Source organism: Beta vulgaris, chromosome 8 (assembly GCF_026745355.1).
Source record: "Beta vulgaris subsp. vulgaris cultivar EL10 chromosome 8, EL10.2, whole genome shotgun sequence".
NCBI lineage: Eukaryota > Viridiplantae > Streptophyta > Magnoliopsida > Caryophyllales > Amaranthaceae > Beta > Beta vulgaris.
Genome location: NC_079209.1, coordinates 56095835 through 56167683, shown reverse-complemented (window position 1 = coordinate 56167683; position 71849 = coordinate 56095835). Strand labels below are relative to the sequence as shown.

At 35.1% G+C, this 71849-nt stretch overlaps 6 protein-coding genes and 1 long non-coding RNA gene across 15 annotated transcripts in view; 6 read left to right on the top strand and 1 right to left on the bottom strand.

Annotated features, from left to right (window-relative positions):
• Positions 1 to 4217, top strand: part of LOC104902027 (hypothetical protein) — a 9052-nt gene extending 4835 nt beyond the window's left edge. For 4 of the 5 annotated variants that reach the window (XM_057391023.1, XM_057391021.1, XM_057391022.1 and 1 more), the window contains 5 exons: positions 2609 to 2691; positions 2836 to 2938; positions 3034 to 3247; positions 3359 to 3453; positions 3719 to 4217. In XM_057391023.1, the coding sequence (XP_057247006.1) occupies positions 2609 to 2691; positions 2836 to 2938; positions 3034 to 3247; positions 3359 to 3453; positions 3719 to 3972 (749 nt within the window). In that variant the 3' untranslated portion in view covers positions 3973 to 4217. Of the gene's footprint in view, positions 1 to 2597; positions 2692 to 2835; positions 2939 to 3033; positions 3248 to 3358; positions 3454 to 3718 lie in introns of all 5 variants that reach the window. The other variant, XM_057391025.1, reaches the window with a different exon arrangement.
• Positions 4218 to 7181: 2964 nt separating this feature from the next.
• On the top strand, positions 7182 to 10383 carry LOC104902453 (putative F-box/LRR-repeat protein At4g15060). The gene is made up of 4 exons (XM_010690243.4): positions 7182 to 7419; positions 8022 to 8785; positions 8880 to 9083; positions 9967 to 10383. The coding sequence occupies exons 1-4, from the start codon at positions 7398 to 7400 to the stop codon at positions 10246 to 10248; spliced, it is 1272 nt and encodes a 423-aa protein (XP_010688545.3). The 5' UTR covers positions 7182 to 7397; the 3' UTR covers positions 10249 to 10383.
• A 9673-nt stretch (positions 10384 to 20056) lies between these two features.
• LOC104902025 (uncharacterized) lies at positions 20057 to 24914 on the top strand. Of its 5 annotated transcripts, none has more exons than XM_048634578.2 (6): positions 20057 to 20325; positions 21096 to 21141; positions 22901 to 23165; positions 23428 to 23515; positions 24267 to 24312; positions 24553 to 24914. In XM_048634578.2, exons 1-6 carry the CDS (start codon positions 20264 to 20266, stop codon positions 24604 to 24606), a joined length of 561 nt encoding a protein of 186 aa, XP_048490535.1. In that variant the 5' UTR covers positions 20057 to 20263; the 3' UTR covers positions 24607 to 24914. The 5 variants fall into 5 exon arrangements, with proteins under 5 accessions (XP_048490535.1, XP_048490534.1, XP_010687978.2 ...); XM_048634577.2 differs by having other exon boundaries at positions 20062 to 20325; positions 24246 to 24312; XM_010689676.4 differs by having other exon boundaries at positions 20063 to 20319; positions 24246 to 24312.
• An 11876-nt stretch (positions 24915 to 36790) lies between these two features.
• On the top strand, positions 36791 to 37841 carry LOC125492659 (uncharacterized). The gene is made up of 2 exons (XR_007269308.2): positions 36791 to 36933; positions 37256 to 37841. It is a non-coding gene; the product is annotated as an uncharacterized LOC125492659 (long non-coding RNA).
• Positions 37842 to 48651: 10810 nt separating this feature from the next.
• Positions 48652 to 52168, top strand: LOC104902024 (EIN3-binding F-box protein 2). Its single transcript, XM_010689674.4, has 2 exons — positions 48652 to 49041; positions 49642 to 52168. The coding sequence occupies exons 1-2, from the start codon at positions 49017 to 49019 to the stop codon at positions 51462 to 51464; spliced, it is 1848 nt and encodes a 615-aa protein (XP_010687976.2). The 5' UTR covers positions 48652 to 49016; the 3' UTR covers positions 51465 to 52168.
• A 137-nt stretch (positions 52169 to 52305) lies between these two features.
• Positions 52306 to 55128, top strand: LOC104902452 (hypothetical protein). Its single transcript, XM_010690242.4, has 2 exons — positions 52306 to 54028; positions 54113 to 55128. The coding sequence occupies exons 1-2, from the start codon at positions 53600 to 53602 to the stop codon at positions 54368 to 54370; spliced, it is 687 nt and encodes a 228-aa protein (XP_010688544.3). The 5' UTR covers positions 52306 to 53599; the 3' UTR covers positions 54371 to 55128.
• A 758-nt stretch (positions 55129 to 55886) lies between these two features.
• On the bottom strand, positions 55887 to 66619 carry LOC104902023 (CBL-interacting serine/threonine-protein kinase 24). The gene is made up of 15 exons (XM_010689672.3): positions 66079 to 66619; positions 64949 to 65011; positions 64787 to 64858; positions 64491 to 64598; positions 64257 to 64331; positions 64106 to 64159; positions 62523 to 62648; positions 61343 to 61432; positions 60809 to 60931; positions 60486 to 60605; positions 60122 to 60238; positions 59617 to 59673; positions 59450 to 59524; positions 56585 to 56639; positions 55887 to 56451 (listed from the first exon to the last, which is right to left on the bottom strand). The coding sequence occupies exons 1-15, from the start codon at positions 66241 to 66243 to the stop codon at positions 56384 to 56386; spliced, it is 1368 nt and encodes a 455-aa protein (XP_010687974.1). The 5' UTR covers positions 66244 to 66619; the 3' UTR covers positions 55887 to 56383.
• Positions 66620 to 71849: the final 5230 nt, after the last annotated feature.

The window sequence follows — 71849 nt, the reverse complement described above, 5'->3', positions numbered from 1 at the left end:
CTGTCCCTTTTGTTTTCCCATAATTTATTGTTGAACCTTTTTCTTCCTTTTCAAAGACTTTTCTATCAACTACAAGGAAGTGATTGACCCAATATCCCTCTTTTTTATTTATTTATTTATGAAAAACTAACAATTTGGTCTGTAAACATCTAGATTTGTCTAATTCTCTATCAATCCTGGTCTGGATCGATGGTGATCCACAATTAAGATCGATGTGTTATCTCTATGATAGAAGTTGATGACTGTGGTTTTGACATTTATACTTTAAGTTTATGTGTGCTGTGTATCGTTCAAGACGTCATGACTGATCCAATCTATATGCCTTATGGTTAAGAAGCAGAAAATTAAATGTAAGAATAGATCTCATGTGTGTGATTTGATGAAAATCATGTCTCATTGTTTCATTAACCACCCTATACACATCAATGAGGCCTGGATGCCCCTCTTGAAGAAGAGAAATGGGGAAAAAAATAAGATATTGAAGATAGGTTCCATGGGAAAAGGTGGATGCTTGCACAAAAAAGAATTTCCCTTTCTCTTTGGGTGGACGGGACAGTATAACGTATATGAACTATGAACTCTAACATCTATCTACCAAAAGAAAGAATTTTCACTGACGTAACAACAATCACAGCACTAGCTCACTAAAAGCCCTAAAGATTTTTATCTAGATTGCACAATTCACAAATCAGTTCTGTTATTGTTATTGTAGATACCACAAGCTTAGAGGCATTGATTTGCATACTCGAGGACTAAGCTGTCTTTGTTTCGAAGTATCGAGTTCTTAATGGATTTAGGAGCAGACAGACTTCTTCTTGTATGGACTGTTATGATTTGAGTGCCAACTTTTGTTCTGTGGTAAGATAAAGGAACAGCATCGTTATTGTAGGTTGTACGAAAGCTAGGGGATGCCTTCGAGGAAAGTTTAAGGGCCTTGTAGCTTGTATTTCCAATGTTTTGGGCCTTCAGGGTGTCAACACTGTGACAGTATACAAGGCAAAAGTGCATCAAAGTTGCAATATATATACTTCAATTTCTTTAGTTGCAATGTTTACTTTTTCTTGGTCTCAAATGCACAACTTTGAGCATTAATATCTTTGTTTATGTATTAGTAATAATTTTTAGAATTTAATATTTTGAAAATACATTAAGACAATTCCAACAAGATCCCATTTTAGTAATAATTGTTGTATTCTTCCTCCTTTACTTAAAAGTATTCCCTCTTTCCGTTAAAGTCTGTTCCATAAAAATTTTCACTCTTTTCTCTAATGATCTACTTCCTTAAGACTCTAATTCCGGCTTGGGAAAACAGAAATAAATCCCTCTCCTGACCTGCTTCTTTTTCCCCTCCACACCTGCTTCCTCTTCTTTTTCCTCTCCTGACCTGCTTCTTTTTCTCCTGACTGGTTGTTATATCATATTTAGGGGCAAATGAGAAGGTTGCTGAAAATGCAAAGATGTGAAGAATTCATGTGCATATGTTAACCCAACATTGTTAAATACAAGTTTTTGTATCATATCAATTTTTCTATTTGTTTTTTATAAAAAACTTTTAGTTCGAAAAAGAATGTGAGAATCCATCAGGAAAAAGATCAGGTTTTGTTCCAAAAGTTGCACATGAATTTATAATAAAGGATTTGGTTTGAAAACAAATTTTGGGGTGTTAGTTTGCAGTTCGCACCCCATAGTAAAGGATTTTGTTTGAAATCCCTCCCTTGACTTTTAAGAGAGAGTTTTTAATCTGTTCGCACATTCCTAGACTGTATCAGGGTATGAACCTGGTATCTAAAGGCCTGATTACTTGCTCTCCCTATGAGAGAGAGGTTAATAACGGGAGTTTTCAAACGATCCTTCATCTAGCTTTAACAGCAATTCTTAGAAGATATCCGCAAGATGATCCTACAAACCTAAGGTTTTCTTAAGGCACATCATTGAAATTGAAAAAGAAGCAAAAGGATTTAAGTCTGAAGATATCCGCAAGATGATAGTGTCCAAAGTTGAATCATTAGATTGCAAGTTTGCAACCAGGGTTAGGACCTAAGTCTGAGGATGGGAGTGAATGTCATTTGTGACTGGAATAGGGATCTCAAGTCTTACTCATTTCAAAACTCACAAGGTGAATGGGTCTGAAGTGGGCGGTGCCTGAATCACGACCATTTAGCTCAGGTTATGTTCTTGTTACGACAGTAAGTCCCGGGATCTTGACTAAAACTAAGAACCAAGAGTAGTGTGACCTTTATCAGTTTATCTTAGAAGGGAAGCTTACTATGAACATCTATGATCCAGAATCTAAACGGACTCATAGATTCAATTCCTTGATAAGTATACCTGCCTGGCTTAATTTCTCACTCTATAATTGAACTAACCTGCTGTATTCAAGAGTGACATGAATTTAAGGTCAGTTCCAGGGAAGTAATGTTTATAAAAGCTTCGTTGTGTCAGCAGTTTAAGCTTTCTTTTCTTTGTTGAGAGTCTTGTTCTTCATTATGAGCGTGTTTCTCGACAGATTTGTTGGAAGAGGAAGCATTTTGAGCATTACTAGTCTTTTCTTAAATCAACAAAAGGCTGAAGATAATATACCCTTACTTTTATTGAAGTAACTTCCCAGGTTATGGCTGTTTTGGCATTTCAAGAAAGGGAGTTGAAGACACATCAGATGAGCATTGTGCCATTTTCTTTGACAAGGAGAAGGTATGCAATGTTGGTTAATAATACTTAATATTTTATGGAGGAAAATCATGTTATTATCTCCTGTAGCTGTTTATTTATTCTTATTTTTATTATTTCCATTTCTGGTTGGTTTGTTCATATATATATATATATTCGTGTTTGAAGGTAGAGCTAGTAGAAGGTGGAACCTTTTGGTTATCAGAGTCACCTTCTGTAGCGGGAAGCATTTCATGGGGAGCAATAGCTCCGTGTATAGTGACATGGGCAATATCCTTTATTTTACTTAGTTTTCTTGGGATCCATCAATTATTATCTTCCTATATTGCCTAATTAGCAGTATGTTTCTTTGACATGATACAAACACATTTCAGCTTAGGGGGGTTGAACCACCTGGTTTCTCATTCCAGATTGTTAACACAAATATGGATGAGTCAAGTCCTCGTGCACGCCGAAGAGGTGCTTTACTCACATGGCAGCATATCGCATCACTACCTCCTAGCTTGCCAGTAGTTTATTGTGGAGGATTTAATACACAAAAAGAATCGACTACAGGTCGTTTCCTTCTTGGGAGATCAAGGTGGGCGAATCAAAATTTTTTTCCACCAAGCTTGTTCCATTTATGCTGTATCAAAAGCTCGAAAGCTTGTTCCATGTTGATTGTTGATCATTTTTCCGTTTTCGTCTATAGAGAGCACGGTGTAGTGGGTGACATGAGAGATACATGGCCAAATGCACGTGTTAGAAAAAATGTATCCTTAATTCGCACTTATCATGGATTCAAAGGTATCTCTGAAGCCTTTACTCTTTTTTTTCCTCCTTTTCTCGCACTTCAACCCTATAAAGCACGAAAACCTCTAGATATTGTAGTGTCCCTTTTTTCCGAAACATTTATGTTTTCAAAAGCATAGCCATTTCCTTGCTAATGAAGCCCGGACATGTTTGGAATCTGAGGTTTTTCGGAAATTCCAATTGTTTTTGTGCTAATTGCTACATAGATCATAGATGAGACCTGACAGATTAGCTGACGTGCTTTTACATGGTGTGCTAGGTGACAAACAGGGAGCTATGGAATTTCTGAAGTTGATTTTTAGGGCGCTTTGTCTCTGTTGGGATCGTCAAACTCAAGATCTCCATGTCGATTGGATTCTATTCAGAGGGAGATCCCTCATACCTGTTCTGTGTGAAGTAGTTAATGATAATATTGATGGGTGTTACCCATCCTCCCACTATCCATTGTTTGCTGAGTTTATGCTCCCTCGTTCTGTTAGATTGAGTGAAATTCCAGCTCAAGATGAGAGCTGAGCGATACGTGCTTACGCTATTTAGTTGAGTCTGGCTATCTAGCTAAATTTCTGTAGTTGGTTAAGCTTTTATCCCACGAGTCCAAAGGAACCATCTATGTAAATGTATTGCATGTGGAATGTACCACAACTGTATCTCATATTCATTGAAATTTAGCTATTTGGAGTGTTTTTGTTTAGTTACACTCTTTTTTGTTTGATAGAAACTTATGAAACTCTTCAATAAAACTCATGATTGGCACAATACATTGTTTTCTATATGTGCTCTGTCATAAGTTCTTTTTCAGACAATCTTCGTCAATATGATAACCTTTTGTGTACATTCAAGGAGAAGTATCAATGCCATTTCTCATGTGATAACCTTCTAGGATAGATTGTTGTAAGCTTGTAATAGTTCCTCAATTATTAACTCAAGCTGAATATTAATTGTTTTAACGTCGACGATAATCATGGATGACAGTAGATTGTCATCAAACATCCCTATATGCATCATACTAGATTTATAATTTACTCAGTCTTCAACAAGATCTATGTAACAGGATATAAGTTGAAAATAAAGAAATTACAGTTTAACAAAAGATGGAGAAGATTGGATTCACAGTTCAAAAGGTCTTAGAAAGGGCAAACTTTGTATGTGATAATGGAAAGTCTTTTCTTCAATCTCTTCACACGTTTTATTGGATGGAATTTCAATGAATTAAATCCACAAGAAAATGAAATCCAAAAGAACTAGGAAGTTCTAGCCTTTCAATCCAAAGTAACTAATTATAATCTCGGATTAAATTCCATCTAAAATAGGTACCTCATAACCGGAGTAGAGAAAGTTGTCGAGATTGGGAACCCTACAATAGCTTGTCACAAAGCTGCATTCCCTTACAGAGCATTTATGTGCCACCATAGGGGACCAGGGCTTATCGCGTTGAACTCCAAAGCCTTGACAACAACAATCTGAAGGTGGATACAACTCTTGTAGGTTGTCACCATGACACTGACAAATGGAGTCCTTCCTACGCCGCTTTTAAGCTGCTTGATCTCAAGCCTGGACAGCCTATCTGTCATTTCTTGCTTGCAGACAATCTTATCTTCATAAAAAAGGTTGATTATATAAAGATGGTTGTATCATCAGAATAGCATATATAGCTCATGATTTTTCACATATATGAACTTATGTTTGTGAAAACTGGTTGTATAATTCACTAAGTATGTATCAAGTTGTACGAGTTGGTGATGAGTGTATCGTCGTCTAAAATGTAATTTCAAGAATCCTCAAGCAAGGCTCAAGGTATTGCCTTGGCCAAGCTAAATCAGTTAATAAAACTCTCATCCCATGCTTTCTCTTGTTAGAAAGCTGATATTATAGCAAAATAAATTCCCTTACTTCAAATTAAGTACTACTAGTTTCTTGTTTCTATGTAATATTATGCTCCAAGATATTAAGGATCAATTCTTGTATGGTACTAAATGCAATTATCACTGTTATTAACAAGAAGATTATTTGGGGAGGAGCAACACTACTAAGCCCCAAAATAAGAAAATGAGCAAGAACAAAAATTTGCATTATAGGTAAACTGAGAACATGTCAGACTTGTTATAAACAGAAACATGGAGTGATGTACATGATATTATAATAATAATAATAAAAAAATAAAATAAAAAGAAACCATAAATTTCAATCAGCTAAGTAGAGTTCTAGGAATACACCATCATCATGTATAAAATTCATCTTGAAGATGATATAAGAATTTACTAGTAATATATGCACGTGATGTGTGCGACAATATATTAATATTAATAGTAATATTAAAAAGTGTTAAAAAAAACTAACTTAAGAGTATAATATTTATGGTGAATATTTGATGAGCGTTATGATTTTTATTTGCATTGCTAGTGTAAAGAGTAATGTTTTACAGAAAGGACTAAGTCAAGATAGTATATGTTATCGTGTATTTGGAAGAATATTCAACAACTTTCCTTTTAAACAATGATCTAAGTTATGTTATTTATTTATTTAAAAATACATATATATATTTTATATGCGTATTTTATGAGTAGTAGTTAAATTTAATTTCACTGGATAAAAGAGGTTTTTACATTTTAGGCATACTATGGTGAATAGTGCTTCAATAAAAAAAATTATAAATTGATATTATCTGATGATGTATGTTTATATCATTAATTATTTATCATCCCAACTGATTGTGCTCCCCAAAAAATTTAGAAAATGAATATTCTCTAATTACGTTTTTTAAATTATTTTATGGTTTGTTAATGCATGTTATTTGAATTGTTATTGCAACTAAAAGTTTAGATAGTAAGAATCTTGTGAATCTTTGTTTTTATAATTGTTTGAAAAATGATTTAATCATCAATTTATATTTTCAATTGTGTCTCTTTTTACACATTTTTATGTATTTCTTTTTAGTAATATAAAACTTTTTCTTTACTATCCAAATTTGTAAATAAGGAAAGAATTTAGAAAAAAAATTTCTTTATTAATTTTTGTGAGATCACTGGTATATAAGTATTTTCGAGAGAAGACACCATACCTCCCCTTGGCTTATATAATAGAGATTATATTCAAAAAAACCATACCATTGGAGCTCAGTAGTCAGTTGTATCCTGCAATGCACGTATATTATAATACAGATACACCATAATCCAAATTATTCATCCAAAAACTACCCCGTCAAAAAAAAAAAAAAAAAAAAATTCATCCAAAAACTAGCAAATCCTAAACTAATTCGAACACTTGGCGGGAGTATATTTTAAAGGCTTAAAACTATCTAATCTATATACTAATCCTAAACTAATTCGAAATTAGTATGTACTAATCCTAAACTAATTCGAATAACCCACGAAATATATCTTATACTACCTCTGTTTTTATTTAGTTGCAACGTTTTGACTTTCACGCTTGCCAATGTACAATTTCGAATCGTTTTATCTCTAATTGTATGTAAGTAAAAATTATAAAAATTTGATATTATGAAAGCTTACATCAAAACGAATCAAACAAGACCCCACATGACTATATTTTGTTTAACATATAAATCAATAAATGTGGTCAAATAAGAGAACATGAATAGTGCAATTTGTCAAACGTTGCAACTAAAAGAGAACGGATGTAGTATAAGCTTCCCAGAACTATTATAAATAATTCAGACATTAATTATTTACCATACTCAAGATCAGTCAAAGAGAAACGAGAGCCTTTATTTTTTTTAGCTTCTAATCTTTATACTTATCCTAAACTAATTCGAATTAGAATACTGTATACTAAACCTAAACTAATTCGAATTAGTATTCTAATCCTAAACTAATTCGAATACCCACGAAATATACATCTTATATAAACTTCCCAGAACTATTATATGAAGTATAAATCAGTCAAAGAGAGACGAGAGCTTTTAAACACCAATACTTAAGATGGGTGATTGCTGCTCACAAGGTACTATTCTATTTTTATTGTTCTTCTTCCCAGTTAACATGAATTTTCGATCAATTTTATGCTATTCGATGCTTTCTTTTCTTCATCTTGTTCTTTTAAATATATAGAATCGATTTATTTTTCTTGGGTACAGTACATGGTGCCTACTATTACTATATCACTATTGCCGTTTGCCCTTCAATTAATGAAATTTCTCTTTACTTGTCAAAAAAAAAATTACTATATCACTATCTCATCTAGATTAGTTTTGCCGCAATATGCGCGAAATTAACTCTTTTTGTTGTTGTTATAGTTAAACATCATCTTTTAGTACATGTTTCATTATCATAAAATTTATCATACACTCGGATTTACATGAGTATCATAATTGACGAATAAATGAATGATATGTTCTTTCAAATTGAGCTATATGTTCTTTTAATATTTTGAAAATTGTTGAATGCTTTTGTAAACATGCATGATGCAGATTTTATATATTCATAGGCGTAGAAAGATCTAATTTGCACTTTTACAGACTTTTTTTAATTATCTCTTCTGATTAATACTAGTATTTTTAGGTGTAAAAACTTCTGTCTTATAATATTATGATTGCACTATTGCAGGAGTTGATGATGATGTTGATAGGATCAGCGAGTTACCAGATGAAATATTAAACATCATAATATCCAAACTTCCAACAAAATTAGCAGTTAAAACCAGTATACTATCACATAGATGGATACATGTTTATAAGTTGACATACATTGCTACCTTCATTAATCCGTCAACTCACTCAAAAACTTGGGAAACTTTTATAAATTCATATTTCCAACCACATGAAGCACCAAATATAACAAAATTTAGTCTTATTTATACACCAAGTTATATTAATGATTTTCACTTACAAAAATCAATTAACCAATTATCAACTAGTATTTCAAATGTCTTTGGGTTATCTTATTTACCAAGCCTTAAATGCCTCCATCTTCAACTTTTCGTCTTCAAACTTAATTCGTTGAATGAGCTCTTTTCTAAGTGCCCTTTGCTTGAAGATTTGTCTTTTGAGTGTGTGGATTCTGAAGAGATGTCTGGTCGATGCGAAATTTTTCTACCTATTGTAAAAAGTTTAAGAATGAAAATACGTTTTCTAACATATGAAGGTGAATTTGTGATTAATGCTCCGAAATTAGAGTTCTTCACCTTTTGTAGCGAAATTGTTACCCCTACTTGTTCACTGAAAAGCTCTCCTAATCTTATCGAGACATCTGTAAATGTTGGACATAGTAGTTACCACCATGTTGATAGTTTATCAAAAAAAGCTATATTTGGATTCCTCAATGGTGCTCGTACCATCAAAGTTCTACAAATCTCCTGTCATTACAACAAGGTATATATTTTAACTGATTTTTGTTTTACGGGATACTTTAACTAATCTTAAGTAGCCTATATCTTAATTAAATTCTATAATTTAATTTTTGTAGAATACCAAATTGTTACGGGAAAGTTTAGTCTACTTCTTGGAGAATGAACAGCAATGGAGTAGTATAATTAATTTGGAGCAGAAGCTACCAATGTTTCATAAGTTGGAAACATTGAAACTTGGGTTCAACTACCACGACTGGATACATGTAATCCCAAATGTGTTAGCAAATGTGCCACGGCTTGAAACCCTCATCTTCGCCAAGGTTAGTTATATATACTTATACTCTTTGTAATTTGTATACATGATCATATCATTATATGTTACCAATAAAGTGTTAAGCTTCCTATCTAAGAAAAAATATTGCTACCAAGTAAGTGTTGGCCCAATGGTGATAGGGACTGACTTTGGTAGGACGGATCCGTATTCGAATCCTCGCAACACTCTTGGAAGAGGAATGAAACCTAACCACCCCGAACTTGACCTCGATCCGGATGTAGCCCGAAGGGTGAATTGGGTGCAAACACCCAAAAAAAAGAAAAATATTGCTAGAAAATGATAGACTTTACTATAATATTTATATGTTGTCAATACGGAAAGGTTTTATTCCTAGGCTTATTTTTAAATCTATATTAATAATATTAAAATACGACCAAAATAATTAAACCGTTAAAATATATTATCAATCAAAATCTCTTAGTAAATAATGACTGCATCCTAAGAACATTGTCCCCTCCATCAAGCTAGATATATACTTTTTAATTTAAAGGTGTGTTTTCATCATCTAAACTTATATGAACTAAATTTATTAGGCCTGATTGAAAATATATATTTAACCTTGAGTTTACCATTATAATTTAACATGATCAAACTTGATAAGACCATAAACTTATTCAGTTATTTGTTTAAAGGTGAAAAGAATGCACCTTAAATCCTTAGTTGTCCAAACGTAGCATATAGCAATTATTACGACAACTTCATTTTAAAGAAGTGTAACAATATTTAGAATCGGAAGAACTTTTAATTAAAAACTTATTACTTGAATGTATTGTACAGTCTATATTATGCAATGCAAGTTGTTCAAGTACTTTATGCAAAATATACTCCCCTAATTTTACTTTATTTTCTCCCTTGATATATGAACACAGGGCATAATTTCTCGCAATTACAAGGTTACTAGAAAGACCAGAATTCCGACACTCCCAAAATTTCGTCTATCACATCTAAAGATGATTGAAGTTTGTTATTTTGGTGAAGAACTTGAGGAGATACGAATTCTGAAACATCTTTTGGACAATGCCACTGTATTGGAGAAGCTCATATTGATTAAGGCAAAAAATCAAAGACTTTCTGAGGGAACAACTTTTGTCTACACTGGTGACGACCTCAAAGCTAAGCATTTGGATTTTGCAAGAATTGTAAATCAATGAACTATTTCAGTTGATTTAGTTTAGGTCCCATTTATGGTATTATCAAAATATGTATATATACAATTAATAATTGTATGGGTAATAATATTTTGTTATTCAAATTATAAGATTGCAATGCAGCTAATCGATGTTAAAAGTATTTCGATTACTGTCTTTTTTCTTCAAGCTCCATTAATGGAGTTCAATTGACTTTCAGTTGTTATTCATTAACAAGGTGATACTAAATTTCCAAAATTATTATATAACTTCCAAAATTCAATACTTGTATATGTAATGAAAATTTCTGCATTACAGAATTGTAACTATACAGCAAAAGTTAGGGGTGACCAATCGGGTACCCGGTAGAATTTCATAGACTCGAACCCAGACTCGGACCCATTGGGTATCAAAAATCTGGAATTGGAATTGGTCCAACCGGGTCCTAAAGTTTTGGACCCAGACCCGGAACCGTTGGGTACCAGGTCCAGAACTAGGTACCCAGTTGTAAGTTTAACAACATATTAAGATGGTCCAATTGAGCTATAAAACATATTAAAAAAAAATTAAATGGGTCTAAAGGCCTACTAAGTACTAACTTTTTACTTAACAACTATTATCATATTACAAGCATATTCTTATGGTATCAAATATCATTCATCTCCATTCTTCCAATTCAGCACCTCATTGTTCAGATATGACAAAAACCCAATTCTACGTACTGGGTACCCGGACCCAGATCCGCTCCCACGGGTACCAGATCTGGAATCGGTCAAAGCAGGTACCCACCAGGTACCGGGTCCGACAAAATTCTACCCAGAATTGGAACCAGATGCAACCAGGTCCCTTTTTTTTGGACCCAGACCCGGACACAGTTGGACTGGGTCCATATTCGGACTCGGCGGGTCCATACCGTGTCCAGGTCTGGGTCTGAGTACCCGGAATTTCTGCTCACCCCTAGCAGAAGCAGAGATGATACAAAATTTTTTATTTAGTACTGTAATTTGGGGTCAATTGTATCCCAGTATTAGTTATGGACTTTTCTCAAGTACATTTGATCTATCCTCACTTGTTTCATGACTTCATTACTCCAAAAGAAGATGAGGTTGGTAGTTTAAGTATTTGAAACATTTTAGAAAAGGTGTGTAGCAACACTGGCTAATGTGGGTTTTATTAGTGAAAAGAATAGTTCAGCATTATGGCTATGGTTACGTCTCTGTTGAAGTTTCTTCTAGACTTGCAGATGACACTAAAAGTATTGTGGAGTCTGCTAAGTTTACATAAAGATGTAAACCTCGTAGTGTGGTGAATCGTTCTAATGTTTACATAAAAATTCAGGTGAAATCTCTACATTATTTTAATCAAGAAAACTACTGCTCAATGCGGGAAGCCAGCCAATCTCCATAGGTTGAAAATGAGCCAACATATGAGCCACCTTATTACCGGAGCGTTTAACAAAAGACCAACTAAGTAACTAACAACATCAAAATGAGAAAGATAAGCTAAAATATCGGCTAAAATCAAATGAAAATCACTTTTTCCTGTCTCCTTGAGCTTGAGGGAATTGATAACTTGCAAGCAATCACTCTCCACAATGAGCCTTCGAACATCGAGTCTCCTAGCCAACCGAAGTCCTTCCAAAACGGTCCTAGCCTCGGCCACGCGAGTCTCCCACCCAACCCGGTGTTGCATCACAGCGCAGCCCTGCACTTCCCCACGCTCGTCCCTGCACACCACCCCCACTACTGTTAGTTCATTTTCAAATAACCATATCTCACTTGTTTTTCATCAGAATTGAGTAGCGTTGCAAAATAATCGAGCCAAATTGCATTCCAATTTAAATCTTTTCAAAAATGTTAATTGTTATGAGAAATAAAAAAAAAGGATGTAACACCTAATTAATAATAAAAAAAATGATACAATAAAAAGAAAATAGTGAAAATTTACCGCACGGTTAGTTACTCCTCTCTCAACTTAAAATTTAAGAATATTTAAAGATCCTTGATTTAGGCTATGTTTTATTGCACTAAATTGAAATGAACTTAGTTTGTGTGAACAATACTAAACTGAATAAGAAGTAAATTAAGGTTTGTTCTCTTCGGCATAAAACAACTGAACTGAAATGAATTGAATAAAAATGGATAGTGTGAGAGTAAAGTATTGTCTAGAGCTGAACTGAATTGAACGAAACCTAATTGAATTGAACTGAACCGAATTGAATTGAACTAAACTGAACCGAATGAAACTGAACTGAATTGAACCGGGGAAAACAGGCCTAAAATTGTGAGAAAAAACTAACCAACCTAAACTGTAATGATACCGTACCCTCTCCAGCAAAAAAAAAAAATCCTAAACCCTAAACTAAAAAAACCTCTCTGCTTCCCTCACTCATAATTCATACCCGATTCTGAGACTCGAATTGATCTTGAAAGCTTATTCCAGGTTTTAATTTTTCCTTAAATGTATCTAGTTGTTTAGACGATCATTTCTTGCGATTTTTAAGATCTAGTGCTTGTGACTATTCATGTCATTGATTTTATGCGATTGTTATTGTTTGTTTCATGAAATTCAACTTATTTTTCCTTTATCTGATGTTATTTCATGTTTTTAGGGATATATTGGAGTTTTTGGTATAATTTCTTAATTCATGTTTGTTTTATGGAATCAAATGATAAGTATATTTATGTTACAATTTGTAGATGCGCATATTTTGATGCTATTGTTAATTTTGCTCTTGTTTGTTTCATCAAATCAATTTTTGATGTTTTGTGACTGGAAATCTGGAATGAATGACCTGTTATCCCTGGGCCAAGGGCGGCCGCTCTTCCTGCCCAGGCTCAGGGACGGCTTGGGTATGGATACTTCAATATTTCCTTCAAGGCCAAAATCATGGAAATGTTTAGACATAAGTACCTGAATCAGAGTAACAGATGTTGCAATAGTGGTATATGATCAATGAGTTAAAGGTTTGAAATCCTCATATGTTTGAGATGTAGGCGAGTCACTTATAATGATAGGTGTTTTAGTTGTGCTAATGAGAGGTTTTAGATGGTTGATAAATGATTATTATATTTTCGCGGGATTATAGCTACTCGAATAGGTGCAAAATTTCCGCTTGAAAGGTCTTAGGCTGCTTCTCTAGAGGCAATCGATGATGCATTCTTGAATATTTTCAGGGTTAGTGTGCTCGCGTAAGTTTTGCATTCATCACTTATATGAGGTAGCTGAAGTGACATTTATTAGTTTAGTAATGGGAGGTTCTGTATTTCAGTAACTCTTGTTCTAGTCATGGGTCGCTTGTTTACTGTGCTATCTCAATAGGATATGCATGATTCTACTGAGTTTGAGTTTTATTATTTGGTTATTAATCTTTGGTGAGAAATAAAAAAAGAAGAATTTGATGCAGCCTCTCAAACTTGTGAAATGAGAAGGCTTCATCTATCTTAGTTCGAGCTTTAAATGGTGGCCTAATTAAGGAATCATGTTTGATCTTTGTCAATGAATTGGGTGTCTCTCGTGTAATTTTCCTTTCAAGGGCAATGATCTTTGAGGTCGACATGGTACGTCTAGTGTCCAGCCTGTCCAATCAATCTAAATATCATTATCTGTATTTGCTGATATCTCCTCTCTATCCTGAGATTTTATATTGATGGAAAGTCTCTTGTTTGGTTAGTGCATAGTAACATTTACCACTTTGAAAAACCTACAGTATACTTACCTAAGTGTTGCTTCTGATTCTGTTTATAGGATAGATTGTGTCGCGTTCTGGCATAAAGCGCACATTAGCTGCTTCGACCCAGATAAGAAGATATAAACCCCATTTCCATAGTTTGACTCAAGCATTCTCCGAACCTTGGCGAGGAATCTTTCCTATCAGGCTCAAGATCCTCTTAGTCAATCCATTTGAAATGGAACTTCTAGCCACTGGGTCAACGTTAACTCCACAAAGATTTTCGAGTTAGCTTCTGCTTACCTGCAGTAAAGTCTTGGTACCAGTTACATACTTTTCTAATGTCCCCTTATAGGAGAGATTGGAAAAGGAAGGAATGAGATGAAAATCATGAAATCACTCAGTCATGTTTACAAGGCCTTGATTGGGGGTGGCGGGTGGCCGCCATTCACCGGGACTAGGGGGCGAGGGTTTGGGTTGGACATATTGTGACTCTGCAAGCAGTCACTCGTTTCCCGGGGATTGCATATAAGTATGTTATAGTCTCCCAACAATCTTATACTTCTTCTATTTCAAAATATTTGAAATGTTTTGACATGTGCACCATTCACCTACTCTTGTTTGACTGAAGGAAAAATATAATCATGTGAGTTCTTGTTAGATTCATCTCAACATATAGTTTCAAGATATCAACTTTTTAAAAGTTTTACTTGTAAGGAATTAGAGATATTGATGAAATGTTTCAAATAATATGAAACGGAGGAAGTATTTGCTTGATACAATGGCTTACTAGTTTCTTCATTGGTTGCATAACTTGCTATTTAGACATAGCCTTTACATCATTTATTGATTGCATATTGTTCCATGCCAAACTCTTTATGCTGGTAGAATGATGATACTCCTTTATTTTATGTTTTTTAATATTATGTATAATGACCAATGTCTTCTGAAATTGACATATAAACATTTGTGACGCTGTCACATTTTAAGTAGTGACATATCTACGCAATACATCCCATGCCTGCCCTGCCCACAAAAGTTGAACAATCTTTTTATTATTTCAAATATTAATGCCCATGTGTATTTGAACTTTTATTTCCCTTTAGCCCCAAAATATTTTTGACGGACCTAACGAATCTCACTTGTACCTCAGCCAAAAGGAACCAACTAGCAATTTTCAGTCCCATGTTTGATTACTGATTTCTGGTCAGAAATTAGGAATGCTTGCTTCCAATGGCCAAAGGCAGACTACTACTCTCTCACTTAGGCTTCCCTCTCTCTCTCTCTTTACTTCACAGCTTACCAGCTCACTGCTTAGCCAGTAGCCACTTCCACCACCCTTTCAGGTTTTTCTTATAACCTCTTTCTCTGTTGAGTTTAAGCATTTGGGATGCCACATTTAAAAAAAGAAAATGTGGTATTTTACTGACTTTTGATTATTGAGAAATATTAAATTTCAGAAAACCAGAGCCGAAATCTTTTTTTCCGAACATTTACGAGTATTTGTTTATTTTAGTTGATCCACAATCTACTTGTATTTTGTTTTGCAATTCACAGGTAATACCTCTTTTTTGTATTTTGAGGTGTTGCAATGGGCAGTTAGGTTAGTCTGGTTTATATTCTTAATTGTCAAGAAGTTAATCATTTTTTTTTTTTGGTTTTTTTCTATAAGTTTTGAGTTGCAACAAATGGCAGGTCAAAAGAGGATTTAAGTTAGCAGGTGGTTCTGAAAAAGGATATGGGATTGATGGGCGGGGGGTATAGGTTGGCTGTGTATATCCTATTGGGTGATGGGGCGGATGTAGATTTAGGTTTGTAGCCATGTGTTTGGGTATGGTTGTTGAATCTGTTCCTGCCATGTATACTTTGGTCATGGTGGATATATGATTTTTAGGTGGATATGGAGTATGCAAATTGTTGTTTAAGTGAGTATAGTTAACGTTCCCCCGCCCCTCCTTCATGTAGAAGGAATTATTATGTGTTTCTCTCATTGCTTCGGAAAATTGCCCTTACAATATTTGCCCGTGCAGTAACCATGAAGGTGCGCTCATCTGTGAGGAAAATGTGCGAGTTCTGCAAGGTGGTAAAACGACGTGGCTGCGTGTACGTACTTTGCAGTGCCAAGCCCAAGCACAAGCAGCGTCAAGGCTTCTCATCATTTGCACATGAAGGGCCCCTGATTAACACGTACGTAATATACATCTCCCTTCCCCTGTTTCAGTCTAGTCCTCTTGTTTGGCTGCTGGAATGCGCATAAATAGTTATTGGAGATCCTCATCAATATTTTGGACTAGCTCTCTAACTTGGGCTAACTGGTTATATGTCATATCATTTCTTTTGAGTAAACAATATGGGGTAAGTTGAAAAAGTTGATCCCTCCATTCTAATTGTGTTTTGTCATATTTCTTTTTGGTCTGTCCAACAAAAATAAAACAATCATTTTTAGTTAATTTGATGCTTATAGGTTGCTGTACGCATATATAACTTGATAATTACAATGTGATGAACTGATGTAGCTTGGAGTGAATTTAAAAAATTGATTATGGAAATAAGATGAAATTTGGTTGATAATTTCTGGAACACAGTAAAATAGAGTGACAACTAAGTGCTTTCGAGAGGCTTCCACTCTTCCAAAGACCAAAAAGATGAAATTTGATTATGGAAGTGAAATAAAGTGATAACTACAAGCTTTCGAGAGGCTTCCACTCTCCCAAACACCAATCTCTCAATATATCTTCCTTACTAGCACTTTTTAACTTATTCCCAAGCTAACTTTTAACTGAATTATAGTGCATTACCCATATTACTCCTCTACCTTTTTTTTAGGTAGGTATAGTACCCCTACCTTTTTTTTAAGGTAGGTATAGTACCCCTACCTTTTTTTTAGGTAGGTATATTACCCCTCTACCTTAGGGCAATTCATCACATACAATTACCTGAATAACTTGATAATTACAATCTGTTAAAGACAATTGCTGAATTGTGAGTAGCAAGCAAGTGATGATGAAGGTATTTTAGAGAGTTTATCTTATGGCTTGATATTGTTAGCTTTCCTAGTGGTAATTCTTGAAATTTAGAGGCAGCTGTCTGCCCTCCTTGCCTTCGTTGATTATCACATCAGTTGGAATTCGGGTCGCTTCTTTTCTCATGTCAAAAAGCAACGACACTGCTGATAATTTGTTTCTTGGAACGTCCAGGTCTGCAGATATTAGTTCAAAGCCATTGATTTCGAACAGCCCAAGCTTGCGCATCGGTCTGACATCTATCGTGCCTAAATTACATCAGCCTACTGCGGTGTTTGGTTGGAGGGATGCCATCGCTTCACTACTGTTCAAAAAGAGCAATTAATTAATTAGTATTCAGTAATTCAGAAGCAATCCAGGAATTTATATACATTGAAATGTTTAAGGCAGCAAATTTTGGAACCTCCTGTTGTAGTTATTAATCATAGTTAATCTTGTATTATGCACTTCTGTTTTGATCTCTTTTTCTCTGACAAATCTAATACCCCTTTTGTCCAAAGCCAAGGCGAGCAATTTGGGGAGGAGTTTATTTTTCTTGCTCAATTACTAGTTGCTGTAAAAGTATGAATAAATAGTTGCAATATTACAAGCATGTTCATGTGTCTTGATCCGAATTTAGCAGTGCTCTGCTCATGACAGTTTCTAGTTAAGTTTAAGTAGTTTGCAAGTCGGCTAGGCTCATTGTTTTCCCTGTTGTTCTCCCTAATAGAGTTTAAGAAACTATAATTTCCACAAATGGAAACCTTTCACCATCTTTTTGCCTCACACTAGTAGGGTTCTTTTGTCCCACCCTTTTGTGTATACCCATAGTCCCATACCCTATGGCCTAATTTGTCACATTAGCAGCTTAAATAAATTAGTATTCACTTTGACTTGATTGAGTTTAGGTAGATGATGGGATTAAGAGTAGGATATAAAGTGAGATTCTCCGATAACTTTCGACTTTCATATCAAGGATGGTAGATTTTTGGTTTTGAAACTACAAAAGTTTAATACTATAAATTGCGTAATGTTTTCTAAATGTAATGTAAGACTATCGAGTTATTTTTTGAAATTTTCAGTTGTAGTTCGAGAATCAAGAAAACAAAGAAAGAAGAACAGAAGGGATGACTAGAATAGTGTTGGATTAGAGTGAAATGGAATGGGCTTGTTAGAAAAAATCAATATTGAGTTCGTCTAATTTTATGTTAAAATTAGACCGCCTATTCTAATAAGTTGTGTACTTTATAAACAATAAAGTTAACATCTCAAAACTTCATTTTAATATATGTTTTTTATATAAAAAAAAAAATGTAACACAAAATCTGTAGCATTAGAAACAAACGTCAAGTTGTTGGTTGATAGTGATACTCTTCACATTGGAGTCCATAATAACTTTTTGTTGATCAATGTTGATTTACTTTAGAAAACTTGGTTTTTTTAATGTTATTTAATGTTTTATTTAAGGAAATTAATAATAATAAAAGCAAGGTAGTTGCTTGGTTGTTCAAGCAACTATAATTATATATTTATATTGTATAATCTTCAGATGATTGCAGAAGCGAATTTGTCTTCAACCATGAAAATAAGGAATTTAGGAGCATATATATTTTAGAAATATTACTTGTACAATAATCAAACTTCCCCTGAAGCTAGAAGTTAGAATAGCGATTATAGTTGTATGTATAATTGCTCATAGCTAATTAAAAGATTTTTTTCTTATTTTATTTTATTTGATTTGGTTTGAATTTTAAAACTATGGTGATAGATTTAAAAATTATATTTCTTCTTGCATGTTGACACCATGTTGAAGACAAACTAATCATGTTGACATGCCTCATTAATATTGACTTTTTTTTTTTTTTTTTTTGAATAGTCATTAATATTGACTTTGTTACAATAATAAACGGTAAGATGAGATTGTATTAGATTTACGATATAGTTAAAACTGAAAAGCATATCGTTTACCAATTTATCAGGGCACTAGTTGTTATAACGAACGCAATAAATTAACAAATTAAAAAAAAAATCAACATAAGAATATACATGATTTACTAACAATGTATTTGCTACGTCCATAGGCAATGGAAAAACATTTTATTAAGTTTATGAGAGAGTACATATTTCATAATATGAAGACAGAATTAAAGAACTAAGCCTTAAATTAATTATATGGCGCGAGGATTAACCAAGCACGGGGCTCTTCAGCATATGCTGTTTAGTATATCAATGTCTGTTTTAGTTTTTGGGTTTAGGCCCATCTGTTTAGGTTAAATTAGTAGGTACTATATAAATCTTATAATTCACTACTGTTTTCATATTATGTAATTTGTACTTTGTGTCTCTTAAACGTAATAAAAATTTGTTCTCCTATTGTATGGACGTAGCTAGAGGTGTGCACGGGCCGGGCCAGCACAATTTGGGCCCGACCTGGCCCGAGCTCGCTTGAGCCCAGCCTGGCCTGTTGTCCGCGGGCCTGTCACAGTCAAGAAATTTTATTTCAGGCTCGCACTGGCACGAGCCCGCGTGGGCCGGCCCACACTCCTTTCCTTTCTTTGTTAGCCTAAAACTGTCGAAATTAAAAAAAAACAACATAAAACACGGGCCAAGGCTTGCACGAGGCACGAGCTTGACCCGTGCACAAAACCCGAAAATTTTAAGCAGGGCCCGTCACGACCCGTCACTCACGGGCTCGGGCCCGGCCCGCCTATGCCCAGATCTAAACGTAGCTAACACATTGTTACGTTACAGTACTATATCTAGCAAGTAGAATAGTAAATTGCCTATTTGCCTTTGCCGACTTGATAGATGGTAGCATTCTTCTTACTTACCCTAGTAGATGTTGACTCTTTCCACACATCAAGTCAAGGATTGAGATCTCTTCTCTAGTTCTCTTTCTTTTTACCTTCTGTTACAAAAATTAAAGTAGCATTAGCGATTTAGCATTAAGTCACACATTCACACTTCAGAATTTCCTCTTTGCAACCCAAAAAAAAATAGTTCCTTTTTCATTAGATACTACTAAAACATTATCCTAAATTCCTAATCAAGTAATTAATGTACTTTATTTTATGAAAATAGGAGTTAAAGATGAAACAGATAACGACAACCCAATTGACCTACTCCATACCCAAAAAGCCAAGGACCAATCAAATATAACTCATAGAATATAATAATCCATCCCAGCTCTTAATCAATTGATTCTTAATTTCTGTCATCATCAAAATTTTGTCTTTCCCAATTCTCAATTATATCAAAAAAAAATATCCCCAGAAAATTATCAGAACAAAAATCAACTTCTTTTGTTCTTAAACCCCTTCATCCAATTCATCCACTTAATACTGATTGGTTTTTCTGGGTTTTTTCAATGACTGTTTATGATTCTTTTGCTTCTTGGATCAACAGCTTCCTTGCTTGCATGGGGTATGAGTATGACATCTTTTTCCTTCTAATTTTTATTTTTGTGATGTTAAAGTTGACAACTTTTATATTATTTTTATAGTTATTTTTCTGAATTAATTAGTAATTTCTTTGCTGTATTTTATAATGTTATATTTCCTTTTTTGGATGATATTTAGGATGTGGGTTTAATCTAAATTCTTCTTTGGGTAATTTTTGAGTTGTATTTCATTTTGGATCTTTTTTTTATATATATTTTGGAGGTGGGGTTTTGTTGGTTTACTGTTAGAATTTAGAAAGGACTGTTTTTTGGACTAGTTTCTATTGGCACAACTGCTGATGCATAACTGCATATGTCAAGTATTATTATTATTTGTAGTAGCATTTTGTCTGTTTTTCACTTAAATTTGTTGGTGATGGAGGTAGTCAATTGGCTAAGGTTACTCTATTGAATGCTGTAAGTTGGAGTGAGATTTGTGATGGAAAGCATTCAAGATAATCAAATCTGCCAAATATCACTATTCACATGTAAGCAAAACCAAAATGAGTGAAATTTACTAACTACTGCATTGTGATTGTGTCAATGTGAAAGATAAAAGATTGCCCCTTGTAAGTACTTGTGATTTAATCCATGAAAGCGTCATGGTGTTGCTTGTATACGCTTTTAGTGCTGATCGAAATCCAAAATCGAATTAATTGACAATTGGATAGACGTCGACTAGTACTTGTGCAGTCATATATATACTGAACCCAAGGATGATCATTATTGATGATGAGGAAGATTGTATTTTTTTTCTTAGGTGTATGCAGAGCCACATAGGGGAAGGATTCGATCCCAAGGCTGTGGTATGGCCTTCACAAGACTTTACCAACTAAGCTAGTTGACATCCTCATGATGAGGATGATTGTGGATGTTTATTTTTATGGTTATGATTGCTTTTGAGGCTTAAAACTGTTGATCATGTCCAAGAAAGCTTTTTTTCCCCCAACTGTTAGATTGTTGGTCTTCTAGTGTGAGAGACATAAACCTCCATGCTGTTTTCGTTGCGCACAAAGAATGGTTAGTTCATGAGTCATGACTATTGACACATGCAAACTTAAAAGGGCTATAATTCTTTCTTAAAGTCATGTTACTCACAGAAGTGCTCAGTTGTGGTTATGTATTTGAATTAAAGCTTTGACATATGTGTTAAAAGAACTTCTGAGGAGGGGCAGTGCTCTAATCCGATGTGTGTCATACAAGTTCTTTTGTTGCCTTACATCAATCCCTTCCTTTCACCAACTCAGCAATCCAGTGAGCTTTGTTGCTGCATTAACTTCAGAATCACTGTACCTTTTCTGCTAGTAGTTCATTTGTTATGTTCTGTTTTCAGCCACATCTGTGATACTCTTTTTTGTTATTTACATTAGATTATGTGTGTTGAGTTGATATTTTAAACTTCTTTTTATTGTTTTGCATGAGTGTGCTCGCTTTATATATGCCTTCAGTTTGATCCTCTGCTTATGGTGTTTGATTTGTATGATACTTCACCGAATAATCACATCCCTATGATTACTATTCACTGAAGGAACTATGATGTAAACTTGCTGTAATCAGATCGGAGTAGACCAAACAAGACTAGATGTTATATTATAAAACTTGTCACCAAAAATTCAGATAAGAAAAATCCAAATCATGATAATTCAGACTAGACCAGATTAAACCAGAAAGATTCTGGACCAGATGAAATCTTAAAGAAAAGAGGCTCGAACATGTTAAGATGAAGAGAAAGTAGCCTAAGTTTCATATCTCTTTTTTGCTGCCTGCATGTGCCGTTTTCAGTTTTGAGTTTTTTTTGTGTTCTATTTTTACGGCTCTGGTATTTTGCTTGAAATCTAATATTATCAGAATGAAATAGCTCTCAATGCAATTGTGTTGAGAATCAATGGTGTTTTATTTGACAAGTAATTAAGTATGTTAGTGATTCAGTTTTCCCTGGAACTTCCATATGTGGTTTTGCTGGTGATGCAATCTTTTTCTGGAACCTATCAGTTTTTGGTTTCTAAGAATACTGGAGATCTTGATTAGTATCCATGTAATTCTGAGAGGACTTAATGTACAAGTTCAAACTTATGTGTAACCTTATATTCAATTTTTATCTTTTGATTTGGACTTGAGGAGTGTTTGTTTGGGCGGAAACATTTCCCTGAAAAAAGGTTTTATCATTTTCCTTTGTTTGGTTTGTAAAGGTTGGAAAATAGTACTCAAAACAATTTCCTTCTTAAAGGAAGGAATGCCACATATTCCTCCTTAGTCTTCACCTTCCTCCATAGATCCTCCCCTTTTCTTTTGCATTCAGTTATTTCTTTCTAACGTTTCATCTAAGGAACCAAACAACGGAAAACTAATATACGATTGTGTTTTTCCTTGGAAAATGTTTTGTGTTCAACCAAACAGAGCCGTAATGATGCATTCTATTGAAATCGCATTGTATTGAAATGTCACTTGATTCTCACGACTTTATTGTCATGTACCTTGGAGTAAAATCTTATATCTAGATTGCTTACTCTCTGCCATTATGTGCTTAATGTGTCTGTACATATTCATGAATCTGTGTTGTGACAGAGCAGTAGCTGTTTGGGAAGCTGTTCAAAACCAAAACATGCTCCTTCTGTAGATGATCATGCACCTAAGGGACTACAATGCCAGGGACAGGTGGTGGAGAAAGTCAGCTTATCAGATGACTTTTGGGGCACCAGCACTGGCGATATAGACAACCCAATTGGTCTATCACAACGAAGCATTTCTTCGATTAGTACATCAAACGTCAGCTTTCATTCTGATCTAGGATCAGCAAGCATGAACTCCCATAATGACTTCGTAAATCATGGCAAGTTTATAGATTCGACTTTTCACTACTGGATTTTCTTTATGTTCTTATTTGAAGATGTTAGAGATAGGAGTCTATGCGGGCATTTTGTAACTTCGCGTGGTCACTGTTTTTCTGTTTCTCATTTATATATGTATAATACAGATATGTAGCCTTTCTCATCACACCTTATGGGAAGTTGGGAACCACTTTCTTTATTAACTGTTATATTCATGATTCTTATAATCGAAACTTGATTTTTGATAAATTTATGTGGGTATAGGTCTTCTTCTCTGGACTCAAAACCGTATTCAGTGGATAGCAGCTACAAAGTCAAATGAAGCTCATCAAGCCCTTGGACCTACAATCAGGTCATTTACCTTTCTAATCAAGGCCCATGATATGTGTCACTTATCTTAGTCATATATGCTTAGATGTTACTTCCTTTTGTTTCATTTTATACATCAAGACTGCGAATAATAATCACAATCTACTCTTTTTCCAAACAAAAACGAGGCTATGGGAAAATGTTATATTCATGACCTCATTTTTCCAAGAAACTTAAATAGTTTGTGTTACTGAAGACTCTTTTCATCTTAAGTATTAACTTCAAATGTTTGATACTTAATTTCAGTAAAAAATACACTGCTTTCTGAACCAGAAACATACAAACTTCAGCGAAAAATGGTTGTCTTAACATATGTACTCGACTACTCATACATGTGTTCAGTTCTTCTAAAGGACTCAACAGTAACATATGTCATACTGTTACTCTATTGAGTGACTCGTTAAAGAACGGATGATGAGATTCTAGGAGAGCATAACATGTAACTGATCCATCTAAATTCATATTTACAATGCCGAAAAACTATCCCTGGTCCAGTGATCAGACATCCCTCCTAAAAGAGTTCGGCTATTTACAGAATATATATTCCGTGGAGAACAAAAAGAAGGGGCATGAGTTCTCTGCACTCTGCAGAGCATGTTTTGTAAATAGTCTTTTTCCTCCTAAAAACTTTCCCTGCTTCTAGAGCTGCTATGTTCAGTCTTTGACATTCTTGTGTATAATATCTTACCATCATAAAAACGCATGTTTCACAGTCTAAATGCTACGTATGACAGCTTGCTCAGCTCCAGGGAGCGATTCAGGCGACCCATCCCATTATCAGTAAGTTCCTTTGAATTGATTAATATTCTCAGAGCTGATCATGGACCGGACTGCAGACATTGTTGTCAGTCCATTGTGTCAGGGCCAGCCGAGCCGAAGACCAAAACAGTCTACAGTTCGAGCCAATAATTTGCTTCCTAACCTGGGCATGGCATACTTGATCAGCTCTTGTTCACTTTTTCTATTGCTACAATGTGTCGATCACCCGGTGCTTACTTTTTACTGTACTTGGAAATGCAGGAAATGGTAGAATTTCTAGTTGATGTATGGGAGCAGGAAGGACTATATGACTGAAAGATAAACTGTAGATAACATTTTCAATATCTCAATATTCAATCCTTCAAATTGCGGAATTATTAGAAGTTTAGAGAACAAAAATCCTATAATTAACCCATGTACAGATGTTATTTAGCACAGCTAATTTAGTAGTATACTACCCATGAATGCTTTGTGCTCCCTACATTTTGTTTTCACTTCTGTTGTTTCATGAAAGTGTAGTGGTATATTTTGGGTGTTGTTAAACACAAAAGTTTAATTAAGTGCGTTGCAAAATGTACTTTACAAATCATACATTTATTTGATAGATTTTGTTGTAACAACAATCATAATCTTGTTAACTGCTTTCTCTTTGTAGACCTAAACATGAAAAATTCTGTTCCTAAGAGAAGTTTAAATGGACTAGATGATTCCCTTGTGTCTATAGTATTCTTGTTTGATCAAACTGTATTCAGAAAATCTCATAACTGTTAGTTTGTAGTACTACCTCCGTTTTTTATTATGTGCAACGATTTGACATAAAGTAGAGAGGAAAAAATGTCTAATCATTGCAAATAATAGAAAACGGAGGTAGTACATTAAAATGAATTTGTGAAGATGTGACATTTTTGAAATCTTATGCAACAATATGTCATTAAAATAACTCTTAAGGTCCAATTTTGAAAAATATTTTGTCATATTGAGAGTAGTCAATTCTTCTTATCTTTTTATCACTTCCTTGATCCCTAATGTAGACCATAACTTTCTTCTTAAAAAAAATCAAATTTATATCCCCTCATTATTATAGTATTTTTTAATTTTTCAAATTCTTGTTGATGTATCATTAATGATCCATTTAGTAAGCAATAATAAAGATCTTATGTGTAGTTTCACATCTCTCATAACAGAGTTGCTGGTAAAATAAATTCATCTCAAAACATGTACAATTTTTTATCAATTTTTATCATCCATTAATACTATCTAGGGATGACAATAATGGGTTGGACTTAGACCGGATTATGCATAATCCGACTCCGACCATATAAAAAGTCGAATTTTAAATCTGAGTCTGACTTCAAAAATCGAAATCCAATCAGACTTAAGTCCTAACATCAGACTCCGATCCGACTTTTTATTTCGCCCCCAATTTTTTTAATAGAAAATATTTTCTAATACAGATAATATAATTATTACTATTTTTTTTGAATAATCATATGGAAATCATATATATATATATATATATATATATATATATATATATATATATATATATATATACATATATATATATATATATATATATATATATATATATATATATATATATATATATATATAGGGTTGGGTTCTAATGAGAACCCTCTTATGGTGAGAACCGTGAGAACCACTTAAAATGAGCAAAAACTTCCTAAAATGAGCAAAAAAAAAGTAACAAATGAGCATAAACATAAAATGAGTAGAAAACATTAAATTATCAAAAACGTAAAATGAACAAAAATGTAAAAGAAGAAAAACGTAAAATGAGGATAAAAAGTTCAATGAAAAAAAAAGTAAAATGAGCAAAACGTAAAATGAGAAAAACGTTGATAAATGAGCATAAAATTCTTAAATGAGCAAAACCATAAAATAAGTGAAACAAAAAATGAGCAAAAATATTATGAAATGATCAAAATCTTTGTAAAATGAGGAAAAATGAGTGGTTCTCACGGTTCTCACCATAAGGGTGGTTCTCATATGAACTTAAACATATATATATATATATATATATATATATATATATATATATATATATATATATATATATATATATATATATATATATATATATATATATAGTACAAATAATCTAAACATTGGGAGAGGGGGTTTGGGGCTTTTGGGCCTCTGGGTGAGTGACCCTATACGAGGGCAGTCCAAGGAAATTCATTTTACCACGGGATTCCTGAAAGGCGGGCAAAAAAAAAAAATCTGAACATTACTATTATTTTAACAATCATTTCTTCAATGGAAAAATCTTCAATGATACAATTGACTTAAAGTCAGAGTCAAATAATACATACATAATACATTAATATAAACTAAAAAAGGATTAATTGCCTTAAAGTTGGAGTCGAATTCGGATGTCTGATTTTTTATGGGATCCGACTTCGAGTCGGAGTTTTTAAACGGAGTTGGGATCGGATTATTTTTTGTCGAATTGAGCTCGGATTTTTTTTCCTTCAGATCAGACCGTACTAGGGATCGGATCCGGATTAGATTGCCATCCCTAATACTATTACTTACTATTGCTACCGAGTTCTTAGCATTCAAGCGCTTAATTAAAATTACATGAACATGGGTATAAGACTATCTACATACAAATTAAAAACTTATTACTTCCTCCGTTTCAATTTAGTTGTGACACTTTTAAAATCACGGACTGCTAAGCAATTTTTGGACATTAAAGAGATAGAAAAAGAAAACAAAACTCATACTCTCATATGATAGGAGAGAGATAAAACTTCACCCACCTAGTGGGGAAATACCCTATTTTAAGTAGAGGCCACATCCATTGTGATTTAATGAAATGGGATTCGCAACTTATCAAAAAAATATAATACGAGAAAGATAGGGAAAAGTTATTACCTAAACTAAAAGCGTAATAACTAAATTGGAACGGAGGAAGTAGATTAATTCCCACACCACCATCTCTTATACACATCTATATTCAACAACCTACAAAAAAAGCTTTTGCACTGTGTGATTGTTTCGTGATCAATGAGATCTGTGAAAAAAATATAAAATCAGGGTAGCTGGGTAGGTAATCAAACGAAACTAAAAACTCCAAGAAATGCCATGAATTTAGCTTCTTTTATCTTCAACAATTTGGAATAAATTGAATAATAGAAAGAATTGTTTAAAACGGATTCTTAAAGATGAGTCAGAAATTCGTCAATAACACAGATTCTGTGATCCTGGCTAAAATTGTTTTCCCTTCTATCCTTCCAACTCACATGTCATTCTTGCTTTTCTGCCCATACCCTACTACGTTAGGGGCCCACAAAATCATAAGCTTTTTATTATTTTTAAATCTTTTAATGATGCTGCTATATTCATGCCATGCATTTATTTCATGTTCATTGTACATTGGCCATTGTTGTCTAAAGAATTGGCTCAATCATCTTGAACAATTTCATCATATGTGATATGTGTCTATGTGATGATGTAAATGATACATTATGAATTATGAAAAATCTCTGAGTAAAGGTATGTGTATTGCCTCTTTTGTTGACATTAATTAAAACATAGAGGAGGTGAAACTTGGAAGTTGTTCTCAAATTGGAAAAGATAGAGTAATTGGTTTGACAATAATAATATACTTCAAAATTGCACTTTTTCGTATAGGAGAAAATGTAAAAAGTCGACTTTTTTTATTTCTACTCTCGACAAACAATTTAAAAGTTTGATAGGTTATAATTAATTTTCTTTTACATTTCTACTTTAAAATTTTAAAATATAGGACAAACCGAAATAACGATTGAGTTTCTTTTACATCTAGACATATTATAATTGTTTACTCCCTCTATTTTATAATTAATGAAAAAATTACGAATATACTGACTTTTACATCTAATATATCAGCAAAAACAAAGATGTGGTTAAAAGAGTGTGCGAAAATTGATCTTTTTCTATACATTAAAATTTGGAGAAAGAATGCAATTATATATAAGATAATATGGAATGTCGAACAAGTAGAGCAAGTAGCTAGGGTAAAATTAGAAAAATATTTACCAAATGAAGAATAAAATAAAGTATGACAAACTTCTTATAGAGTATAATTGAAGGGAAAGTATCTTTGTGGAACTTAGAATTTTTTTTAGAACAGTTTTATCATTTGATGTGAAAGTTGCGAAACAACGAAAAGATTTCGAAAAATAATTGGATTCGACTAAACACGGCGTTAAAAAACAATAAGAATGTCACAAGGCGGATTCCTTTGATAAAATATAAAATTATTACTAGGACTCCAACCATCAATTTAATCTTTTAGTTGAATTAGACATTTGATATGGTATCAGAGCCAGTATGACATAAAAGTCACATGTTCAAATTTCAGTCACCCCTCTTTTCTATTACAAGGGAGCGTAATAGAATATAAAACTATATTTTGGGACTACAACTTAAACTTAAACTTAAACTTTTGGTTGAGTTGACCCTAAGGCTCTGACATCCTTCCAACTGTTTGCAGTATTTGGGAGTAGGGATTCCCCTTACCTTCCCCTCCAGCCCCTAACTCTCAATTATTTGGCTCGCAAATGTTAGACCAAAAATTTTGTGCAAATTGAGGTATCAACAAGGTTCTTTTTCTTATTATTAAAAAAAACATAACCCACCCCTTACATGGTTTTTCATGTCTGCACTACATCTATCCCATTTAAGAGATGCCCATTGATAAAAGCTTAACTAAAAAAAGTGATGGAGTCTAGAGAGAGAGAGGGAGAAAGAAGTGATAGAGAGAGAAACCCCAACCCCTGGATTATGGCAAGAAGAAGATCAAAGGTATCAAATACCTCTGCTGTGAGAACATGCTTCGTCAATTTTCTACCTCTTGACATTGAGCAACGAGACCTAGCTCACATATTTGCTGGTTATGGTGAAATTGCCAGCATCTCTATACCCAGCAAGTTTCAACAAAACAGAGAATACAGGTATGCTTTCATCAAATTCTACGCTATATCATCATTTGAGCGTGCAGTAAAGGGTGAAAATGATAGAAGGATTGGGAGGTTTAGAATTCGAGTCTACCCTGCAAAACATGATATGAACAATCAATCCCCTAATCCATTACGAAAAATTTCACCAACAACCCAGAATCAACCTAGCCGTAAAACCACAAAGAAACCGATTATGAACTACGAAAGGGATAAAAGATCCTACAAAGAAGCTTGCCTCAACCATCCCTCCCATACTAGCATGAACCAACAGACACAAACCAACCCCTCCACCCACATTGAACCTGATCCACCCTTCCCAAATCCTCTCCCTGCAAAATCAAACCCCACAACCCATAACACAACTCCAAAAAACCATAAAATCCCCCCTTTGGAACCTGAACCTCAGCCGGTTTGTTTCAAATTTGAACCAACGATGGTTAGAAAGGTAAGCTCTCGCATTCTTGGCGAAGATACAGAAAAAATCAGAGATGAACTATATGTTTGTACCATGGAGAATGAGGAATTTATAACCCTAAAAGGATCAAAAAACTCGGACATGGATGAGTTGCTAAATAGAAGTGTGATAGCTACTGCCCAATCCTCTTTATCTTCCAATTGTATTCTCGATCGAATTCTTATGGAAGGTGTTACATGCCTATCCATAAAGCCTCTTGGAGGATTGTTACATTTGGTAACCTTTGAAACTGAAGAAGACAAAAAAGCCATGGTTGAATGCGAATGGCTTAACAAATGGTTCATTGATGTTCGAAATGTTAACAGTATGAGCTCGGCGAAATGGCGTGAAACTCATTTAAGGATTTATGGTATGCCTCTACATAGCTGGGGATACGTAAATTTTTACAACGTTGGATGTATTTTCGGAAGGGTGACCTCGGTCGATTACTCATCTTTTGAATATGGTAAAGTCACTGTCATCTCTGATTGTCTCTTCTCAATCAACTGCAAGATGGTAATTGAAGTTGATGACAAAATGCATAATATCTGCGTCTCCGAAGACCTGTACTTCGCAAAGAGCAGTTCTCAGCCTGCAAAACCCCCACCTATCAATCTCTCCCCCAATGAAAATGTTGATGGCGCGTGTGAAACACCTAACCTCTCCCCTGTCAAGGAAAAAACCCCTCCCATTCCACACACTCCCCAAGAAGATTCAATTAATAATTACCTTGAGCAGTCATTTCCCAACAACATAGAAATTAAATCCTCTCCAGTAGCCCATGTATCTACTAGGAACCTAAATCCCCCTCTTCCCAACATTCCTGCCACGTCAGAAAAAAACCTTTCACTTTCTCCTGACAGACCTAACCTCGTACCTGCCCACAGTAGAGCCTCTCAAAATAATAAATCCTATATACTAGTGGGCCAATCCCCATCCAAGGGCCAGTGTATACCTGTCATGAATGTTCCCAGCCCAAAGCAGGGAATCTCATCTCCAATTTCGGTCTCCAATAGATTTGGGCCGCTTTCCAGACAAAAAAAAACCTTATCATCTAACTCATTCTCCTCAGGGCCCCTTTTCCCTCCGGGATTTGAGAAGGAAATTCCTTTAAACCTAAAAATTTCTCACGCTGCTAAAAGGGCAAAAAAAGCCAAATTCAAAGCCCAACTTAACAAGAAAAACCCAGCAAGACCTTCATCCAACACCTCCCACTCTCTCCAACCTCCTCCCCCATCTCCTTCCATATCACTAAACGCATCTGATATCCTCAACTTAGCCAGCCAAATTGGCCTTCGCTTTGATGGGCCCACCGAATCCCTTCGTTTAAGGATTGATGCCATTCTAAAAAGGCAATGTTCAGATTGGTTATCCACCAATTGAACTTCATCTCTCATCCCTTGAAAATATATCATTATGATTGTGATATCATGGAACATTCGTGGCCTTAGTGCCAAGATCAAGAGGGGCTCGATCCGGAGTCTGATAAATAAGTATCACCCGCACTTTGTTTTCGTGCAAGAAACGAAAATTGAAAATTTTAGCGCAAAAATTATAAATTCCATCTGGAAAGACTCCCAAGTCAAATGGGCTTCAAGTCCCTCTCATGGAAACTCAGGTGGAATCCTATCTCTTTGGGACTCTACTTTTTTCCAAATGGAATCCACTTCCTGGGATAAACATTGGATTGCTATATCTGGAAGTATATCATCCATTGGTCTCAATTGTTCTCTCATCAATATATATTGCCCATGCTTGATTGAGGATAGAGCAGCTGTCTGGCAGAGGCTATGTGAATTCCAGAGATCATCACAATTGCCATGTCTGTTGTTGGGGGATTACAATGAAATACTTGATCCTAGTGATAGGGGAAGTCGAAGTTTTTCTTCTAACGGGTTACATGATTTCAAAGTGTTTTTGCAGGATATGCAGGTAATGGAAATCCCCGCCTCGAACGGAAAATTCACATGGTTCCGCGGTCATTCAAAGAGCAAACTGGATCGATTATTTGTGTCCCCTGATTGGATGTTGGCTTATCCCTCCCTGAAAGTCACTCTTTTGAAGCGAACAATTTCAGACCATTGCCCACTGCTGGTTCAATCTCGTGAAAAAAACTGGGGCCCTAAGCCCTTCCGATTCATTAATTGCTGGCTGTCCGATTCTAATTGCCTCAAGATTATTAGAGATTCATGGTCCAATTTGGATGGAGCTCCGATGATGGATAAACTAAAGCTGGTCAAGAGCAATCTTAGAGCATGGAATGTGGCAGAATTTGGAAAAATTGATAATCAAATTGGGGTCCTCGAAGGCAAAATCAGTGACATAGATATGGCAGCAAACGATAGAAACCTGAGTAATGATGAAGTAGCATCAAGAGCTTCATTGCAAGTAGAATTATGGAATTGGTTGCGAAGAAAAGAATCGTATTGGGCGCAAAACTCAAGAGCAAAATGGATTAGTGAAGGGGATAAAAATACCCGCTATTTCCACACAATAGCTTCCATGCGCAGGAGGAAGAATTGCATTGATGTCATCAAATCTGGAAATCAGATCATCCAAGATCCCGAAGAGATAAAATCGGAAGCGGTGAATTTTTTCAGCACGATATTCAAAGAGGAGCATAGTCAGAGGCCTTATTTCTCGAACTTAGATTTCAAAACACTGAACTTGGTGCAGGGACAACAATTGGAGGAAAGGTTCTCTTGTGAGGAAATAGACCAAGCAGTTGCTTCATGTGACGGGTCCAAAGCTCCGGGACCTGACGGTTTTAATTTCAAATTTGTCAAGAGCTCTTGGGAAGTCATTAAGAATGATGTATATGGAATCATCCAGGATTTTTGGGAGACATCAAGGCTGCCACGAGGCTGTAATGCAGCCTTCATCGCTCTCATCCCCAAGCTCGAGATCCCAAGCGGTTTCAAGGACTTCCGCCCCATTAGTATGGTGGGGTGGGTGTATAAAATTATCGCCAAACTTCTTGCTAGGCGCCTCCAAAAGGTAATTGATTGTCTTATTGGTCCGCAACAATCATCATTCATAAAAGGCCGGCAAATACTGGATGGGGCCCTAATCGCTAGTGAGTTAATTGATTCGTGTAAAAGGAGCAAATCCGAAGCAGTGTTAATGAAACTCGACTTTCACAAGGCCTTTGATAGCCTGTCTTGGAATTACATTGGGTGGGTTATGGAAGAAATGAAGTTTCCTCCTAAATGGAGGAGTTGGATCCGCTCTTGTATAACATCAGCAGCTGCCTCCATATTAATAAATGGATCTCCTTCGAAATTGTTTAAGCTCCAGAGGGGCCTCCGTCAAGGGGACCCCCTTTCCCCTTTTTTGTTCAATATTGCAGTGGAGCCTCTTAATTTACTATTTCACAAAGCTATTTCCTTGAATCTCTGGAATGGAATTGAAGTTTGCAAAAACGGATCAAAGATCTCACACCTACAATACGCTGATGACACCATTGTCTTTTGTCCTCCGGATATACCGTCTCTAATGAATATAAAAAAGGTGCTCATCCTCTTCGAATTATCATCAGGTCTCCAGGTCAACTTTCATAAAAGCTCCATCCTTGGGGTAAACGTGGATAACTATTGGCTGCAAACAGCTTCATCATCTCTTCAATGTCGAATCGGTTCGTTCCCCTTCACTTACTTGGGTCTCCCCATTGGGGGAAACTCCTCCCGCTCGTCGTTGTGGGAGCCGATACTTGACCGAATGAGGGAAAAACTCTCATCATGGAAAGGCAGTTTGCTTTCAATAGGAGGTCGAGCAACGCTTATAAAAGCATCCCTCTCTAGCCTCCCTCTATATTATATGTCAATTTTTCCCACCCCTTTGGGGGTAATTGAGAAAATTAAGCAAATCCAGCGGAATTTTTTTTGGAGTGGATCCTTGGAGAGAAAGTGGTTGGCCCCGGCAGCTTGGAGTATGCTTGAATTTCCCAAGCAACTTGGCGGATTGGGCTTTAGTAACCTGCGTCACAAAAATTTGGCTCTTCTTGCCAAGTGGGTATGGCGTTTTATTTGCGAGCCTAGCTCCCTATGGAGGAGCATGATCTTTGAAAAATACAAATATGGAGATAACTTTTGCATTAGTGACCTGAATATTCCACCTAAAGGGGGGCCATGGAGAAATATATGCGCTGCCCTCTTGAAGCACCCTCCTTCCAAAGCTCTCCTTCAGCACAACATCCGTAAAAGGATTGGCAATGGGGAAAATTCTCTCTTTTGGCACGATGTATGGGTGGGTCACGCCCCTCTCAAAATTACTTGCCCAAGATTATTCCTCATAAGTTCAGCAAAGAATTCCTCAATTGCTGCGAATTGTTTTTGGGATGGGATGACATGGAAATGGACCTTCTCTTGGAATCGTGCTCTTCGTCCTCAAGACCGATGTGAACTTCAAATCTTGCTTGAAATCTTATCTCAGGTCTGTCTCTCTTCTTATGATGATGATGTTTTCATTTGGGCCTCTCACAAAAATGGATGGTTCTCTGTAAAATCATACTGTCTCGAGCTCGCCAAAACAGACTTGAACAAACCATCTGCGGTATTCCCTGGGCTTTGGCGAGGTTTGGTTCCCCCCCGAATAGAAATTTTCTCATGGCTGGCTCTTCATGGAAAGCTAAACACCAAGGATAAGCTAGTTAGACTCTCAATTGTGGAGCCCTTAAACTCCATGTGCTCGATGTGCAATTCAGTGGAGGAATCTTGCGACCATATTTTCTTACATTGCACAACAGCCTCGGCTTTATGGAGCTGGTGGCTTCAAGTCTGGAATGTCTCCTGGGCTTTTCCCTCCTCTCCAAGGGAGGCCCTTGATCAGTGGTCCTTCCCAAAGCGTGGGGAGTTTGGTAAAAAAGTGTGGAGGGCAAGTTTTTTCGTCATTTTATGGACGTTATGGAATGAGCGAAACAAGCGGTGCTTCGAAAATGTCTCAAGCTCCATTCTTCAACTTCGAAACCTTGTCATTATGAGGCTATGTTGGTGGATCAAGGGCTGGGGGGACGACTTCCCCTACGGGCCCAATGAGGTTCTCAGATTTCCTTTGTGTCTTGATTGGAATCCATCGCCGCTGATCTCATCTGCAGCCCTCGTAAAGGTCCCTCGGCTATGGTGCCCTCCTCCTATCTTGTCGGTGAAATGGAACGTGGATGCTTCCATGAAAATCACTAGCCTCAAATCTGCAATTGGCGGAGTTTTAAGGGATCATGATGGGAAGTTTCTTTGCGTTTTCTCAAGCCCTATCCCCTTCATGGAGATTAACCATGCAGAAATTTTTGCCATTCAAAGAGCAATCAAAATCTCCTCAGCCATGGAAAGCATTTCTCAATCAAAAATTATCGTGGAATCTGATTCTTGCAACGCAGTAAACTGGTGTAATGGGGTATCATGTGGGCCGTGGAATCTGAGTTTTGTCATAAATCATATTAGAGAAGCAATGGTGAGAAGTCAGGGCATTGAAATCGTCTTTAAAGGTCGGGAATCAAACATGGTGGCGGACTCTTTGGCAAAGCAAGGGCTTTCTCGTAGAGACGAGTTCATTGCATGGTTGTAGCTCTTGTTCGAGTGTCCTGGTCCCTCTCCCTCATGTTTGTCCCTCAGTTGTTGGTATGTGCTGGTCTGATTTGCCCGAAAGCCTGTAACAATCAAGCAGCCTAAATTCTTAGGCCTTGCTTCCAATATTAATAAAAGAAACCGAGCTTATCAAAAAAAAAAGAGATGCCCATTGATAAGTCATTTAACTGGTGTGCCTTACATACTAATAGTCTAACAGGGACTAGTGATCGAATCAATTATCTTTCCTAATAGAAAAAAATTGATAGGTAATTTGCCTCTTTGAAAGTTGAAATTATTAATATACAAGTTTCATATCCAAGTCGTAGTCATCAGCTTACTCCACTAATTATCAATTAAATTATATAAAAAAAATAACTAAAAGCCTGATCCACATATTATTAGTCTACTTAATTAGTCAATAGTACATGATAATCGTCATCTTATGACAAGACATGCCCGGTAAAACACGCGGCAACACCCTACTACTATATACCTCTACGCTTAAACAATTAATTAAGTCCTTTGGAGTTATTTTAAACGCGGATTATATTGTATAATCAAGGCAAAGTACATTGAATGTTTTGCTAAGTAACCATGCATAATCTTCTTTTTTGGCTTTGGATTTAATAGTTGATATCCACTAACTACAAGTGTGATTTCATCCAATGAATTAATACATTGAATGATACACTATATACATATTTTAATTTGACATTGTCTTTATGATTATGTCAATTGATGTGATATTAATCTCCACAACAAAGAGGGTGCAAATAATCACTTACAAGTTACAATCTTTAATTGCCTCGCAAGTGTTGGTTCGGCCACATTATAAGTGAGGGAGTGGAGGAGGTAAATGGAGAAATCTATATACTTTCTCTATTTCAATTTAGTTATTAGAATTACGGATTCTTAAATAATATTTGGATAGAAGAGAGATAGAGAAAGAAAATAAAAGGATCTCATGTAATAATATGGTAGGGGTACGATGGTGAGGGTATGGCGGTGGTGGTGTGTCGGGGTAGCAGTGTGGCGGTGGTGATGTGTTGGGGGTAGTAGTGTGGCAGTGGTGGTGTTGGGGGTAGCAGTGTGGCGGCGGCGGTGGTGTGTCGGCACCGATGTTCGGTGGTGATGTGGAAGAAAGATGAGAAGAAAAGTAAATGAAGAAGGGGAGAAAATCTGAAAATAAGAAAATACAATATTATACATATGTAGGGTGTTACTAGGAAATTCTAGGACATCGTTTAACAACCTATAATTGATTGAGGACCACCAAAGCTAGACACGACATCTTGATCATGTAGCAAAATTCAATTTTTTCTTTTGTGAGGTTAGCAGGATTATTACTAAATAAATTGTTGCTTTACATAAACTATGGTACTAATAGTAGTTGCATATATATAACCTAATATAATATAAGATGAGTTGTTATCTGACAAAAACAAAATCCCGCTTGATATTTTTTTTCTTTTGGTAAAGAAATAAACTATATTGATATGGATCGGATGATTAAAGGTCATGATCAAGTGGATGGTAAGATCATGATCAAGTGGACGTTTAAAAGGGAAGGATCTTATCTGGGTGCGTGTGGTGCTAGTTGTGCAAGCGTTTTCTACATTTGGCAAAGCAAATTGTAGTTGTCATTCGTATAAATAATGTAAGTGAAGGTGGACCTACTTAGTTGCCTACTAACTCAATTTAACTTTTCCATAATCATTTTGTCATTAAGCTATAGCTTCAATGCATAAAACATAGAGAACGAGAGATTGAGAGTAACAACTTGCATGCGTAAAATGCTGGAGCTTACAATAAAGTTTTGTACGTATGCATAAAATATGGCAAGTCCAGGATTGAATTGTGCAATGAAACGAGGCTTGGAAGTTGGGAAGATAAGTTAGATACATGAATGGGAACCTTGTAGCCACAAAAACAACTATATTTTATTAGTGGATAATACATTTGTTCGGGTTGTGAAACAGGTGACAGTCTTCAAGTAATTCCGTTTAGAGTGGAGTGGGCGACAACAAGTGTATAGTTGCAAAGAAACAAATGTAAATTACTCTCGGGGATGCGAGGAAACTCCTTCGATGATCAAGTCAGAATTTGTCCGTGAAGGTTTTAGAGAGAAAATAAGTGTTCATCATGTACCTACAGGCTGCGGCATGTATCAAATGGACATTTATAGTAGTACTGTATATTCTTCTGACAAAGTTGTCTAATTAATCTTTGTCCCGTGTATGGTTGTGATAAGTTCTGATCGAATTGCGAAATATTCTCTTATTGTTTTTTTTATTAGGTGATTGCATGCATTGTCGTCGACTACTTTTTGGGATTGAATTATATCATTGTATAACGATCGCGTCTTGGTGTGGTGCTCGCGAACAAGTATCTATAGGTGGCAATCCGGTCTAGTTGGATCAGGTTCAGGTCGATCTAATTTATATTTCGGTTATATTGTTAAGTTGTAGTATTTTATTATTGAACTCTTGACTATGTTCATGAAATTTGTAAAAGATTTTTGGGGGAAGATAAGGTTTAATCTATATTATAAGATAATTAAATAAAGTTTTTTGTTGTCGGTTACATATTGAATCTAATTTGGATCCACCTATCTCAACTCTCAAGTATACGAGCTGACCTAATTTAGGCCCCATAATCCATGAGTGTTCGAGCTTGAGACCTCGAGTTCCAAGGTGGGATTTCTACCAATCAACCTCACCTTAGCTTCTCAATAATTCGATAATCTTACTTCAACTATATATATATATATATATATATATATATAATTAATCAAATTTAACTTTATCTAGATTTTCCAGCATATATCAAGTGTTAATAATTCATTATACATGAAACCCTAGTTAAGGTGACTAAAGATTATGAAAATTGTCACTTCAGATGTGTTAATGATGCAAGTTGACTAAGCTTAAATTAAACTTACCTTAAATCAAAAAGTCGTGAATGTAATATTTGTATCTCATGGAAACTCGAAAATCAAACCCTAAGTGTAGACGTCCTTGACCCGAATCCCACTCAATGTTATATCAACTATGCCTAACTATATACAATTTATGATTTTTGCTAAGAAACCATAAAATTTGAGAAATTTTGAATATTGATTAATTTGTAATTTTCCGAAGAATTATTTCCACAACAATTTAAAATATCTTAAAGCTAAATTAATCCATCTATTTCTTTAATTGAAGATCAATGAGCACCTTAAACTGCCAAAATCTCAAGTTACGTATTACAAATATATTCATCAAATAGTACATTCAAATCTAACAAAATTTCATATGATAACCACATATTTTTATAAGAATAATACATCTAAGTTTAAGTTTACAAACATGAATTTCAAGTTTTCCATCAATTGTCCACAGTTAATTTACGTGTTATTTGACTAAACTCGTTTATATCTCATAGTTAAATATCTTCAAATCAAACTAGAATTGAGCCAAGCTAATTATATACTTTAGCTACTTTTTTATTATTATTGGTAAGGTGAATAGCCTATGAATTGACCTCACACAAGGCTCAATCCATGTGCAGAGGCTCGGACACTTGGAATTAAGGAGGAAGGATTATAATGGCGTCCTCCTCTAAGTGCTCCTCACTTAGTAGGATTTGAACTTCTAACCTTGATGCTATGAAGTTGAATCCCAGCTAGATGAGTCGAGTCAAGTCGAGTATGATGGATCATTGTAAGTGTAAGTTGTAAGTTAAACTAGTAATGTATTACAACTTGGTAAAGTTGTAAGTTCTAAGCTGTAACTAGAGGTAGGTATGGGTCGGGCTAGCACGCAGGTCGGCTTGGCCCGGCCCGCGTGCTAGCCCGACACAGTTTGGACTCGGATTGTTGTCTTCTACTTCGGCCTGTCACGGTCAAGAAATTTTATTTCAGATCCGCACAGACACGAGCCCGTCTAGATGGCCCACGGGCCCAATGCTCCTTTTCTTTGTTTTTAGCCTAAAACTGTCAAAAATCTAAAAAAACTAGGCCCACAGGAGGCACGAGTCCGACCCGCAGGTCTAGGCCGGACCGTGGAAAAAATCTAAAAATTTTAGGCTCAGCTTCGGCACGGCCCGCACTGACGGGCTCAAGCCCGGCCTGTCATTTCGCCAAGCTCGTGAACAGGCCTGCCCCGACTCATGCCTAGGTCTACTTGTAACCTATTATAGTAAAGCATCTAGTTACACAAGCTTTTTCAAGGCTGTCATTTCCCAAGTGGAAAAATATCCTGTTGGGTCGCTTAATAAACATCAAAATTCAAAGCCTATTGATGTCTTTACAGAAATCCCTTAAAAGTTCAAAGGTACATGTCAGTACATTGATTCTGAAAGTAGTGTCAATTTTTATTTTTTTTAAAAAATAACATTTCTTCGTCATTGTAGGCTTTGTAGCATCGTCCGATTTACTTTTCTGCTGGCCATACACTGGACTTGTTTATTACACATTACGACATTCTATGATTCTTCTTCTGTATATTACCCACACAAATTCATTGCATTTCCTTAATTAACCCTGCAAGTTGAAAACTGAAAAGTACATGCATGCAATCTTACCCATTACATCCTTTTTTTCAAACACTATATCACGAGTCAAATTCAAGAGCTTGAGGGTTTGACCAATGCTACACGAGTCAAAGGCTCTCAAAATTAGAAGCACAAACACCAAAATGACAACTATTTAACCTGTGTTTTACGCAATAATGCAACTTATTTTCACCCTTTTCAATTATGTCCCTCTCTTAATTTTCTTTTTAAAAAAATTAAATCTTTGTATCCGCAATGTCTTTGTTTCGGTGTGAAACAGGGACATCAAGGGTGGACAACCTTCGGAGGGATGGTAAGACTTGACGTCTACTGGAGTTGGCGGTCAAATAGTTATCAAACGCCTACACGAGTAACAAAGATGACTGACATCGGGGGGTTGTCGAGAACACCCACTTCAATGTGCAAATCATATAAGGTCGACAAGATAAAGTGCAGACGAAGTAAAAGTAGTGAACACCTTTAGAATAATGAAGGGGGTCTATTTATAGCCCATGTAGGTCAGTTTCTTGTTGTTCGATCTCGTTTGTACACGACTACACGTGTACGATATATGCGTATCTACGTGCCAATGCCACAAGGTTTTACTTGTCGGCACCAACTATGATATACTTATTATATTGATCTACATATCTTTTATGATCGTCAACATATATCACGCACTGAACATGGCAACCATCATGCCAAGGTGTTGCCGGTTGTCATGGAAAGGTGTTGTCGGCTGACAACGACAATCGACATCTATTAGACCATTACTGAACATGACAACCATCATGCCAAGGGGTTGTCGGTCGTCATGGCAAGGTGTTGTTGTGCTATGACGACAGTCGACATCTATTATTGAACGTGGCGACCATCATGTCAAGGAATTGTACATGTCGTATCAAGGACCTAGTATCACCATGCATGTCCGGACTTTGACGATCTGACATGTTTTCACCTTATTGCTTAGCATGTTAGTATACTGACAAGGCAGATCATGTCGGGTGGTTGTTAGTGACTCCCATACAGTCCCAATATAAAATTGCGTGTTTTACATTTGGGTATTGTTATATAATTGTAATTTATCTAGTAAACCTCTTTTAATTAGTGTTTTCCAAGCTTTTTTTCCCCATTTCCACCTTTAAAACAAATAAAACACTTGATTACCATCAAAGTCAATAATATAATATTTATTTTTGACAAAAAAGCAGTAAAATTGCAGCACATTGTTGGATAAGTCTCTTTTATTCATAATGCCACCTTCTAAAGTCGAACATATATAATAGCCCTTACAATACGAGACAATAATTCTTTATCAAACATAACATTCTAGCAATGTATTTCCTCTATTTAGAAACAAATAAAATTGCACCATTTCTAATTTTGTATATGTTCATCATAGATTTTGATTATCTTTGGTGAATTGGTGACTTATATTTTAAGAAATACATAATCATATTGGATCTAATTAGAGGACGGTCACCAACACCAACTCGCCATGCATCGAAAAACATAAAGATACGAAATAGTGCAACCATTTAAAAACGACAGTAGTAAAAAGCTCTAACTTATTAGACAAAGTCAACTTTGCTTCTTCTCAAGTAGCAATTACTTAGAGATTACTAACTCCAACCAGTGGCGGATTCAGGAATTGACTCACGTGGGTTCGAAATCATTCAAAAAAAAAAACAAGATAAATTAGTTAAAAGTTGCAATACACTGGTCCAAAATTTAAATTACAACCAAAAATTACATTTTAAAAGTAGTAAAATCAATTATGACTCATTATAATTTGTTTATCATCCATTCGTTAAATGGAAAAGTTATCCCATGCAATATTAGTAATTAACACTAACCCAACTTCTCAACTTTCAAACACTTTTTGAAAATAATCCTAACTTTGTTTTATTCAGGAACTTTCTCAAAATAATCCATGTCCTTACTTTTCTTGCATTCTTTAACCATTTTGGATATGTTCTGTGTAGAAAAATAAAGGAGGAATAACACACTTCTAGCTGTTATAACTTGTAAAAAGAGTGTAAGAAATGTAGAAGCTACTTATAGCGGTTAGAAATATTAAGTTTCAAAGATAAAGAGTCCAAATTGTTTGACAAGATAGCATAATTTTTTTTGGGAATTTCTCGTAACAATTCAAAGTCGAAATTATTTTCAAATGATAGGTAAAAGTTGAGATTGTTTAGCTAGATTTTCATAACATAAAATGAACAAAATGAGAAAAATATATTTCATAAGACTTAAAGGAAAACTCAAATTATAAAAAAGAAAAAAGAAAAAAACATACAAAAATTAAAGTCGCATTAATGAAAAGCAGTAGGAGGCAAATGCAGGAGCTGCCCACTAAAACAAGAAAAGAAAAATAAGAAAGAGATGAAGAAAATGCTCTTCACAGAAATCGATCCCGCGACCACTCAATAGCAGGAATCTTAATGCGGCCATCTGACCATTGAGCCAAATATTTCCAATCAAAGAATCAGCGCGCAGAATATTAATATATTATTATTGGTTTTCGATTTTTCGCTAGTTTTTCTTTCTTTTTTTCAGGATTTTGCGTGGGTTCAGTTGAACCCACTGAACCCACGCTAGATCCGCCCCTAACTCCAACAAGCAGCAGGACCCCCCTCCCCTCTCCATTCATGCACGAAACACATAAACCGTTGTCAAAGACAAACTCCAAGGATTAAACAATGCAATGAAGAAATGAGTCACGAAATGCACAATTAATCAGTGGGTTCTAGGATGACAATAAAGACAATCTTGATAAGCAGTAATCCTCAGTTTTAATAAAAAAAAAGAAGAGAAGAATAAAGAAAAAGGTATGTACATAGTACATTGATCCATTTGCTAATCTTTTCTCTTCTATAACTAATAATAGTCACACTTTACTGCTTTTAGACCTTGTTGTACATTGGACTTGAAACACTCAAGCAAAGTTCATTGCATATATAGTATTATAAAATAAGTGTATTATTTATTTGTTCTCACTTGTGCAATTGGTAAGGCTCCCCAAAAAAGGCAAGTTTATCACGTATATTTATACTCCCTCGCTCCGTCTCAAAATATAGTTCCTATTTCTATTTTAGGAGTCAAATTTTAAAAACTTTGACCGAATATTCTTACTAATGTATACAAAAAAACATATTCATGAGGGATCTTGTTAGATTCGTCTCGATGTGTAAATTCGTAATATCAACTTTTTATATTTTTTACTAATAAGAAATAAAAGATATTGTAGGTCAAAGGTATATCTTGGAGACTGTGCAAAATAAAACTGGAACTATATTTTGGGACGGAGAGAGTATCATATAGTTTTAATATTTTCATAGTATATTATTTTTTGTAATAAGGTTGACCAAGAATTCTTTCATCCTGTCACTCTGTCGTTCTTGTGAGAAATATTATATAAAATTTGCTACTTGTAAACCAGACACTAAAATTAAATACCCAATTGCATGATAGACTCAACTTCCAACATTGCACATTCACATTGTTTTTGTTAGTGTGTTAAGCTGAATTAATCACCATTTCAAGTTTCAATATGTAACCTTAGTTTATTATCATATGCATGCGTTTTTTGAGTCAAGATCTTAATTGCTAACATGCAGCTAGAGATTATTGCTAGTGAGCTTGGGTTGAAGTGTTGAACTATAGATCGATGTTTTAGCTAAATAGGGTACATAATTTAACAATAATGTATATTAAATTTTGGATTGATGTTTTCATGTTTAGCTGTTTACTTGAATTACTGAAACAAGGGATTATATATATTTAATGTAAGATTATCTTAAATGTATAATGTATTCAGGTGAATGAATTTATAGAAATCTTGTTGATTAACCAAATCATTGATACTATAATTATATATTAGTGAAAAATGTAAAAGATTGGACATATTGTATTTGAAATTGAGATGAGTCTAACATCTTACATACTAACATTTGCTTTATTTATTAGTCAATTTTCTTGGTCAAAATTAGTACTCCGGCCTTGTGTTCTTATTTATGTTACTAGTTTTACTTGCACATTTGATAGTACACATCTTTGACTATTAACATACTAGCTTTTTAAGCACGCGATGTGTGCTATGATAATTTTTTCATTAAGAGTCAAGTAGTTAGTTTTACATGCAGCAACAACTCATTATAGTAGTTCAAATTGATATTTTTTTTTCAAAAGTCCTCTAGTTTGTTCAATTTATTAGAAGTTATTTTCAACAAAAATAAGTTCAGAACAGTTCAGATAAATTCAAATAAGCAAAAATAAGTTGAATAGAATGGAACCAAAGTAGTTAAAAAAAACATGTGCTTCTAATTAAAACATAATACTAAAAAAATATCTATAAAATATTGCACAATCACCTCTTTTCTCAAGCTAAGTTTATCTAATTTGATTAGCAACTTAGTTCATAATTTCAAATATATTTATCTTCATTTATCCGTGAAAATCAAATATAAAAATAATCTTTCTTTTCTATTTTGTTGCGTTTTTAAATCCCAAATTTGATTCAAATTTATGTTCTCCATAATTACAAAGACCACCTTCATGTTTGTCTTTTGCATTATTTTTAATTGTGATTTACTTGTGAACGATTTTCAATTCTAACAATTATTATTATCTATCATGCATCGATAGTATAGCTGAAACTTCAAATGTAGTAGGTTGTCTTGATTTAATCTTATTATCCTCTATGTAATTGACTTACACAAAATAAAATTATATAAACCCATAAATTATCATTTCTTTACATGCATGACTATAATATTATTGATTTTTATTTTGACAATTTTTCCTTTTAATGGAAGATTTTGATATTCTGAAATGAATTTGTTATCTTTTTTTTTTGTAAACTTTTTTAGTCTTTCCTTTTTTTTTTTTTTTGAATCTAAAATTTCAAGTTATTTTAATTCTTGTTTGAAGAAACGGTAAATATTTTTATTGATTGATTAGCCATTATTATCTTTAAAATTAATATAATTAAAAATTAAGGGTATTATAGTCATTTAATATGGGGACATCATGCCTCCCCCCTTCACTTATATAATAGAGATAAAATTACATTTTAATTTATTAATTAGGAAGTTATAAAAATTGGATATTACTACCTCCGTTTCCTAAAGATCTTCCTTGTTACTGTTCCTACAGATACCAAGGATGATCCATTGTGTGTGGGGTGTGGGGTGGGTAAGGTATGAGAGAGAAAGGGATTAAAATAAATAAACAAATAAAAAGGGGTTAAAGTAGGAGAGAGAAATGAAGTAAAATTGAATTAACGGTTATTTCACCAAATCCCGACAAATCGCGAAATTCACAATATACCCTCAATGTTTTAGAATTGCACCGTATACCCATGACTATTCGAAAATGTGCACTAGATACCATTTTTCTAATTGTCGTTAACTCACCGTTAGCATTATTTATAATTTTGCCATCATTAAATCCTAACCCTAATTCTAATCTAACCCCTAACACTAATTCTAATCTAACCCTACCCCTAAACCCTTCTCCTTATATACCCTAACTCTAACCCCTTGGCAGCCCCCACCCCCTCTCCTCCACCCCACCCCAGACCCCACCCCTCCCCCTCCCCCACCGCCGCAACACCGCTCCCCCCTCTTCGTTCACCGGTGCACACCCCCACCCTCCCTCCCGGTCCCCCTCACCGTCCCATCCCTCTCCCCTCCAACTGCTGTCGGAAATTTGCGTGTCCCCCTCCCCCTTCAACTGTTGCCGGAATTCGAGTCCCCCTTCGAATTCGAAAATTGCTCCACCGGTCCCCCTCCCCCTCTACTGCTGCTGAAAATTCGAATCCCCCCCCCTCCAACTGATGCCGGAAATTCGAGTCCCCCCTCCCCTTCCAACCGCTGTCGGAAATTCGAGTCCCCCTTCGAATTCGAAATAAAGATGAAGACGAGAGAGGGGCGGTTGCGGTGGCAAGGGGAGGGGTGGGGGATGCGCTGGGTTAGAGGGGATGGGGATGGGGTGGCGGCGGTGGTGGCAGGGGAGGGGGTGGGGTCTGCGTTGGGTTAGAGGGGAAGGGGTATTAATTAAAGTACTCGTTATATATTGAGACAAATCAAACAAGATTCCACATAACTCTGTTCTATTATATATTGGGAAAATTTCAGAAGTTCGTCTTTGTAATTCTAAATAGTGTCAAGATTTCAAGTAGGAACATTGTTAAAGAATCGGGGGGTTATATGAATTGTACAAAAAGTGAAATAACTAAGATGAAAAATCGGGGGGGTTATATATATATATATATATATATATACACACACACTGTCAATCCCTGCATACTCTACTTGGAGGTCTTTTCTATGTAATGAGTTTCACTCCACGCGAGAAAAGACAAACATGGTCATTACGAGTCTGAAACAGTAACCGTAAATATGAAGACATGACAATGACTTATCCACTAATTCAATATAATATTATAGTTTTGCTCGCCAAATCAAAATATGATATACGACAATAAGTTTAATATGAGACTTTAAGGGTCTAGCAATAAAGTCATAATTAGTCTTATGTGTCTGCTTTGCATGCGAAAGCAAAATGAAAATTTAATTGCGTAATTATATCTATCCAAATTTTTGTTTAATTTTTTTTTTAAAAAAAAGAACTTAATGAAGTTGATTAGAAAGTCCCTTGAGATTTGATAAAATTATTGTATAATTTGGCTTTTTTTTGTTTTAATCAAATTGATAAATAAAGATGAGTTAATTTATTTTTATTTGAGGATATATTTGTATTTTTAGGATGGACAATGGACACCAAATCTTCCCCTATTTCTTTAATTATATAATAGAAATTTTTTTCCACCTAATTATCCAAGACATAATACATGTTAAAAAAAACCTAGTAATTACGTAAAATAAAATGTATTTTTATATTTCAACGCTCTAGGTGTACGTACTTATTCACTTTTTTTTTTTTTTTTTGAATAGTAAAAACGTACTTATTCACTTGATAATGCCGATTAGTTGGTTCATGACATATTGGCATCTAGCATGCATGAATCTTGTATAAGCTCACCACTAACCTGAATGTTAGTATATAAAAGTATCCAAGTAGGTAATCTATCCTTTTATGTACATCAATTTAATCTATATTTTCTCAATAATATATCAACCATATTCAGAAATAGAATCATTAAATTCATGAATTACATCTATAGTTCATTGTATTAGTGGACCATGCCATATGAACATAAATTTCTTCATGGTTAAGGTTTTATTTTTTTAATGTATGTTGAAAATCGAATATGGAAATTAATATAATTAGGAGGCATGTATCATAATTCATTTCAAATAAACTTAATATTTTAATTAGATCCTATCTATATATACCGTGTGGAATTTCGATTGTAGTATACTTGGTTAGTGTGCATTTCTTCATCATAGTGATCAAAGCTGTAAGTAATTTCTTACTTTTAACTCTTATGATATTATTTTATCTAACTTCTAAGTTATGCAATATATAGGCCATAATACAGTTTTAGCTATGTGATGTTTCTACTATTTTATTGAGGATCTAATATTCTTAGTTAGTTTCTAGATGCTTGAATGGGCTTGAAGTTAGTGTTAAGATAGATAGGTAATAACTTCACCCCTAAGCATAATGAAAAAAATAAAATAGCTAATTAGTTACACTTAAATAGTGTTTGTTGTTGCCTTTTTATTTTGTTATAAACTTATAATCATTTGGATAGTTTCTTTATGGGTTAAGCTGATAAAATAATTAATATTAGATGTTTAACTCAAATTATCACTTTTTTTCATCCTTTACTCTTGAGGAAGTATTAAAAAATCTCCACAAATAACAAAGAACCCAAATTTCAGCTCATCTCATATATCTCTTGTTAAGAAAATTCCTCTAAAGATATATTTCTTCCGTTTCGTTTTAAAGGAAACAATGAATATAAAATATTTCATCGTTGCATTTAAAACGAAAAGGAAGAAATATCTTATTCAATATTCTCGATAAGACTAGAGAAGTGATATAGAGTATGACATAATCCGACCAGTACCTGAGAAATGATATAGATTCATTAGAATCAAAAGAATAGAATAACTACCAATATTAGAATGCTCTGATACGATAATAATGTTAGTGATTTGTTGTATTCAATGTGTGTCAATAATAATTTGACTTTAGTAGACAAATCTCAAAAAAAAAATTCTTCTCATATTCTCAATAGTTCAAAATATCAAATATTACCATACGAGATTTGTTATATTCCCGTCCATGTATTCTAAAAAAAACAAATTTCTCATAAAAATCGAAGTGGTTAAACTAAAATGACAAAATAAATACAAACGAGCAAAACAATCTATTTTGCCTACAAAACTATCATAATAACATCAATTAATCCAAGAAATAGGAAGGTTTTTTCACCATAGATCGATTTATCACCACTTCATATCCCTGTTTCCTTCCTATTCCTATAATCATATGCAAACCCGAAACCAAAAATAATGACTATCCAACTATAAACTATAAGAAAAATAAAATCTTATAAACAATGGTCAATGTTTTATAGTTTTATAAACTGAACTGATTGGAGCTGAATTGAACTGAACTGATTAGAGCTGAACTAAACTGAATTGAACTTAACTGAAAATAAATTGGGGAGAACAGGCCATAATATTAAATTTTGTGTATATCACTACGCTTAGTCGCTCATCTACCGATAAAAGGATAAAGTGGTTTTTAGTTTCTTAGATGGCAAAAATGGAATGAAAGAGATAGGTGGGTCCAAGTAGGGGCGGGAGAATAACGTTAGAATCGGTAATATTTGGGGGGTGGGATATCAAGATACATTGTATTAGACCATACTGTTATCATAATATGGGAAAATAAAAATAAATTTAAGGGGGGTGTTTGTTAATGTATCTGATCATTTCCTTTTCTCTTACCAACCCATATAAAAGTTGGTTTCTTTGCTCAACTTCATCATTCAAATTCATTCATACATACATATTTTCATAACACTTTCACATTTTTTTCCCTATACTTTTTTATAGGGTTCTCAATCTCACCATCTTTTCAATCTATTTCTGTAATGTGCTGTGGATTTGAAGCTAATTTTCATCAACAACTCTTCTGGATTTTGTTTTTCATTGTTGGGTTTCTCTTCAATTTGGATTTTCTTGTTGATTTTTCAGTTCAAGTTTATAATTTTCAATCATGCCGACCCTCATCAATTACAGTGGTATGTTCTCTTTCTTTTTTTTTCTCTTTCAATTTTTGATATTTGTTGATTTTTTTGTAGTTTGATTCTTTGTTCTTGTTAATGGGTTTGCTTTACATTTTAGTTTTTTGATATGGGTTAGTTGGAAATTGATTGAAGAAGATCAAATTTCATGACTTTAATTGGTGTATTATTTTAGCATGTGCAAATGTAGTTGTGTATTATTGAGCTTTTTTAGATTACATAATGCAAATATGTTAAATTTGAATTTTTTACCTTATTGAGAGAGCAGAAGTTTGGTTATATCTATAATTGGATGCTAGGAGGATATTATGTGTATGGTTAATTTATTTTGTATTAGTTAAGATCATGGTTGAAGCTGATGAACTGAATTACTGAAATCTTAAATCATCATGCTAATGAAGAAATCACAATTAGTAAATTCCTTGAATATTGGGATTTGGTGTTGTAATACTTTTCAATTTTGGATTAAGGAACCATAAAGAACTCTGTAATCTTGTAATTTGGTTGCCTTTTGTGGGATCTAACTTGAGAGGGTTAAAATTTTCAGCATTCATTTTTGCTGTTACTTATATATATACTATCTATATCATTTTTCAGGGAAAGATGAATTGTACAATGAGAGATCATTCTACCCTTCTTGCAAACGTGCGCGAATCGATGCCCCATTTGTACTATGGGGTCATGAATCTGAGCAAGAGAAGAGATCATCCATTAATGTTCTTCCTGATGAATGCCTCTTTGAGATCTTCAGGCGTTTGCCTGGCCAAGAGAGAAGCAACTGTGCTTGTGTCTCCAAGCATTGGCTTACTCTTTTGAGCAGCATCCGCAGGGCTGAAATGTGTGACAATGATACTGTTATGGTATCAGATGACAAAGAAGTGGATGGCTGTCTTACGAGGTCTGTGGAAGGGAAGAAAGCTACTGATGTGAGACTTGCTGCTATAGCAGTTGGAACCGCTGCTCGAGGTGGACTAGGGAAGCTTTCTATTCGAGGAAGCAACTCTAGTCACGGTGTGACAAATTTCGGTCTCTCAGCTATAGCTCGTGGTTGTCCGTCTCTCAAATCTCTCTCTGTATGGAATGTTTCTTCTATTGGCGATGAAGGTCTCTTTGAGATAGCAAATGAATGTCACGTGTTGGAGAAGCTTGACCTATGCCAATGTCCATCTATCACCAACAAGGGTTTAATTGCGATTGCTGAAAATTGCCCGAATTTGACTACTTTGTCAATTGAATCATGCGCCAACATAGGCAATGACAGCATCCAAGCAATTGCTCAGGGCTGCACTAAACTAGAATCGATTTCCATCAAGGATTGCCCTTTAGTTGGAGACCAAGGGCTTGCAAGTTTATTATCATCATCGTCTTCAGTTTTGGCCAAAGTGAAGCTCCAGAGCTTAAACATCTCAGATTTCTCTCTTGCTGTCATTGGCCACTATGGGAAATCTCTCACTAGCCTCACCTTGATCAACCTCAGGAACGTGAGTGAGAAAGGGTTTTGGGTTATGGGTAATGCCCAAGGTTTGAAGTCTCTGGCATCCTTGTCAATTTCTTCATGTTTGGGAGTCACAGATTTGAGTCTTGAAGCTATTGCCAAGGGCTGCTCTACCCTGAAACAAATTTCCCTCCGCAATTGCTGCTTCATGTCAAACAATGGATTATTGGCACTGTCAAAGTCAGCGGAATCTCTTGAGAACATGCATTTAGAGGATTGCAACAGAATTACCCTACCTGGGGTAATTTCCGCCCTCTCTAATTGCAGCTCAAAGTTCAGATCTCTTTCCCTTGTTAAATGCATGGGTCTGAGGGACATGGCCTTTCAAGATGTGGTCCTAAACCCTTGCATATCCCTTCGATGTCTTTCAATCAAAAACTGCCCCGCCTTTGGTAGTGCTAGCTTGGCTATTTTGGGTAAGATGTGTCCCAACCTAAGGCAGGTAGACTTGAGTGGCCTCTATGGGATGACAGACGAGGGTATTCACTCTCTCCTTGAGAGCTCTTTGGCGGGGCTTGTTAAGTTGAACCTTAACGGCTGCATAAACCTGTCCGATGAATGTGTTACTGCTGTTGCTAGACTCCATGGCGAGACCATCAAAGTGCTGAATCTTGATGGGTGCAGGAAGATTACTGATGTGAGCTTATCTACCATTGCTAGTAGCTGCCCGTTGCTTAGCGATCTTGATGTCTCAAACTCTGCAGTAACTGATTCAGGCATCGCTGCTTTATCTTGCTCAGAGCAACTAAACCTGCAGATCCTTTCCATATCAGGCTGTTCTAAGATATCCAACAAGAGCTTACCATACCTTATTCAGTTAGGAAAAAGCCTGGTTGGTCTGAACCTTCAGTATTGCAGTTCACTTAGCAGTAGCAGTGTTGATATGCTGATGGGAAATCTATGGAGATGTGATATTCTCTGCTGAATATCATCACACATCATTCTGCACCGCCATCTTTAGTTTTTCTGCTCACTAGAAGTTGCTCAGGAATTTTTACAGCTCAGGTTCGATTGTTTTCCGGGTAGATCATTGGAGAAAACCACACTACCATCTTTTTGCAGGCTTCAGAACCCTGTTCAGATTTTTGTCTCCTACGTATAGGAAGGCCCTAGCTACACACCGTTGATCCCCCTTTTGATTGTACAATCGCCTGATCGTGTTTTACGAGCTTCTACATTGTGGGTAAAGTCGAGTTTTCAAGCTGCTCGGACGGGTTATCGAGATTTTCCCTCTGCACCACAGCCTTTTGCAACACAAGTCTGTTCCACAGAGTCTTTGTTCATATGTTTGGAGTCTTTGGCTTCCGCTTTTTTCTACTAGTTCAGTTAGAAACTACATCTAGTTTATAGTTGCTTTAGACAGTTTTATGTGATGATAGGAAGTATGTTGGAGTCATGGGCTTTGGCAATGGCAATGAGTGTAAAAGCTCATTTTGCCATTGACAACCTTTTCTAGGTTGTTTTTTTGGTACTCTCCAAGGTTCTAGTTTTTTTTTTCTGGCTCTTCCTATTTGCTGAATCTGTACTTGGCAACTGTATTCTTAGTGTTAAAAGTATATTGTTTTGTTAAAAAAAAAAAACTAAAAAATAGAAAAAAAAAAATTGGAGCTTTTTTGCTTCATTGCTGCTTCTTCCTACTATATGATAGTACTAGTTTTGAAGCCCGGGTTGTTTTTTATATTTTTTTTTTGTAATTTTTTGTTAACATTATTGATTTTGTATTACCTTTACTTTATGTTAATAAAATCATCATTAATTATTCATCAAATTGCCTCATAAAGCTGCGCTTACTTTCTTAAGGATTTACTTATCCCCCTACACTTGTTAATTAAAGGAGTACCTCTATGCTAAACTACACATTTTTTTTTCATTTTCTTAATTTCATGCCCAAGCCCATTATTGTAGTAGAAAAGAATTGATAAAATATTTGTCATTATACCCTTATTTTTATATTATCTTTAATATCTTTAATTATCTATTAATAAAATTTATAAAAAGTTGATATAAAGTTAATATTGCAATGGTTGTTTCAATCTCTAATAAGTGAGCGCATATTGACCGGTATTGTCAACTAACATATCAGTATATCACTATAATAAAAGTTTAAAAATAAAATAAAGTAGATATTGAGTGGCCACAAATGTAAAGAAGCTGTCATTGAAAATGTTGGCTACTTTAGTAGATTTGCAACAGTTCATTAGATTTATCGTATGGTTTTGGCAAATCTCAAAAATCAGGTTTTTTTTTAATTTTATTTTGTGATTTTATATGTGAATCATAGCCGTAGAGTGAATATACACTATAGTAGTACTTATAATAGATTCCCAGTTATAATAGATCCCTAAAAGATATTTTTTTTTGGTTTTGTCATAGCCGTAGAGTGAATAAACTCTTATCTCTTAAACTCTAAATTTTATTATCTCTCAAACTCTAAATTTTATTATCTCTAAATTAATAAGATGACATGGCAATTCTAGGTGGCGCGCTCTATGCTCCCGAAAAGTTCTTCTTTTATATATATATATTGATTGATTTCTATAATGTTGCACCCTTCGTCCCAAACTGTGTGCCACTTTTGTTTATTGCATGTTGACGCAAATTCACTTATTTTATATGACCTGCAATAATACAATCTATAGCATATAAGATAGCAAGTGTCCCTTCTATTAAGATTTTATTGCTATTATTATGCTTTTGTTGAGTTAAGCTTCTCAAATATTCTCATCATATAATTTTCTTCAAATAAAAATTCTGTTATTGAAATTGTCCCGGTTTTCCTTTTAATTTATTTTTGTCCGTTTATCAACTCCACTAACCAAAATATTAGTGGAGCAATCTTAAACGGAAATAGGGAGTCATAATAAGAATATCTATATACTTTTTTCTCTTGGCGAGAAGATGGCAGTTGAGTGGAATTCCATGTAAGCATGAAAAAAGTCATAATACATGTTCAAAAGAACTCATCTGGCTTTGTGAGTGAGTGGTTCTCAGTTGCTAGGTACAAACAAGCCTACAATGCAATATATCATCTATGCCAGATCTTGAACAGAGTGGCTTGCTATGGATGTGCCTACCTTGATCCTACCAACAATGAAAAGGTCGGTAGGCAGGCCTTCCAGAAATAGAAGGGAAGAAGGGAGCAGAAAAAAGGTAAGAGGTCTTGTAGGTGGAAGAGGGAAAAACAAACGCTTTTGGACTCCGGAAGAAGATAAAGCTCTTGTAGCTGCTTTGTCTGACTTAGCTTCTGATCCCCATTGGAAATGTAACAACGGCTTTAGGAATGGTTACATGACTCGCTTGGAAGAGCTCATTGGCAAGGCTATTCCTGGATGTGGTTTAAAGGCTTTACCACACATTGATTCTAGGCTCAAAACACTTGTGACCAAGTTCAGAGCTATTGTTCAAATGCTAAACACGAGTGGATTCAAGTGGGATGATGAGAGACACATGATTTCTGTGGAGAGGACAGTCTATGATGAGTATTGCAAGGTATGAACCTCAAATTTGATAACTTATATAGAATTTTTTTTTCATATAAATAATTTATTGCAACTTCATTTGTTAAATTATTAGATTCATCCAAACTGCAAAAACTTGTATGGACATATTTTTCCTCATTTGAATGCAATGGTGGAGATTTATGGCAAGGATTATGCCATCGGAAAACCGACCGAGGGTTTTGTTGATGCTATTGAAAATATGGAGAAATCTGCTCCTGTGCAAGTTATGGTTGATTCAAGTGATGATGATGATGATGATAATGATGATGTACTATTGCTAGTAGTAGTGGAACTCAAACGGTTGAATCTGCCCCTCCATCAAAGAAAGTGAAAAGAGAAAACACTTCTAAGCGAAGTAGGAAAGAAAGTGAAAGTGGTGCTAGTTCTGAATTAGCTAGCTTGCAATCTTTTATGAAAGATATGAATGTTCATCTCTCCACCATGGCTAATGTGATGTCCCGTGCGGATGAACGTGAGCAACAAGTAGCTGAAAAGAGTGAAAAAGTGCTAGATGAACTACTCTCTTTGGAAGGTGTAAGACCCCAACAAGCTTTGGAAGTAGCTCAAATCTTAACTGCACAACCACACAAGTTGTTGATTTTTTTCAAGTGTCCAGATGCTTTAAAAGACATATTTGTCAAAAGTCTTCTTGGTAGAAATGATGGCAATGCATGAGTCTATGGAAGACTACTATTAATTGCATTGTAGTTTTTGAACACTTTGTTATGGTTGTTTGTAGGCCAATGTTATTTGTTTTGGACAAGTATTTTGTGGTATTTTTAGCGTGGCTAAGAAATGTTATTTTGAACTAGTAATTGTATTTGGAGTACATTAAAACTTTGTTATGTTTATTTGTAGACATGTTTTGTGTTTTAGACAAGTGTTTTGTTGTGGTTTTAGTTGGTATTAACATTGCTAAAAAAATGGTATTTTGATCATAAGCAAATTTCAAAATGGTATTGTTCAAATAGTATTTTGAACTTTATATTATAAAACAGCTTGAATGAATACAATCATAAGTCAAAACATCTATAATTAATAAACTGGTTGATTCCATTTCTTAAAAAACCAAACAGTCACAAAAGGAATCAGGGAGTATATCTCCCTTTCAGGGTTGGAACCAAACAGACAAGCAAAACCAGGGTCATTCCTTTCCTTTCTCCTTATAACCCTTTCTGGATTCCTTTCCCTTACCCCTGCGCGAACCAAACACCCCCTAAGTGTATAGATTAAAAGGAAATGGAGAAAGTAATGCATACAATAAATAAAATTAATGACCTTAAAATCATAACTATTGACCTCCCATACTATCAACCCTCAAAGTATAATTGTTAACCAAATAAACTATAACCATAAAATAATGCATTATTGTTACTCATGAAATTAACAAATAATTATTCATATGCTATAATCATAATTTTTCAATTACTTTCTTGACTATTAGGCATAAAACCGAAACCAAAAAGTCATAACTAATGTAAAAAACAATAATAACTAAATACCCAAATATCATAACTATTTATCAAAAAACAATAACTAATAGCCAAAATCACAACTATCAACCATAAAACCATAATTAAAGGTCGAGGCTGAGAATTGGATGAAAATCATACTCGTCTGACATTAGTGTTAACGTGAGACGGTCCTTTATAAAACATTGCCATATATGTATACTATGCCTCCGACTTCGAGTCAATTGTATTATATAAAGCTTTTCCATTAGAAAAATGGTAATGATTATAAAATTTGTATAAGATTTTCATATGATTGTTAAAAAAAAGTAATAATCAAGTCCGACCCATTAGCATCCTTACTCACGAGAGATAATGATAGTGATAACAAAAAAAAAAGGAAAAATGATTAAATACTTTCTTAGAGGTTATCAACTTGACCAACATGGACAATTCTCTCTAGAACATTTACCTTACAACCAACCTGCATGCATCGTAATAAAAGCAGATTAATGGTCTTACTACATAAATAAAAATTGTTCACGTTCTACGTTCATTGAAAACACACTTGTGCCTGTGGAGACGGAAGCCGCAAGTTCGAGTTCCATCGATGCCGGAGGTAATCTATGAGATCGAGTCTCTCGTTCCTCAGTAGTGGAGACAATGACTAGATCTTGGATGAAAATTGCCCTCGTACACCACTACTCCCGTATACTAAGATGCTCGTACCCACTTTTACTGTGTGTAATACTTAACCTAGCCCAAGCACAAACAGGATAAAGCGAGGATACAGATAACCAAATTTTACAAGGGTTCACCTAGACATAATAAACAAGCATAAGCAACACAAATTTAAAGTCTTCAACGATTATGTTGGTCAACGACAACTCCCTTCAAGGCTTCGAGAGCGTTCTTCGATGATATTTACTTTCATGGCTTCGGGTACCTCCTTCGATTATTCCTATCATGTAATATAGGTATATTAAATACGGTTAGCTCTTTTCTGTTATTTTCAGTCTGGTCATTCATTTAGCTCCATCCAACAATAGCAGATCAGCAAGACAGGGTTTTAAGCAAACTGAAATCTCCCATACCATCTTTTGGTTTCCATATGATGTGATCCAGTTTAGCACAGAAGGACTTGTAGAACTGCACGCCAAGAACAGAAAAGGAGATCTTAGAAATTGATTAGGTCACGTAGTAAAACAAATTAATTGAAACTTCCACTGATAAAGAATGTTGCATATACGCTCTGGGTAATCCACCCACTACAAGTGAAAAATTTCTTGCTGAGTTGGATTCCAACAAAAACCTTATGTCTATCTTTAGTGGATAGACTACTAGTTGGGAAAACAAAGTTCTTCCGCCACTAAAATCAACTACAAACTTCACAGGCTATAGAACATCACAAAGTAAAAACTTCACCGATCACTCCAAAGTCCTTAGTCGAGATTTGATGGAATCTGAGTGGTCCATTACTCCAAATGTATGCAACCTTACCTTCTCAATTCTAAATTAGAAAAGAAAATATCAAGAATGAACAAGACTGTAGAACTAATGAGCAAGGAGTGCCATATTAAGGGTGCCGTAATAAGTTTGGCATTAGAATCATAATTCTGCCCAATTTGTCCAACCAAGACATATAAGGCTAATTCTACCCCTTCCCCCTGTGGTGTCACCTAAAAGGCTGTATCACAAGTCACAAAGCCACTGAAATGGAGTTTTATTCAGTCAATCTAACCTCAGGATTTGGTCCCCTAAAAGTAAAGATACAATAGACTACATTCTGATCTGTTAGACTACTTGTGATTGCTTCTTCTTTACAGTGAAGCAGCAAGATGTTCATACTGTAAACAATAGTTAACCGGCTCTCTGCGCAAAGGTTATAGTTTCATACATGATAAATGTAATCCTCTTCAATAGTAAAATGTTCCACTTCAATAGTAAAATGTTCTTTTTCGTAAATGAATTCTTGTAACGTTCCATTTCAACAGTAAAATATTCGTTTTTGTAAGTGAATTTTTGTAACGTTCCACTTCAAGAGTAAAATGTCCAGTTTCATATTCGTAAATGTTCTATTTTCTCATTGTGCTCCTGCGAGCACAATGCACACATTACCTAGGACGGGATAAGGGGGAAAGATAGCCAACTGTGCAGACAAAATCTTCTGCTCATATGGAAGTCTTACTCAAAAGATGAAACATGACCATGAGCTCCATGCACCAAAAGAAATTAATTTCAAGTGGAAGTCATCGTGAAAGATGCATAAATAATGCAAGCATACTTCAACAAAAACTCATGCAGTTGCTTGGAAAAGAAAGAAATTACACAAGATCACACGGGAGTATGCAAACGAATTGGTGCTTGGAAGCAAAACCTAGTTTGGAGGGGTGTTTTCAACTGATAGGTGAGATATTAGGAACATCAGTCATAATTTGAGTAGCAACTGTGGACTCTGACCAAAAGTATTACTGATATATGTGTGCAGAGGGAGGAAATAAAGACATGCTTAAACACGACACCACCTGTGATCACTGAGATTGTTGCTAAATCCCGGTGGCCGATGCTCTGGTCACACAGAGATAGAGTGGTGTGCTGAAAAACTCTATATTAGCCGCATATCATATGCTCTCCCCCCCCTCCCCCCCCCCCCCCCCTCTATCCTATGGCCACCCTTCTAAAAAATGCCATTGTATACTCCAAAAAAAAGCTTTTACATGCAGCATGATTGACACAGGTCGAAACAATGGAAGGAGGAAAAATACTGGTGAGAGTAAAGGCTCCAAACATTGCACAAAGAAGCCATAGATGGCAAAACAGTGAAACACACCCAACTAATGCAGAGGGTCAAAGGATCGTATGGCCCTTCATCAATAGTTGCGATATAACGTAAAGTCAATTTAGAAATGCATTCTCAAAATGATCTTTATAGACCACATTTTCAATGCTTCCTAGGTATTTTCACTGATCAATCAGACACAATAAGCTTTCTCAAAAACCTTAAACCCAACGAAGCAGAAGTCACGCAAAAAGCAAAAGGCCAACAGGTAGGTGTTCTTTCCTGATTGCAAATATAGGTACCCAGAGCCCAAATGTATATGCACTAACTACGCCATGTTGTTATGCAATTCTTGCTGTATGAGTAAGGATGCAAGCAATCATCATACAGAAATGGATAAACAGCAAAAACAACTAATAGATGGGATAGTGCAATGGATGAATACATTTAGTTCTGGAGGATCATAGTACACAGCAAAATACATAGGAGTGAATCCAAGAAAGGATAAGATGGGTACATCACGTAAACTTTGGATGATTGGATAGCATTTCACATTGATGAAACAGGGTAATAATTTGCAATTACGAACAAGGGAACGGATGATCCTAGGAAGACTCGTATAGACGTACTGAATTAGTGATAGAAGGAGAAAAGCATCTCCCTGCCATGGATAAGATGTTACTGTTAGGTCAAGCTTCATAATGCCAAATGACCCAACTGTATGGCCAATATGTGACATTGTGACCATATATCACGCAAGTTCTAAAGCACCACCATAAAAAACTCAAACTTATGCTCTGCCACAACCCTTCTATATAATGATATACTTCCTCCATTTAGAAATAGTGGCACCATTTCTATTTTATGCACTATTCACATCTTGCACTTGGATTGTCTTTGGTGATTTATATTTTAGGAAAAACATATTCATGTGAGGTCTTGTTAGATTTGTATGTAACTTTTTTTAATATAAATTTTTTCTTAATATAATTTTTTTTTTTTAAATAAACTTTTTATAATTTATACTTATTGATAATTAAAGATATTAATGATTGAAATCATACATCATTACATCGGCATGCGTGAAAATTAGAAATGGTGCAACTATTTCTAAACGGAGGAAGTAATATAGTAATAAAGGGTAACAATAATATCGTAGAAAGACATAGTGCTTGCTAACCTTGTGGTATTCAAGGGTGTCACCAGCAGCTCTCCGAGTATCTACCATGAAAAGTGAGGGAGCAACTTCATAGATCTGTATAAGAGCAAAGACACGTTTCAAATGCTCTTAGGATATGAAGGCGCCTCACTCAGTGCCAATGTAGTATAAGAAAGAAAGAAAATTACCTCCACCACCACAGCAAACTGCCCTGCCTTGTTAGCAGATATTCCTTCAAGTCTCGTCTACAGCAACCAATATAATGAGAAAGAAATGGCAGAATTGAATTAGTTTGAAAACTAATCAACAGCTTAATAGTTAAGAACACCTATAAGATAAGTAGATACAAAAGATAAAGAATGATAAAAGCTCATCCACTCTTAACAAAATTCAAAAGTACCGACATTCTAGTCAAGAGTACAAGCATGCTAAAAACAGCTGCTCCTACTTTGTACAGCATGAGTAAGCATGTTTCATTAATAAATTCTCCATCCCCTAAGACAAAGTGCTTAGATGCACTTATGAGCAGGCATTATAACGGTAATATATGCGCCTCAATACCATTTTCAAGAACTACATTCAAGGGGAAAGGATAAGAAACTGGTATAAACAAATTCAGACAAAGAAAACAATGCAATTCATGCACAAAGCTTCAAACCTCGTGGGAAATAAAATTATAAAATCAAGACCCACCTTGTAACCTCGTGTATGAACCTTGAGACCCATTGACTCAGCAACAGTTTCGATTGTCGATATAATGTCCTTTGGAGTTTCTCGCGACACAAAACGAGTCTGCCTCTTCACATAATCCTATGGGAAACAAGACCATTTGTCCATTATGAAACAAGAAAATTAAATACCAGATATACCCTGGCACTGAGCATTTACCATAACATGAAATCAACCGCAGCAAATAATAGTAATCCTACATGCAGAAAGATGGTAATCGAGATAATAGATCGAGAACACCCATTAAGCTACATTGCAACCATCTGCAGTTATTCTTTCCTAAGACTACTACAAAGAATATATTTTGTTAACTTTACAAAGGTTATACCTGCCGCCTGTCAAATAAGGCTGAGAGATTCAGACCTTGAGACATGGTAATCATCTCAAAAGCATTCATAATCAGGGGGCCCCTGTTCAGGTGTCTAGACTGCTCAGTTACGAAATGATCCTGCAGAAGAATCCCCAAGAAAACATATTGTAAATCACAATATCAGGAAAATCCCAAAAGCAACAACAAGCTCAATGGACGACAATTGTAAAGCAGTAACAAACATTCCTTTTTTTTTGTTCAAAAAAAGCATCAGGAGCGCAAGGACACCACAAAGAAGATAAGACGTATGCTATGTGAAAAATCAAGAGAGACAATCTGACCTCAATGTCATCAAAAGCAGCACGTATATCATCTAAGTTTACGTCTTCTTCCACACCTTGACGAACAGGAATGTAATTCACCGGGAACCAAGGGTCTTTTCTAATTCCTTCTATTGTTATACGCTGTATCATCAAAAGAACGAATAATACATGAGGTAGTGAAGCCAAGACAATATCATTCTCTTCTACTCCTATTGTAAATTGTAATACGCTGTGTCATCTCCTTTCACAAGACATTCGCATGATAGGGTAGGGTCTGGGTGGCTGAATTATCATCTGGTGGGATTTCAGAACTTCAAAGAGACCCCTTCAAACTTCGCTTCAGAACCATAAATTAATTACAATTTGCTTTTGGAGTCTAAATCTCAGGCCCAACCTTTTTCTTGCCCTCACAATAGTCATAGTAGCAAAGAAAAATGGAGTACAGTTGTATTACAGCTTCTTTGAATTGCTATACTTTGTCTTAGAAACTAGAGAAGAAAGAAACAGATAACTTTCTATGTTTTTGCTTCCTGGACAATGGTGTATACTTACAGTTTTGGGATTAGGGTCAAGCATTCTCTCAATCAACGATTTTGCACCTGGTGAGAACCAAAATGGACATGAAAATGTGGCAGCATTGATCTGCAGGTGCACCAGAGAAACAGTTAGATATCTTGCCTGAAAGAGTAGACAAAATACTCCTACTCTGCCAGTGTATACAACAATCACTCAAAGAATCTAATCACGTTTGAAGATTTCAATTGCATTTGCATCTATGAATCACATAATAGAAAGATATGCATTATACAAGTCATACACGAGGACCTCATGAGTCATGACTAACCAAACTATGGTGTAAGGATGATATAACATCCAAAAAAGATTGAGAAATACAATGAACAGCCAAAGTTGTAAGATCTCATATAGGCAGTGCAATCATGCAATGTGGTAGACAGAGAAAACGAGGATCAGTTAGTCATTGGAAGTACAGAAATCACTGTGCAAAAAGGGTGGTCAAGGCGCTCATTTGACTGGACATCAGCTCTGGCTAGTTCGACCTACTGCCACTCCTAGATTTTTCACGTTCCCCTTCAAAATTATGGGTCAAACCAATACAACTTGCGTGATTAAGATAACACAATCCAACTGAAAAAGCTAACTATCACCATGTAATTGACATCAAAGTGAAGGGACATATATGTTTTCAGAAACTTGAACCCTGCAATAGACTAATGAAGGAAGACATTCTGCAGTGCACCAGGCTAACTAACTTTGCGGATTGTTCATGACTTCTGCAGCCTGTCAACTTTCCCAATTAATCCAACCAAGATAAAAAAAAAAACAATGACTTCCAGCAAGGTTGTAAATATCAACAGTGAAAGTCAACCAGTCAGGGATGAAGAGGAAAAGAAAGAATGCTTCACCATATTATTTGAATTCATAAAGAAATCCAATATCCTCATTAACAAAGTTTGGAACAGCAGAACATTTAAGAAACCTGGAACTCTGGTATCAGGAATTGGCAACACAAGACAAAAGCAGCTCCTTAATACACATATTGAATCAAACAGGTAACTTCATATAGAAAAAATATCATCTAAATACAAAACTAAGTAACAACGAGAATATCAGACATGAGGTTACAGGACAAGATATAATACAATTCAATGCAACAACTCCATAAAGTTTAATGTGAAACTTTTGGACTAAAGCGCCTAAACAAACTCGTCACCTTCTTGTACAAGGAGGGAAGGTCTGTTTCCTCAAAAGGGAGATATCCAGCTAGTAAAACATAAAGGATAACTCCACAAGACCAGATATCTGCAGCAGCACCATCATATCCTTGGCCATTCAGGACCTGGATTTAAAAATCAAACAAGTCAGGGTAAAATGAAGACAAAAGAATCATCAATTTACTTCTCATTCTGTGTTGCAAGCAAATACTGGGAAGTGTCGCTGGCATTCAAAATCTTTAGTTAATAGCTTCCCTGAGATAGACACTAAGGTAAAACTGCTCGCAATAGCTACATAATATTCGACTTCACTATCAAGAAAAGGAATAGAATGGAATTACTTACACATTCAAGAATTTATTAGAAGAGTACTGCATAAGATTTCCCCTAAAGTTGCGATGATTCTCAGTGGGATCCAAATTTTGGGACACCCACGAAACAATGATAAGCTTTTTTATCACCCACTCACATCCCCCCCCCCCCAAAATCAAACATCCCTCTGAATGCAAACTCTCTAGTTAAGTCTCATTCCCCGACGACTCGTTTGGTAGGTGATACTAAATAGTGATAATGGTAATGAAATCATATAAAAATCGTAAGGAAGATTCTCTACTCACTACCATGGTAATGGAATCTCATTCGCAAACATGTAATTTTGTCGACGATGTTCCTTCCTCACACAATAGTCAATACCATATCTGAAGTGGTAATGGAAGGTCATGCAATTTATGAAGAAAAACATATTTTAGGGAATAGATTTTCATTACTATGGATGTTGACATGAGGCTTTTTCCTACAAAACTACACTAATTTTTTTTTTACCTACCATCATTTATAACCACCTACCAAACTGATGGGGAGTCCTCGACCCTGTTTAGCACCAACCTGAAATTTTCTATAGGGCTAACCCCCATCAAAGAGATGGATAATAAATATTCACAAAGTAATACGGAAACATAATCTATTATAATAATCTAAAGAACGAAAAGCTATTAATCCTTAAAAAAAAAAGGAAAAAAATCAAACTCCTATCACCTTAAGACTCCTACAGAAAGAAAAAAAGATATCACGGCTAAGATATTTAATTTGTCTAACTAACCAACTTTACTTTGTATGCCAATAACGCAACCCAAACAAACTACCAACTGTAGTCAAATCTAGTTGATTCTGAGATTTAATTTACACGCTAAGCCCACGTATATGACAATTCATATATTGACATCATAATAACCCACCAATATCCCCTAAAGCTACCTCAAAACCATAAAATGATAAAACTATCCAGACCCAAATATAATATAGTCCTAAACAATTGGGATCAGGCCTCATGCTCCCACATCAAATAGTCCAGACATAATGGTACCATTTATTTCCCTTACATGCAATGCTTTATATTTCTAGTAATGATTAATATCCAGAAGATGGGTTAGTTATTCTATCCCACTACATGCTTACTGAAGTCTCTTCTGTAATAAATATGCTCTATTTTAATAACACACACATGTCAAATAAGGTTAGACTTTAGAGAGAGCATGATGTTTGCAGGAGAATATAGACATCATGATGGCAGTGCAAACATTACCTCAGGTGCAACATAGTTCGGAGTGCCACAAGTGGTGTGAAGAAGATCAACTCCCTGGTATACACATTTCATAAGAATTATGCTAAGCACCAGGGTATCGAAAACAATAAAAAACTCCATGCTTTAAGAAAAGACACTTAATTGTGCTTACTTGTTGTGGTAAGGCACTGAGCCCAAAATCAGAAACCTTTAAATTATCACGTGCATCAAGGAGGAGGTTTTCTGGCTAATTTTGCAGAATACAAAAGGACGAATCAAGACATGCAATCGAGATGCTTTTAAAACATATACTAAAAAAAGATATCACTATATTGCTTGAGGGGCGGGGGAAGGGGTAAAGTTTTAAAGAAGACATCAACTAACTCAAGCAATAACATGTATCTACCTTTAAATCTCGGTGGTAAACCCCCTTCTTGTGACAATGAGAGATTGCATCAATAAGTTGTTGCAAATATTTTCTAGACTCCATTTCAGACAACTTGCCTTTGTGAACCTATACACTTAAAGCAAGGGAAATAATAAATAATAACAAATTGATCAGTCAGAAACAAAATATATTAATAAAAGTACTGTGATGTGAACCAAACAATCAGGTGAACTCACTACAGTTCTACTGATCTTCACTTATATGTTATTTATATAAATAGAAAAGGTCTTCTTCCAACATTGACAGAGCCTTACAATTTTATCAAATAGCTCCCCACCTGGCACAAACTCCAATATTATGTATATCCTGGTCCGGCTGGCTAGAACCTTCGAATGTGGAAACATCAGTAAGTGCGTGAACAACAAGTTCTCATAGAAATTCCTAACCATCTAAAAGTTTAGCTAATAAATACATACCTCATGTAGTCTGACAATGAAAGGATGTCGAACAATCTTCATAATGGATATCTCACGTTTAATCTGAAAATGTACAAACATATTTGAATCTAGAGTTACAACTGTTTAAGGCGCCAATGGTATCTAATGCTAAAGTTCACAACCCATATATCGCAACAGGGGCTTCTAAGACAGGAAATGTGTTTCTCCACTCCCGGTAAGTTACAAATTAGAAAGCCTTTTTACGCAATACTAAAATAAATAAAACAATGATAATTGAGGGGAAAGCACCTACTTTATTACCGCAAGTGACCAATCGTACTCAAACCAAACTCAATGGATCCAATAAACAAGCAAAAATCTAAAGTTCAATCAATGGTACTCCTACTAGTCATGTAGTCTACACTCTACAAAAGTAGCCCTGTACAAGAAAATTAAAGAAAAACCTTCATTCAAGTTTCTTCCAAAAGTTTCCTAGACACACTTTTGATATGAATTTGATTTCAGCTGCACCCATGTGAACATTGACCATATTAGAATGCATAATACTATGATTCAAAATCCCCACACACACACACACTCTACTTAACCCCGGCAGTCCAGCGCCATGTGTGGATATCAATTAGCAATTATCAAGTGAAACTGCTAACTAAGTTGCCGTTTTCAATCTGAAATCACTTTATAGACTGCATGGAATTTCGACAATCAACCCAATCCGCAAAAAAAGATTTTTAGAGCGTTAACTAGAGTTTTGACTCCTTCCGATCTACAATAAGTATCATTTTTTAGTTGATTTTCAAATCCAAAATAAGTGTCCAATTACGTTTTCAATACATGAAGTTGATTAATTTTCCTAGTCTAACCTCATTTCTACGTCCCATATAGCATACCCCTATCACTATATTCATCCATTTATTGCAGCCTTGCAGGTAAGCAGATCACCTCATTTGTACATGAAAGAATATTACATCTTATACACCTTAAACTTTACCATTAAGCTAAACTAGCTGTTAATAGAAACAAGATGATCACTAGTACAAATCATACAAATAAGAAACTGCAGAAGTACAAATTTGAAATTTAGAAATTCAACAGACAAAATCAATGATACAAAGAATTAATCAACAAATGCGTTGTAGATAAGATTATACCTGATCAACCATCCTATGCTTAAGAATGGTACTTTTAGCCAAAACTTTCACAGCAACACTTTCTCCAGTTTCGGTATTAATGGCGAATTTAACCTTAGCAAAAGTTCCTTCTCCAACCGTCCTTCCTAGCTCATACTTCCCCACTCTTCTCGTCGTCGACGACATTTTCTCTCTCCTCTCTCACCTCACAACCATCACAAATTATGAAAAATGAAGGTTTGAATTCGAGAAAATGAACGAAATTTCATGTGATCAGAACCCTATATTTTCAAAAACGTCGGAATTTCAAACTGATAATTTTCGCAATTGACGAAAAACAAGAAATTGAGGGAAAATTTTAACAAAATGGCGAGTTGAAAAGGAGGAAAGGATAATTCTATTGAGAAATTCGTCGGGAAAAAATGGAGCGAAGAGAAAGAAATTAGGGTTCTGAATTTGATTGATCGGAGATTGAGATGAAATGATGAGCTCCGGCGAAATAGCTGACGAAAGGCAGGAAATTGGAGAAAAAATACTCCTCTTCTCCATCTTATTATGTGTTCCTAAATATAGCTGGATAAAGAAATTTTATTACTATTAATTGGAAAAGTTTGTCATCACTTCGCCAAAAGTGAAAAGACAACCCTTTTGGCTTTTTGCATAATCATCTAAATTATGGTCCTAGCTATGTCACGGATTATTAAATAAACATCGGTTATTACTTATTACCAAAGATGTTTTGGCTTAGTGGTTAAGATTGAGTGTTGTGAACGATAGATCCATTTAGTCCATTCTATAATCACATTCTTTTATCCATTTAGTGAGTAGTTTGATCCATTTAGTGACTAGTTTACTCCATTCGGTGAGCCTGTCATATTATTATTTAAAATTATTTGTTGTAGTTCAAGATTCAAAGGGAAGGAAAGAAAGGAGAAAAGATGGGACGACTATGTTGATGCGAGATGTCTAGCAATATTGTTGGCTAGAGTGAGATGAAATGGACTTGTTAGTATAACTTAAGCTTAAATTTGCCTAATTTATATCAAAATTAGACCGCCTATTATAATAATTGTGATTAGTTTTTAAATATTATAGATTCTCTCTTATTTTTGACGATGAAGATTAAAGTGGGACGAAAAGAGTAAAAATAATAAGGGAAATTTTATATGGTAGTCCCCAACTTTTAGCTTTTTTTATATAGTAGCACTTCTTAATTTTTTTTTTACTTGGTAAACCTGAACTTTTAGATTTTCTACATAGTAGCTTTTTTTAAGTGAATTCCATTAAGTTGCCATTAGTTTCCGAGACGCAAATCGAGACTTTTTTAGCAACCCAAAACAAGTATTTTTGGTCATTTTTTGACAATGAGAAGGGGTAGTTTTGTCCTAAAAGGCTCGATTAATGGTCGAAATTATCAGAAAATTATCAAAATACTCGTTTTGAGTGGCGAAAAAGTTTCGATTGACGTATCTTTCAAAAAAAAAAAAAAAGTTTCGATTGACGTGCAAGACTAATAAATGTCAAAACTAACGGCAACTTGACGGAATTTACTTAAGAAGTGCTATCATGTAGAAAACCTAAAAGTTGGAGATTATCATGCAGACTTTCCAAAATAATACAGTAATTGACAAAATTACGATCCAAAATTACATATAGGCATGTGTTTACGCAGAATTACATATAGTGATATATAAGTAAGGGGTGCTTATCGAGCGAGCCGAGCCCGAATAGCACTAAGCTCGGCTCGAGCTCGTTTAAAATTTCCCAGGCTCGGCTCGGCTCGTAAGCTCGCCGAGCTTGGGAGATCCGAGCTCAAGCTCGGCTCGTGATGGAAATTTGGGGCTCAAGCTCGGCTCGCGAGCTCGTTTAGGCTGGGCTCGCGAGCTCGTTTAGGCTCGGCTCGCGAGCTCGTTTAGGCTGGGCTCGTGAGCTCGTTTAGGCTGGGCTCGCGAGCTCGTTTAGGCTCGGCTCGCAAGCTCGTTTAGGCTCGCGAGCTCGTTTAGGCTCGGCTCGCGAGCTCGACTTGGCTCGAAGTAGGTGAGCTTGTTCACTCACCCATCATATGCTTTTATAACTTGATTTCCCTCTTAGCATTACTAAGATTTCAATGTGGGACTCCATGGTTTGTTAAAGAAAAACAAACTCACTATCCTCATTTCAATGTGGAACTCCATGTTTTGTTTAAGATAAACAAACTCATTCTACATATGCTTCTATAACTTGGAATCCCTCTTAGCATTGCTAAAATTTCAATGTGGGACTCCATGTTTTGTTAAGAAAAAAGACTCATTATACCCTTGTTTTGTTTACATATGCTTTTATAACTTGGAATTCCTCCTAGCATTGTTAAAATTTCAATGTGGGACTCCATGTTTTGCTAAAGAAAAAATTATCAAATATTTTAAGTATTAAATAATCAACTATTTAAAAATATACTTCATTCCCTCTATGAAGAAAATAAAGTATAGTTTTTTGTTTTCCAACCAAGGAGATACAAAATTAAACTTTAAGTTAAAGTAAGGAGTAGTAGCTATTTATAAAGAAAATAAGGTTGATCCTTGTTTTCTTAACCAATGTGGGACTTTAGTGCCTAATGGAGTAGAGGTGAAGTTGGATTACAAATTAAAATATATAATTTGTAATCTAAATTAAAATATAAATTAGTATTAAATTTTTTTAATATAATTTTTTTTTTAATATAAATATTTTTTTAATATAAAATAATAAACGAGCTGCTCACGAGCTTTACGAGCCGAGCTTTGCCTAGCTCGGCTCGGCTCGTTTAAGTCTCGAGCCGAGCCCGAGCTCGAGCCGAGCCCGAGCTCGAGCCGAGCTTCAACAAGCCGAGCTTTGACCGAGCCGAGCCTGAGCTGCTCGCGAGCTTGTCAGGCTCATTATCACCCCTATATAATAATACATATACTAGGCATATTTTCCTAGTTCGACAGACCTTGTGTAATGTTCTACAACTATATTGCTCATCTTTTAGTGCAATACAACCTATAATGAGTTATTTTGAAAGAGGAGGATTGGTTTATTCGTGAGTAGTAGTATCACTACTATTAGAGAATGGCCATTTCCCATTGGCTTGTAAATTTGTAAGCTGTAAGTGGACACTGGATATCGCATTTGTCACTTGTAAAGTCGAACTTGTCTCTCGTACTGCATACACATGAATCATGAAAAAGATTATATAGGATCACTAGAATTAGGAACAAGTCAATTTATTGGGCCAATCTATTGCCACAATATGACTCATCACAATTCACAGCCATGACTTTCCAATATGAAAATCACCCTTTGACGATAATCTTTCCATGTATAACATAAATTAAGATATTGATATCAAGGACAAAGGGTCGGACCGGCATAAATTGGGTAAGACACTGTTAATGCCCACTCATAAAAATTGGTTATGGATTGTGTATGGACATCATTTGCAAAAGTCAAATACGAGAATGACGTACGGACCTCTCTTTGTTGACCAATAAAGAAATTAATTTCAGAAAAAACAAAAATATTAAAAGAGGTTTGCTAGGTAAAGGTTGGCACAGTATGTGGGTCAAACTGTACAAGGGTCCCTTCTTTAAAAACTGACAATGTAGGCTGTAGCATGACACGACATTTTCTTAACCATTTTTTGGTCTGGATTGTGGCATGAGAGTCGCTAGCCTGACAAGGCACGTGCCCAACTCTATATATGCATATATGTGAACAACAAATTTTCAAAGGCATTATCCAACATCGCCAATATTTTGGTACAAGTGCTTGTTTTGGTTGCACATATAAAGTATGACAAGTATTTTTTTCTACATAATTGTGTTTACCATGTATTTCAATACCTTATAAGTACAATAAATTATTATATGTTGGAATAGTCAATAATATTCGTAACATAATGAAGACAATGAAGCAAGTATTGTTCAACGTCGTGCCATACAGGTTTGAAGAGATGAAAGGTGGTCAAATTTTCCTATTTAAAATAAACTGAAGAATGTACTTGGTGTGAATGACATGTATTTGGATTGAGTAACTCTTTATAGGTTAGAATAGATTTTATATTTGTTTTAACAACCAATTAACAATTGGAGGGAAGAGCGAGAAAATTTAATATTTTAAAGTCAATTTTGATTTTGACCAAGTAAGAAGCCAATTTGTGTTCATACATCCAAAATAAAACAATATGTTCATACATCCAAAATAAAAACGAAATCTTAAGGCATGTTCGGTATTATTGTGGTTTTCTGTTTTTTGATTTTCAAAGTCATATGTTATATATCCTATAACGAAAAAAAAATTAGTCAAATTTATTGCCAACATAATGATTTTGAAAACTGACAACTAAAAAGTAAAAATCATTTTTTCTGATTTCCTATTTATGGTTTTTAGTTTAACGAACGGGTCTTTAATTGCCAAAAAAGTGTAAAAAAGACAATATATCGTTCTGTTTCATGCCCAATAGTTTGGTATCTAGCTAGCCTTTTTCATGATTTCACTTCGAGTCACAGTGAGCGTAGAGAGTAGCTTTAGTATAGCATCGTTTTCTGACCTTTCATCCAATAAATTACCCTTACATCTGAGTTGATAGCTCAACTTAGAGAGTTGGAAAAGGAGTTTTGTCTTGGCAACCAACCGTTTGAGTCTCTTAGGGGACTCAAACGGGGGTAATTTGGTCATTTTAAGCCTTAAAAATTTCACACGCGTGCTGTTTGGTACCAATGCTAGGTTAGATTGGTACCATTGTCCGAAAATTTTGATACCAAAGTAAGGTTGCTTGGTACCAATCCTGATAAGAATTTGATACCAATACCAGGTTATAATGGTACCATTGTGTAACTTTTTGAGTGTTTGAGTCTTATTTGGACTCAAACAGTTGGTTACCAAGGCTTTCTCTTATACTACATACCCAATTCTCCTTTCTCCACTTCATATTTCAATCTTTAGAATCATAATTATTATAAAGTAATGATTGTTGATGATTAACACAAATCATTTATTGTGGTATGAACAATTGCTCATAGAGAAAGATGATGTTTTGGGCAGTCGATGTCACATCGCATAACAAAACCACCTAAGAGGCCAAGATCCCATAAGTGAGATAATGACACCCAATGCAAGTTATTGCAACCTTTTTTTTCCGCTTTTGTAGAATATAGGATGTAATACTTCCTCCGTTTCTAAATAAGTGCAACATTTGCATAGTGTTTACTATTCACAATTTAAACTTTAATTAGCTTTGATGATTTAGGATTTAGGATAAACATAGTCATGCGAGATCTTGTTAGATTCGTCTGAATGTGAATTTTTTTAATATCAACTTTTTATAATTTTTACTTATTGATAATTGAAGATATTAATGGTTAAAATAATGTATTGGCAAACGTAAAAACAAAAAGTGTTGCACTTATTTAGAAATGGAGGAAGTATATGTTTTGGTAAATTAATTAATAGTTGGTTCTAACTTCCTAAAAAAAATTCAAGATTTAAATATATGGGTTTACTTTCTATTTGTGTTTTATTGTATGATTTTTTTGGAACATAATTGTTATTAAAATATGTCAAATGATACTTTTATCATTATTAAAAAAATCTCATCTTTTCTTGCCAGTGTCACATTTAGTGAGGTACATGTACTTCTATCCGTTTTCGTTAATGGTTTCCATATGATAATCATTCGTACAGATCTTTGAAACTCAATAGATTCCTTTGAGTTTTACCTGAATAAAATACATTGTTTATAGTGATGTGTGTTCTCTTTGGTAACACTATGCATGCCTATCCTGAGCCCTCAA

Coding starts and splice junctions, on each gene's coding strand:
- LOC104902453 (XM_010690243.4), top strand. CDS start 7,398: ATGGGTGATTGCTGCTCACAAG. Junction 8,786..8,879: donor TCTCCTGTCATTACAACAAG/GTATATATTTTA, acceptor TAATTTTTGTAG/AATACCAAATTGTTACGGGA. Junction 9,084..9,966: donor AAACCCTCATCTTCGCCAAG/GTTAGTTATATA, acceptor ATATGAACACAG/GGCATAATTTCTCGCAATTA.
- LOC104902023 (XM_010689672.3), bottom strand. CDS start 66,243: ATGTCGTCGACGACGAGAAGAGTGGGGAAGTATGAGCTAGGAAGGACG. Junction 65,012..66,078: donor AGCATAGGATGGTTGATCAG/GTATAATCTTAT, acceptor GTACATTTTCAG/ATTAAACGTGAGATATCCAT. Junction 61,433..62,522: donor TTCCCTCCTTGTACAAGAAG/GTGACGAGTTTG, acceptor GTGCACCTGCAG/ATCAATGCTGCCACATTTTC.
- LOC104902024 (XM_010689674.4), top strand. CDS start 49,017: ATGCCGACCCTCATCAATTACAGTG. Junction 49,042..49,641: donor GACCCTCATCAATTACAGTG/GTATGTTCTCTT, acceptor ATCATTTTTCAG/GGAAAGATGAATTGTACAAT.
- LOC104902452 (XM_010690242.4), top strand. CDS start 53,600: ATGGATGTGCCTACCTTGATCCTACCAACAATGAAAAGGTCGGTAGGC. Junction 54,029..54,112: donor TCTATGATGAGTATTGCAAG/GTATGAACCTCA, acceptor TTAAATTATTAG/ATTCATCCAAACTGCAAAAA.
- LOC104902025 (XM_048634577.2), top strand. CDS start 20,264: ATGACTGTTTATGATTCTTTTGCTTCTTGGATCAACAGCTTCCTTGCT. Junction 21,142..22,900: donor GATTCGATCCCAAGGCTGTG/GTATGGCCTTCA, acceptor GTGTTGTGACAG/AGCAGTAGCTGTTTGGGAAG. Junction 24,313..24,552: donor GGCGACCCATCCCATTATCA/GTAAGTTCCTTT, acceptor TTGGAAATGCAG/GAAATGGTAGAATTTCTAGT.